A 57741-nucleotide genomic window follows, 5' to 3' on the forward strand; every position below is an offset into this window, starting at 1 on the left:
ATTGCAGAACACCTTCTGTTCACTTGGGTCATAGAAAAGGTAACCCATAGAGCCCTTGGGGTAGCCTACAAATAGGCAACGACTGGTCTTGGATTCCATTTTGTCCACACGCGTTCTTTTAACATGCATAGGATTCCAATCTGACACTTGGTTTCTTTCCGGTCCAAAGTTCGCATGGAGTATTCGGAACCGATTTGGTTGGAACTTGATTCAGCACGTATATTGCAGTCTCTAATGCGTATCCCCAAAAGGATGTGGGTAACTCTGAGTGTACGAGAAGTGACCGGACCATATCCAATAAGGTCCTATTCCTCCTTTCTGAAACACTGTTAAGTTGCGGTGTAGCAGGAGGAGCCAACTGTGATACTATCCCATTGACCTTCAAGTAGTCCCTGAATTCATCAGAGAGATACTCGCCACCTCGATCCGATTGAAGGGCTTTAATTTCTCTCCCTAACTGTTTCTCGACCTCTTGTCTGAACTCTTTGAACTTTTCAAAAGATTCAGACTTGTGTCTCATTAGGTAAACGCAACCATACCGAGAATAATCATCAGTGAATTTAATGAAATACACGTGCTGGTTACGAGTCCTAACACTCAGGGGACCACATACATCACTATGTATAAGGTCAAGCGTGCCTGTACATCTTTTGGGCTTACCGTTAAATGGTCGTTTCATCATCTTACCCTGATGGCAAGGCTCACAAGTGGGAAGATCTTCTACGGTTAGAAAATCCAAAGGACCATCCTTTACCAGCCTTGTGATACGGTCAACACCAATGTGGCCAAGTCAGTAATGCCACAGGCACGTGGGATTAACTATATCACAGATTCTTTTCTTGGGAATATCAGCCGATGTAGTTTTGACTATATTAGTTTCTAGAGAAGGATGTAGAACATAGAGACCATTCTCCAGTTCCCCGTATGCGGTGAATCGTATTACTAAAGAAGACAGAATAACTATTCGCACATAGTTTTGAGACAGAAATCAAATTTCTTCTTAAATTCTATACAAAAAGACAATCTTTAAGTACAATGGATCATTCTCTAAAAATTAATTCTACGGTCCCTATGGACGTAGTTGCAACACTTGCAGAAGTCCCCAAGTAAAGCGTTAGTTCTCATTCACTCAGCCATCTACTTACCCTGAACCCCTGCAATGAGTTACACGCATGAGTTGAAGCCCCAGAGTCAATACACCAGGACGCAGAAGCTACCAACAAATTGGTTTCTATGACACAAGATTCGAAATTACCTTTCTTGGATTCCAAGTATTGAGGACAATTCCTCTTCCAGTGGTCGGTCTACTTGCAATAGTGACCGGCATTCGATGCCTTGTCTTTCCTCTGCTTCTTGGGTTTGGTGGCCTTCTTCTAGGGCTTTCTCTTTGCCCTCATCTTCTTGCCCGATTTTCCTACTTCAACAAGCATGGCTATGGGTCATCCTTCTTAATCAATTTTTCGGCCCTCTGCAACATATTGTTGAGTTCCAGCAAACTAACATTCAGCTTGTTCATGTTGTAGTTCATGATGAATGGATTGAAGGACGAAGGCAAAGAGTTAAGAATGGTGTCTATCTGGGTTACCAGATCCAGCTCGGATCCAAGAGCCTCCAGTTCGTTAATGTAGCCCATCATCTGAAGACAATGGTCGTGAACGTGTTGGCCCTTGGACATCTGCGCGGTCATGAACTGCTTCAAGACCTTCTGCCGAGTAGAATGATTATGCTCTTCGTACATTGTCTTGAGACTATCCAATATGTCTTTGGCAAGTTTGATCTGATCGAACTGCCTCTGTATTGGATTGTCCAACAAGGCAATGATATAGCAGCGGGCTAGGGAGTTTTTCTCCTCCCATTCTTGGTATTCCCTTCTCTAGGCCTTAGAAGCCCTATCTCCCGGATGATCCAGGGCAGGATTCTTGGCCACCTTATCCAATTTTTTAGAGGTTAAGACCAGCATAAGGTTACGGTACCAGTCGGCATAGTTTGAGCCCTTAAGCTTGTTGTCATCAAGAAGCTTTGCAAATTGTCCGTTTGTCATTTTCTGATAAAAGAGCAAACATCAGTCCACAACCTAATTTGATTCATGTTATCTACATAGATAAGGCTTTTAATCTATATGTTCCATTCCCATTTGTTCATCTCTGAGATTTCCCTCCTATCTTAGTGACGGAGACAACGACTTGTCTCTGAAAATGTGGGAAATCACATAGGGTGCATGGAGTCAACTGTTTCAGCTGCAAAACCCCACTACCTTTCTGTGAAGGATCATATCCACTCATCATATGAGCTTTCCCTTTGGCCTCTGTCAGACAAGGTTCATTGCCATTTTAGGTTAAACCTTTCTGTCCATTGAGTGCTCACCCATCATATTCGTGAATGCCAAGGTACCGTGAGAAAGTGCCCATTTTCTGGTGAAGCCCCTCCCACATCGATCTATGACGCCCCTATCATCTTATGAAACACTCCGACAGATCTAGCAGCAAATGGATAGCCCATTTTCTGGTGTGTTTGCTCATTACTGAAGGACCCATCTTCATGCTAATGATGGAAGGCCTTTAGAGAGTTCATCATATGAATCTCTCTATCACATGCACTCATATTTCAGGAGGGAACAAGAGTTACACCCTAGTATAATTTAGGTCAAACCAAAGTGGCTCCCACTGACTTTCATAAAGCCAGATTTCGGTGGGCCCTAATCGGCTAGGGTTCCGCACGTATCCTCTTCAGGAGGTGTGGGGCCCACTTTAGGGACACCATGGCAATAATGTGCATTCAGCCATGGTGTGCGCAAGAGCCACTATCATATCTGCATGGACCAAGTACTTATGGCCCTTGAACGCAACACATCACACATCCATACATCACATGCAAAGATAGAATTGATCCAATCAATTAATATCTGTAAGGCCCATAATTAAAGCCCATAATGATCCATAACATTAACAATTAACACTATCTAGGTATATGGGCCGAATAGGGTTAGGCAGTTCGGCCCATATAGCTTTCCTGCAAATGTGGGCTTTTAGCAGTTTTAACAATTTAAAACTGGGCGTTACAGGTTGGGCTGAATTAAACTCTTAATTAAATATCAATCCTTAGGCCCATTAGTGGGAAAATAGGTCTAACATCAGCCTTGATCGAACCCTGGATTCGGTCCAACCAGTTTGGACCAATCTGGTTCGAATGGGTCTAGGGTTTGATCTTTAATTAAAGATTTAATCCAAGAAAATGATATGAAATTAAATACTGATTAAAGAAAAGCAAGAATCAGTCAAAGAGGGGCTGTTCGCACATTCCGTCATGCAAAACAGAGGTTAGATCACAGTATGCAGTTTCACAAATTGTAAATCGCAGATAACGATTTTCCCATCTGCGAAATCTCCTTCCTACGCCGCCATCTTCGATCCAAAAATAATAAAATAGAAACCCTAAAATTTCTATTAATATTACATCAGATCGAATCCTATACATTCAGTCTAAAAAATAAAAAAATTATTTTACAGACCAAATGTAATAAATAGATCAAGAAACAGCAAATCGTAGATTGTCACGAGCCAGAAAAAGATTTTGATCTCCACTTGTACGAACAACCCATAAATCAAGAAATTATAAAGAACAATTCTAAATAAAATTTCAGATTTATAAAAAATTAATTTCAAATCAATCACCCTTTATCTGGGAAACAATTTTCTAGAAAAAACCCTAATCTGCGCAAATCGGGTAGAACGCCTTCTGCCCATTTGCGCAGGTTCAGATCTGGTTTAATTCGGTTCAAGACTTGAACCTGGCTCTGATACCACTGAAGGAATGAGAGATCCATCATATGGATGGCCAAACCTTCTAGGAAGGTTAGGCGAAATTTCAAAAATTTCCTCTCCCCTCATCTGGGAATCACATTCCATGTTTTAGAAAATCTGCATTTTCAAGGATCAATCTTGAACCCTAAATCGAACCAGATTTGAAACCAGAAGCAGGAGAGAGATACACCTGATACGGAGAAATAGTATCTCCCAACAAAGGTGTTCACGCCCAAAGAAAGACTCCAAAGACTACTCCCATCGAGGATGACATAGTGAATGTTGGAGTAGAATCAGCTGTGTTCGTCCTACGAACCGAACCCATCACAAGAATTCGCTGGAGGCTATGAGCACAACTTCAAATCAGCCTTTCTCCAAAGGCTGATATCAAGATCCAATCTTGATCATTCCTGATTGAAAGAGGAGATCGAACTGGTAGTTATGGCGGTGGCAGGAAGGAGGCAACAGGGAGAAAATAGCGCAGTCTCACTGGATGCTATGTTCTCTCTTCTGTAACTCTTGCTCTGAAATTGAGGATGTGATCTTCTTACAGGTTGCCGCCCCTCCTCCTTTTATAACCTTAAAGGGATCAGCTCCTAATCCCATTAGGAGTTGCTGATCCAAATCATATTTGGATCTGAATTCCCTTTTAGTGATAAGGATAGACCCTTATCTTATTTGCAGATTAGATCAACCCTCTCATAATCTTATTAGGAGGTTTCTAGATCTGAATCTGTATTCAGATCTGGACTCTGTGAGTGGATAGGGTTAAGACCCTATCCTATCTGCTAATCTAATCTCAGATCCGCCCCTTTATTTAACTGATCAAATCAACCCAATTCGAAATGGGCTTTAGGCCCATGAAGTCTTAGTGCTCAGTATGCTTCCAAACTGCTGCCTAGTTGGGCTTCTTTGTATGACGTGGGACCCAAACATTGATCTACACATCAGCCACATGGGTTCAGTCCAGCCTCTATTACAAGGCCAGGCTGAATACATTGTTATGGACAGTGCACCCCCTAAGCCCATCACATGGGCTACTAATGGGCCCAACACTTACACTAAGTGGTCCTTGGGCCAAGCCACCTTATAAAAACCCAGGGACAGTGGGCAGATGCTTGATTAACCCATCAGGTATTACCCTCAATGGTCTTACACTTAACCTCTCAGCACATAATGATCAAACACTGCCCGACAAGAGAGGACCTCTCCCTCGGCTACAAGGAACAGTGTTGCACTCTCTGCTCACATGGATCCCGGGAATTAAAACCTTTCGCAAACATTTTGAAATATATATATATATATATATTTATATTCGTATATAAAATATTTTGTAAAACAAATTTTAACGATTGAAATCGGCTGCCGGCAGTCTTGGTTTCCATCAGAGAGAGTGCATCCCCGATCATTACCTTTGTCCGACAAAGGGGCTGATTCTGTCACTATGATCACCCACTCAGATGAATTCTCGGACTGTCCCAACATACCCAGGTTTTGACCCCTGCTAAAGATCTCATTGATTGGCATATCAAAGACATTCCAATCCGACACCTAGTGCAGTATCATAATCGAGTCTAGGGGTCAGGTGTAACTTCTAGTTTTGCCCACTAATCACCAAGGTCCAGGGCAATACTAGAAATCTGGTCCGGTTCAGGGTTTCAACTAAACCTACACTGCATATACCTCGGGTCTCACCCTGGCAGCTGAGATATGCCACCCCAACACTTGACGGCACACCAGTGTCAGCCTTAGCAGGATAAATCTCCCCAGACTTATCCAACGGCTATGAACAGTCTAAACTAACACAAGTCTCATAAGTGTCCAGTTTAAGGGTATTACACAGAAACACACCACTATAACATGAATCAAATATGTACTATATTCATTTACAATAAATGTCATAATGTACATCAATCTGATTGGAGCTAAGGGCATACACTGTCTAACAGACGACAATGCCAATGATAATGACGAGTGATTGGACGATAACTCATCAGAACAAGCATCGGTTTTCAATTCTGTCGGTACCTTTCCTTCAAGTTCGTTATTGAAGATTCTTAAACATTGAAGTCTTCGAGATTTGAATTCCGGCCTAAATCCAAAGGTAGAGTGCCGCAAGAACTATTGTTGAAGGGCTTCAATTGTACATGCCTAGGGTTCGAAGATAAAATCTTCGTGCGCCTAGATACGCCGATCACTGCCAAGCAACACATAAGATTGAATTCCGTGTTGTAAACTCTTTTGTCGAGCCGACTAGTGGAAGAAACTCAAGGCCCGCCTAGCGTTCGCAGGCTCTTTCAATTATAGCAATATTTTCTCAACAACTGAGTCGGTTAACTTAATTGAATTGAAGTTCCCACTCAGTGTATCCCGGTTCCCACCTATCCTCAACGAATAACAAACCCTATCAATGACTTCCCCACTCTTTGATTCTTCCTTGCCTGTGTGAATTCCTTCAACCATTTCTAACTCATGAATGTAAAACCGAATACGTTAGAAGTTCTGACTTCTGCACTATGAGCATAAATTCCTCCATGATTCTCCCACGTTTTAACCGAAACCATTCTTTTCTCATGCTCTCACTCTCACTCACTCAAACATTTTCTCTATTCAGGGACAAAAATAGAGCATATGCTTTCTGCTCTTGTTATATTCCGACTCCAAATAAGAGCCTAACCCAATTACAGATGTATCAAATTATCAATTATCATGCACCTCTTATTCCTCATGTAATCCAAAATGGATTTCTTCTTCGAAATCCCCCACACAACTATTCTCTTTTATCAAGTCCTCCCCCCTCCACCCAAAACCTGAGGCTGTATTTCCCAGTAGCATTAACGGAAAACTAGTTATTATTTTATCATTTTTGCCCCCTTCGACGATTTCTTGTTTTTCTGAACCTATACCTCTCTCTCTCTCTCTCTCTCTCTCTCTCTCTCTCTCTTCTAGAAACTAAACCCCATTTAAACTAAACCCCTTAAAGGATTTCTCTTCTCCTAAAAAATGACACATCATCAATCGATTCACTCCCTGATGGTTCTCTTTTCTGTTTTGCTCCTCTTCCTCCTCCCTTGTTTTCTGGCCACCTCTTTCACAGAAGATGCCATCTTCTTACACCGAGTTAAGAATTCCCATCTCGATGATCCAATCAGTAGCCTCCACGATTGGAATATACCCCCGCAATTCACTAACATTACTCCTTGTAATTGGATTGTCATTATCTGTGATCCTCTTTCCCTCTCCATTATCTCTATTGACCTCTCAGGACTCCACATCTATAGCTATTTTCCTGCTGATTTATGCCTCATTCCCACCCTTCAGAACCTCTCCCTCGCTGATAATTTCTTCAACGGTTCCCTTACTTCTACTTCCATCTCTTCCTACTCCCACCTTCACCATTTAAATCTCTCCCTCAACTTGTTCATCGATAACTTTGTTAGACAATGTATGCCCTTAGCTCCAATAAGATTGATGTACAAATGCATTTATTGTAAATGAATCAAAGTACATTATTGTTTCATGTTAATATTGGTATGTTTCTATGAATTTTACCCCTTAAACTTGACACTTATGGGATTCGTATTAGCTTAGAATGTTCTTAGCCATTGGATAGACTTGGGGAGTTTATCCTGCCAAGGCTGACACTGATGTGCTGCCAATGAAGTTGGGGCAGCCTATCTCAGCTATTAGGGTTAGACCCAATGCACATGTAGTGTGTGTTTGATTGAAGCATTGAACCCGAACTATTTTCTAGTTATGTTCTGGACCTTGGAGACTGATTGGCAAAATTAGAATGTTACACATAACCCCTAGATTTGATTATGGTACTCCACTGGGTGTCGGATTAGGTAGTCTTTGATATGCCAATTAGTGAGATCCTTTATGGGTCAAAACCTGGGTATGTTGGAGCAGTCTGAGAATTCACTTATGTTTTATGAAAATGTTTGCAAAAGGTTTATTTCCTGGGATCCATCTGAGCAGAGAGTGTGACAATGCACCTTACAGCCAAGGGAGAGTTCCTTCCCTATTAGACAGTGTTTGAACATTTTGGGCTAAGAGGTTAAGTGTAAGAGACCATTAAGGGTTGATTACCTAATGAGATTTATCTTACGTAAGTCCATTATCCTTGGGTCTTCATAGGATGACTGGATTCAATGATCATTTAAGTGTAAATGTTGGGCTCATTTTGAGCCCAGAGTGATGCGCTCAGGGGTTAACTGCATTTAACAGTGAATTCGGCCAGGCCTTTTTACAGAGGTCATTGTGGGGTCCCACGCCATACAAATCAAACCTAAATTAGCAATGCAACACTTTGGGGTCATGAGCCATATAGCTAATGGGCCTAAAGCCCATAATTAATATGATTAATTAAGATGTCACATGACTGCTTAAGCTATCATGTGACATGGGGCGAATCTGGGTATGGAGCACCTAATCTTATAAGAAGATAAAGCCTATCTCTAAAGAGAGTCCAGATACGATTTAGATCTGGATTATCTCCTAATTATATTAGGAGATAGCTCCATAAGAGATTATAAAAGAGGAGGGGGTGGACCAATCAAAGATAGTTTCATACTTTTGCAGTTTCTAGTCCTCTCTACACCCTTTTGTCTCCCAGTTTTCTCCCAATTCAACTACAGCTTTGAGATTGATAAAGACTAGTTCTTTCTCTCTAATTTTTGCAAGAAAAATTAAGAGAAATCTTGTGCTCACCTCCTCAGTTTGGTTTAAGCAGTTGGATTATAGTTTTGCTGAAAACTACGTTGCTGAACTGACTTCAAAATAAAGCTGCGCTATCATCAATGGAAGCCGATTTTAGGGACTGATTTGGGTGTGAACTTCCACCTTGGGAACTACACTTGTGGTATCCGTATCATGTATACATCTCCCTCTTTTGTTTGGTTTCAAATCTGGTCCAGTTCAATGCAAGATCGATCCTAGAAAAATGCAATTTTTAGAAAATCAAGGAATTCGATTCCCAAAAGGTTAAGAAAATTTTTGAATTTTCCCCAGCCATCTTGCATGGTTCGGTCATCCATATGATGGATCCTAACCTTCCTTTAGTAGTATCAGAGCCAAAGGTTCAATCTTGAACTGAACCAGATCAGATTTGAACCAACACTCAAATCGGCAAGAACTAGTCTAGCTAATTTGAGCAGTTAATAGTTTTTCTGAGAAATCGGTTCTCAGTTTTGGGAGAATTGATCTGAAATTTTTATGATTATATTCTGATATAATTTAGAACTGTTCTACTATGTTTTCTTGATTTATTGGTTTGATTGTGTGATGGGGATCGAATTCTTTTGTGGCGCCAAGATCTGTGCACTTGAAAATTATTATCTTTAATCTTTTGGTCTGTAATATTTTTTTTTCTTTTTAGAAAAATTGTATTAGGATTTTTCCTGATGTAAGTAATATAAATTAGAGTTTTTTTTTTTCTATTTTTTTTACATAGGAGAAATTTCTAGAGCACACGGAGAAGATAGTTTTGCAAATAGAGATTAATCTGTGATTTACAGTTTCATGCAAGGTTGCAGTTTGTCCGGATCAAATTCAGACCACCACACTTTCAGCCCTAGCTTATTATTTGTTGTTTTATCTGCTGTCTTGATTGTGAATCTTTCCTAAGAATTTTAAATCATTAATTTTGTGAGTTGCTGCATGTTTTAGACACCAAACCCTAGGCCGATTTGACCTAGTTTTGGTCCAAACTAGTTGGGCCGAACCTATGGTTTCTGAGGTTTGATCACAGCCCCTTTAGGTTATATTTTAAGTGACTCAAAATTAGATTTGGGCTAGGGGGTTTGATGGCCCATTTCATGGAGCAATTCAGCCCTCACTTGAAAACCCCTTTCATGTTAGATTAAAGCAAGACCATCCCATTTCAGCATGGACTGTTGTATGGGTCAAACTGCTTTTTGTAGTTTAGCCCATATACCAAGACAAAATTATTAGATAATTTTGGTCCATTGACGGGATGATCATGTGTTAATCTAATTTGGATATGGGTTTTGCAAGTCTTTGAATTGATTGCAATTTTTTGTGTACTTGTGATGTGTTGAATGGATGTGATTCATTCATGGGCCATAAGTGCTTGGCCCATGTATCGACTTATGTGGCTTTCTGCGAACATTATGGCTTAATGCACATCATTGCCATGATTCCCATAGATCATTGCATGATCTCCCTTTTTCGATAGGCCCCTATTTAGCTTCCTCCCCAAGAGGAACCCCCCGAGAACCCTAGCCCATTAAGAGCCCATTTGAATTTGACTTTATGAAAGCCAGTGGGAGCCACTTTGGTATGACTTAAATCAGACCTAGGGACTGTTTTATACATTCCCTCATGATTAATATAAGTGCAGTGAGATAGGGAATATCATAGGATGATTTCTCTAAAGGCCTTTCGTCATTAGGATGAAACGAGTTGTATAGGTGGGTGGAGATGCACCATAAAATTGAGCTATCCATTTCACTGATGTAGTTGGTGGGATTGCTTCATGAGATGATAGGAGCGTCATGGACTAGTGGGAGGGGCTTATCCTAAAATGGAATACTCTTTCATGGTACCTTGGGGCTCACGATATGATGGGTCTACACTTACCAAACAAAGGTTTAACCTAAAATGGCAATGAGCCTTGTATGATGAAGGCCAAAGGGAAAACTCATTGGATGGGTGGATATGTGATCATTCACAGAAAGTGGTGGGGTTATGCAGTTGAAACAGTTGGCCCCGTGCACTTATGTGATTTTCCACATTTTTAGGGACATGAACTATGTCCTCACCACTGAGATAGGAGGGAAATCTCAGAGATAAAGAAATGGAGATAGAACATAGATAAAAGTCCATTCTATGAAAGATAACATGAAACAATATTATTGTCATGGACTAATTATTATTGTTTTTTATCAAAAATGGCACACAAACATTTCTCTAAATTGTTAGATGACAACAAATTGAAATGACCTAATTATGTAGACTGGTACCGTAACCTTAATCTAGTGCTCACGTTCGAGAAATTGGATAAGGTTGCCAAGAACCCAACACCGAAACGTTTGGGTGATAGGGCTTCTGAAGCATGAATGAGGGAATACCAGGAATGGGAGGAGAAAAACTCTCTTGCCCAGTGTTATGTCATAGCCTCTTTGGACAATTCAATCCAAAGACAAATTGAAATTATTGATATCTGCAAAGATATCCTACATAGTCTAAAGACGATGTATGAGGAGTAGAATCATTCTGCTAGACAAAAGGTCCTCAAAATGTTGATGACCTTGAAGATGACCGAGAGCCAACCAGTTATTGTCCATTTCATGCAGATGGTAGGTTCCATAAACGAATTGGAGGCTCTTGGCTCTCAACTTGACGATGACACCAAAACTGATGCCATCCTGAACTCTCTACCTATATCCTTTAATTAGTTTGTAATGAATTATAACGTGAACAAGCTAAAAGTTAGCTTACAAGAGCTCAACAATATGTTACAAAGGGCTAAGGAACTGATAAAGAAGGACAAGCCGGTAGCCATGCTTGTTGAAGGTGGAAAATCTAGCAAGAGAAAGATAAAGGTTAGGAAAAAGCCTAAGAAGAAAGCAGGCAAGTCGAAAAAGCAAAAGAGAGAGAAGTCATCTGATGAATGTCACTTTTGCAAGAAGACTGGGCACTAGAAGAGGAATTGTCCTCAATATCTGGAATCCCACAAGAACAAAGAAGGTAATTTCGAATCTCTTGTCATAGAGACCAATATATTGGTCACTTCTACATCTTGTCATATTGACTTTGGGGCTTCCACTCATGCATATAACACATTGCAAGGGTTCAAGGAAAGCAGAAGGCTGAATGATGATGAGGTTGTGCTTTACATGGGGACATCTACAACTATTTCGGCTACTGCTATAGGAATAGTATATTTGATTTTTAGAGAAGGAACTATTACATTAAAAGATTGTCTTTATGTACCATTTCTTAGAAGAAATTTGATTTCAATTTCTAAGTTATGTAAGGATGGTTATTCTAATTTATTTAGTAATAAGATTACAATTAAATTGAATAACAAAATCCCTACTCATGGGGAGCTTGAGAATGGTCTTTATGTCCTCCATCATTCTTTATAAACAAATATAACTGAAACTATGTCGGAGCACATCCCCAAGAAAAGAACACGTGATACAGTTAATCTCACGTGCCTGTGGCATTACAGACTTGGCCTTATAACTATAGAACGTATCACAAGAATGGTGAAGGATGGTCCTCTAGATTTTCTCACTGTGGAAGATCTACCAAATCGTGAGGCTTGCCTCTAGGGCAAGATGACAAAAAGGCCATTTACAAGTAAGCCTGAAAGATCTACGGGCACACTATACCTTATATAAACAGATGTATGTGGTCCCATGAATGTTCGAATATAGAACCAACACTGTTATTTCATAACTTTCACCGATGATTACTCTCGGTATAGTTATGTGTACCTAATGAGACATAAGTCTGAATCCTTTGAAAAGTTTAATGAGTTTGTGAACCATTTAGACAAGAACTTCTTCGCCAACTCTGGTCGAGCATTCACTCATGCTGGGGTTCGGGTTAGTAGGTTGATGGTTGGCAGGGATGGAGGGGAAAGGGCCGACAGGGATGGTTGGTGACTACTCAGTCGCGAACAACTTCTGTAGGAGTAATTGTAGGGTGCTTCTCATCTCATTTTGCATCTACTCCATGCGATTAAAACGAGATTCGAACTCATATACCTTGCTAGAGAGGATTTCAATGTCAACTTACTCGGCCAACTCCTATTCAATCTGGTCTCCAATCTCCAAGTTGATGTTCTCCTACTCATCAATTTGCTCTTCAGGGATGGTAGAAAGGTTGATCCTACGGGTGGCCATCTTTCATGATCAAGGAAGAACTAGAGATTTTAAAGTGAGTGTGGTGGTAAGGATACGTACGAGGGTCTCCTTAAAAGACGAAGGAAGGCCGAGGGCAAAGGGTTAGGCTAAAGGCTTTGACTAATAGAATGGTAGAATGATGTTCTCGTTAAGATTCAGACCTATATTTATAGGGAGAGATCCCGAGGTCTCGAAAGGAAGGAGCCAAAAGCATTTGACACCCACTAGGAAAGGGAATCTTCGATTTGGTGTCAGTTATCAGGGATAACTACTAGGGTTTTGTCACATGTCTTATAAGATATCTCAAGGACAAGCTTTCCTTTCAATTGAGGATTCCCATATACACATATGTTACTTCCTTTCGTGAGTCTCTTAGATTGACGTGGCGCGAATGATGTCAATATTAATCTTATGTGTCTTTAAATCTCAATGGGTGCTCTGTCACGGCTTTGTGCTCATTGTGAGTCTAAGGTGGATCTGAGAGCTCATCGCGCCATCGCAATGGCTTCATGCTCATCACAGGTCCACGATGGCTCTGAGTTTGTCCTTGCCATTGCGGTTTCATGTCTATGGAGGACCTATGGTGGTCTTGAGCTCATCTTAAGCTCATTTCAGGCTTTGAGCTCATCGCAAGTTTGTCTAGGCTCTGAGCTCATCACAGATGTGTGCCAAGTTATGAACTCGTTGCGGGTGTTCCTGTAGCATCGGTTTAGCACCTTCTGTGCCACCATAGTCGTAGCGATCAACATATACCTACACTCACTATAGCTGTAGTGGCCTCTCTATAACAAGGAGAGACTTGGAGGCCCACAATTCCCCTACAATTCCCTTCCGCTTATAACTCCGTCTCATCCCTACTTCCATAGATCCCTGGACATCTTCGTCTTTTGAGGAGGCCATCCCTTATTGCCTTACCACCCTACCTATACCCCTACTTCCTATTTTCCATGTAATTCCTTCCTTGCAAAGCCTCATTTGCATCCTTGCCCACATAGACCCCTGGTCATCCTTTGTCTTTCAAGGAGGCCAACCCTTGTTGTTAGATAGTGTATGAACTTAGCTCCAATCAAAATGATGTACATAAAAATTTAGTTGTAAATGGATAAAGTACATTGTTGCTTCATGTTAATATCGGTATGTTTCTGTGCATTACCCCTTAAAGTGGAAACTTAATAGGTCTGTGTTACTTTAGAATGTTCTCAGCCATTGAGTAGATTTGGGAGGTTTATCCTAACAAGGCTAACACTGGTGTGCTGCCAAGGATTTGGAGTAGCTTGTCTCAATTGTTAGGGTTAAACCCCTGTAGGTACATGTTGATCACCACAACCGTAATAGCACAGAAGTTGCTAAACCAATGCTACAGAGACACCCGTTATGAGTTCACAACTCGGCACAAAGTTGCAATGAGCTCAAAGCCTGCACAAACTTGCAATGAGCACAAAGCCTATACGAGTTTGTGATGAGCTCAAGGTCACCACGGACCTGCAAAAGACTCAAATCTATGGTACTAAAGATGAACTCGAAATCGCCAAGGGTCTTCTATGAGCACAAAGCAATTGCGAGCTTGCGATGAGCTCAGAGTCATGGCGAACCTACAATGAGCCAATAGCCCTTGCAGATCAGTGACGAATGAAGAAACACGATGACTGTCCAATGTCACTCGTGACAAGATGTCCAATAGGATTAATAAAGACACGTAAGACTAGCATTGATGTCATTCATACCACGTCAGCTTAGGAGACTCACAAAAGGAAGTGGCATACGTGTATTATGAGAATTCTCAGATGAAAGCAAATCTCATCTTGGAGAGATCTCATAAGACAAGTGACAAAACCTTAGCGGTGTCCCCCTGACCAATGATACCGAATCAAAGATTCCCTTTCCAAGTGAGAATCAAACTCTTTTGAACATGACATTCTGTCAACCAAAGCCTTTAGCCTACCCTTTGCTCTCTACCTTTCTTCATCTTTCAAGGAAATCACCGCATGTAGCCTTACCACACCACTCACATTAAAATCTCTAGTTTCATCTGAGATTACAATGGATGGCCACACACAAAATTAATCTTTCTCCTACCCTAGAAGAACAAACCAACGAGCATGAGAGTATCAACCCAGAGATCGGAGACCAAATTGGTCAGGAGTCGACTGAGCAGGCTGACCTCAAAATCCTTTCCAACAAGGTGTATGAATTTGAGGCTCATTTCGACTGAATAGAGCAAGTGCAGGCCAAAATGAAAAAGACCTTTCAATTACTCCTCTATAGGTCATCTGTGACTAAGCACTCTCCATTCACCCCTACCGGCCCTTCCGCATCTATCCTTGTTAACCACCCCACAAACTTGAAACCCAGTACAAACGAACATCCTACTAGAGCCAACTCTGTGTTGTACAAGACACGACATAGAGAACCTGTTTCTTCACTGCCAAACAGCCCCATGTAGTCTTACAAGACAACACGGTGATGAAAGTACCCACCAACCACACCAAGCTGAAAGAGTACGTCCAGGGCCTGATGGAGGAGAGCCAGAATAGAGCCCAGTCTAAACTTATACTCCAAAATCCCTATCCTGACTGCATCCTATACAAGCCATACACCCTGACTACATCCCACCGCAACAATGGCCATAGTATGATGGGAAGAAGGGAAGCCCATAAGAGCATGTTAACAAATTCGAAGATGCGTTGGGATCGTTTGCCCTGGATGGAAACTTGAAGGTTCGGGAGCTTTCAAAATCTTTTTACAGACCAACATACACAAGGTTCATCGGTCTAACCGCGGTTAGTATAGACTCATGGGCAGAGTTGGTGAAAAGATTCCTTTCTAAATGGTTTACTTGGAGCGGAGGCTGATGATGGTTGACCTACACAAAATGGAGCAGCTCGCTAGGGAGGACCTCTTGGCTTATGTCATGAGGTTTCAAAAATTGACTCACTTAGTCTTCGATGAGCACACTACTGAGAAAAGTTTTGTTGAACAGTGTGTGCAAGAAATGCACCCGGCCTACAACATAGGCATTGAGAACACCAAAGTCGAGACCTTTAGCCAATTATGGAAGTGTGTAGAGAGAATAGCATGCACTGTTAAAAATACTATGAGCCAATCAACCCCACATCACAATACACAAGGAACGAAGTGTACACCATTGACCGAAGGCCTCGGAACACCAGAGGGCCTAACCAGGGACCTGACTACCGCAACGACAACCAGAATCGGAGGAACAACCCACTACCTCCACCCACTCCTCCTTTCGCTTGTAGAAAAAGTGAAGTAATTATGATAATGAATAAGCTGGTGGAAGATCATATAATCAACTTGCCGCCACCACCACCCGAAGTCGACCCGGAGAAAGAAAGCCATGAGGGGAGGTGGTGCAATTACCACCAATCACCGAACCACAATTTGATAGACTACTTTACCCTCTGGCGGCTATTTATGTAGAAGGTAAAACTAGATGATTTCGTTAAAAAAAAAGCCAACCCAAGTAGAAACCAATCCCCTCCCCGCACATCCTAAAGGAGGCAGCATCAATGGGGTAGGAACACCAGGAGGCTGCCGTTCAGATAAGGTGATCCAACGACTTGCCATCAGGGCGCTAGCAGAAGCATCCAGGAGGTCACTTAATCCCCATCGCATGGTCAAGTCTCATGTGGAGTTCACCCCAGACAACATGCTGGCTACGGACCCCCACCACAACCGGCTCATATATATCATGGTAAAAATAGGAGGCTATAAGATGAGGCGCTCATTGATCGATCGAAGAAGCTCTATAAAGGGCTGCCTATGGAAGTAATAGATTTTAACGGTAATGCGTCTATCACAGAAGGGTCAATTGAGATTTTGGTGGCTATTGGTCCACTCTCCATCAACTAAGATTTCCAGGTGATTTCAAGGAGAACAACATATCACGCCTTGTTGGGGTGACCACTAATACATGGCTTAACACTGGTCCCATCTACATACCACCAGTGCATCAAGGCCAAGCATAGAGGCCGCATCATGAGAATCCTAGCTACTCGCGTCCCGTTCAACAGAATAGAGACCCACCTCCAGGATGTGATCTATTACACAGTGCTAGCCGAGGAGGGAAAGACCAGAGTACTAAGGTGGAAAGTGTCCAGTTGCTGAGCCTAGCAAGTGAGCCTTTGTCAGCACTAGAAAGGAAGAAGCGGTCCAAATGCAAATGGGTTACTAATGAGAATGGGGAGATTTATTACACGATCATGGAGGAATACGAGAATGCCGACACGTCCGCCATGAAAAAGACCATCCCTAAGGTATGAGTTGATTTGTTATTACATGATATAGCTCTCGAGTATTAGATAATCATTGTAATTTATATGTCCCTATAAAAGAAAAGGAAAATATACATGTTCTAAATTTTATCTCAATCAGAACTATTACACCATGTCATCTTCACGCAAGGACATCATAACGATTTCATCACAAACAAACTCTAAATAGATAAAACAAGATTCGACAGACTCAAAGGTACAACATAACATACTTAAATATTCAATTAAGTAACAAGAAAAATGCATATACTAAAGTTGCATCAATGACAGGAGCAGAACAAAGAAATAGAGGAATATTACAATGAAATCCACGCTCCCCCTACACACATGCAAGATTCCAATGGCCAACTAAGGTTAGTACCCAGATCCTAACACATTAGATCATAACTATCAATAAAAGACTAGTACACTGACTTTTCCCACCTCTTTCCCTAGGTGTTGTATCGAATTCAGGGACCTGAATAGGGCCTACCCCAAAGATGAGTTTTCATTGCCAAACATGGACATCCTTGTTGATTCAACGGGAACTAGTTTTTCTTCTTCTTAGATGCCTATAGTGGATACAATCTGTTGGTGCGATGGTAAGGCTACGGAGGTTGGTCAAGTCACCAAAGGTCCAGAGAAGGCATCAGGAAAGAGAGAGGGAACATGGGGAAGAGAGGGTGTAGGTACCTAGTGGTCACTCAGACCATCAGAGCACAAAGAGTGTCGAATCAATACTACATGAATGCCTACGAAGAGCCCATAACCCATTGCATGTCTACGATGAACTCATACCCGAAACAGGTTGCAATGAACTTTGGCCTGCACAAATTTGCAATGAACTTTAGACACACGCAGACTTGTGATGAGCTTCTGACACGCGTGGACCCACGATGAGATTTGGACATGTGCCAATCTGCAATGAGTTCAAAGCCATTACAGAACCATGAAGCACAGAATTACTACAAACCGAGAATAAATATTAGAAACTCGTATGTCTTTTAATTATGTGCGTGATAGGATGCTCCGATGGCCTCACAAGCTAAATAATGGTGTCACCCATGCCACGTCGGTTAAAAGGCTCACGAAAGGAAGTAGCACATGTGGATTATAAGAAACCTCAAATGAAAGGAAAGTTCATCCATGAGATATCTCATGAGACACATGGTGAAACCCTAGTAGTGCTCCCTGACAACTGACAGCGAATCCAATATTACCTTTCCTAATAGGAGCTGAACGCTTTTGGCCCCTCCTTTCGAGTCCTTGGGATCTCTCCCTATAAATAGGGGTCCATCTCATAACGAAATGATAACTCTATCATCTCATTTGCCTTAGCCTTTAGCCTACCTCCTGCACCTGGTCTTCCTTTGTCCTTCAAGGAGACCCCCGTACACAACCTAGCCACACTACTCATAGTAGAATCTCTAGTTCAGTCCTTGATCACAAAGGATGTCCGCACACAGGATTAACCTTTCTCCCATCCCTGAAGAACACAACAACACTCAAGAGAACATCAACCTAGAAGTTGGGGACTAGTCTAGTGTGGAGTCGATCGAGTAGGTTGACATTGAAATACTCTTGAACAAGGTCTATGAGTTTGAGTCTCGTTTCGACCGCCTGGAACAGATGCAACAGGAGACGAAAGCCACTCTACAACTTCTCCTCTAGTAGTTGGCCAGGACTGAAAAATCCCCCTTTACCCCAGCAACTCCTCCTACATCCATACCCACTAGCCATCAGTCTGCCAATCAGAATCCCACCATGCTTGAGCAACTCGCCAGGACCAATCCTACACTAGCACAGACTAAGCAGCCCACCGTTGAATAGCCTCGGGTTAGTTCCCATACCAACCCGATGATAGAGGCACCAGTCATCCGTGATGAACTAAAAGAATACATTCATGGGCTGATGATGACAGACCAGAATAGAGCCTAGGCTTCCCTTGTCTTACAAAAGCCCTACTCTGACTAAATCCTTTACAAACCCTATCCCGCCAGCTACGTCCCTTCCTAGCAATGGCCATAGTACCATGGGTAGAAGGGTAGCCCACAGGAACATGTAAACAAGTTTGAGGATGTTTTGGGGTCCTTTGCTCTCGACGGAGACCTAAAAGTCTGAGAGTTCTCTAAATCTTTGATTGGGCCAGCATATACCTAGTTCGTCTTCCTAATCGCAGGTAGCATTGACTCATGGGCTGAGCTAGCAAAAAGGTTCTTGTCGAAGTAGTTTACCCTAGAGCGCAGGTTGACAATTGCACACCTGTGCAACACTGAACAATGCATAGGAGAGGGTCTTTTGGCCTATGTAATGTGATTTTAGAAATTGACCCACTCGGTTTTCGACGAGCATGTTACCAAGAAGAGCTTCGTCAAACATTGCGTGCAAGGCATGCAGCCCGCCTCCAGGATAGGCATAGAGAACATAGAGATTGAAACCTTCAACTAGTTGTGGAAGTGCACAGAGAGGACGATGCGCACTATTAAGAGCACTGCACCTCAGTCTACACCGATCCCGGGATAGTACGGGAGGAAGAAGGCCTACGCTGTCGACAGAAAGCGTCGCAACACTACAGGCCTAGGCTGGGGCCTTATTATCGCAACAACCCCCAGGGCAGAAGAAGTAATGCACCAACCCCTCCTCCTTTTGCTTGCACCAAAGAGGAGGTGATCATGATTATGAATAAGCTCATGGAAGATCGTGTTATCAGCTTACCGCCACCGCCAGGAATCGCCCCAGAGAAGGAGAGGCATAGTGGAAGGTGGTGTAACTTTCACCAGTTGCCGCACCATGATCTCATGGACTATTTATCACTGAGGCGACTATTTGTAGAAAAAGTAAAACTTGATGATTTTGTAAAAAGAAAACCAGCGCAGGTAGAGATGAACCCCCTCCCCACACACACACCCAGGGAGGAAGTATCAACCTGATTGGAGCACCAAGCCAAGACCACCCAGACATGTTGATATAGAGATTTGAGCAAAGCCCGGAATTACAACAATTTTTCAGCAAGCAGGGAGCCAATGCCTCGACAAGGAGGCTTGCCATCAAGGCACTAGCAAAAACGTTCAGAAGGCCATTGAAGCCCCACCGATCCGACAGGACGAATATGGAATTCACACAAGATGACATGCTGGCCACTGACTCCCACCACAACCGGCCCTTGTATGTCACTGTGAAGATAGGGGGTTTTGAGATGAGGAGGTCCATGGTCAACCTGGAGAGCTTTGTAAACCTGATATCCGTCCACACCCTAAGACTACTGAGCATCCAAAAAGAGACGATCAAGGGGTTACCCATGGAAGTGATGGACTTCAACGGCAATGCATCCATCACAGAGGGGTCCATCGAGTTACCGGTTGCGACAGGACCGTTCACCATCACATAGGAGTTTCAGGTGATCTCGGGCAGAATTGCACACCACACCTTGTTGGGGTGACCTTTGATACACGGTTTGGCTTTGGTTCCATCAACGTATCATTAATGCATAAAGGCAAAGCACAGAGGGCATGTAGTAAGGATCCTACCAACTCGTGTCCCTTTTGACAAATCGGAGGGATGCAATCTACTACACTGAATTGGCCAATAAAGGTGAGACCAGGGTAGCCAAAGTGGAAGGCATGCAGTTGCTGAACCCTGCGAATAAGTCTCTTGCTCCACCGGAAAAGAAGAAGATGACGAGATGCATGCGGGTAACCGACGATGACAGGAAGAGCTATTACACCATCAAGGAGTATGAGGACGGTGAGACACCAGCGATCAAGAAAGCCATCCCGGAGGTATGAGTTTACAATTAATGTTTAATCACAAGTCATGATATAATCTCTGAAAGTTGTACTACCTTTGCTTGAATTAAGATAATATACCTGATATTTGTGATACATACATCATCAAAATAATTTTGTTATACTACGATCAAGTCAACTATGGTGCATACATCTTTTATTGAAATTGAAACCACCATGTACTCAATGCTTAAGCTGCACATATATCTCCATCATTGTATGCATGCACTCTAAAGGGTATGATTATTGCATTCTCCAAAATGAGCATATCTATGCGCTTATCTTGCGTAACGTTTCAACCAGAACTAATTCACTGCACCATCTTCGCAAAAGGACAACGCAATGATCTCATCGCACAAGGACACTATACAACACAACCAAAGTTCACCTGTATCAAAGGTATGATGCAGTAAAAATATACACATACTTAGTAACGGAATCAAGAATACTAAAATCTACCCACAATAATAGGGGCAAAAGGAAGAGACTGTAGAGTATTATGATGACGTCCATGCACCTCTCAAAGATATGCAAGATTTCATCAATGCGGTAAAAGAACCATTAGAAGAAATAAATATAGCTGCAAAAGGAGCAAAGTGTAGGTACATAGTGGTCACTAAGACCATCAGAGTACAAAGGGTGTCAAACCAATACTACACGGATGTCTGCGATAAATCCATAACCCATCGCACGTTTATGATGAATTCATAACTCATCGCAAATCTGCAATGAACTCATACTCGAAATAGGTTGCGATGAATTTCGTCTAGCGCGAATCTACGATGATCTATAAGACCCGCAGATTTGCAATGAACTTCGGACGTGCGCGGAATTGTGATAAACCCGAGACCATTATAGAACCATGGAATCACAGTAGATTGGGAATAAATGCTTATCACACGTGTCTTTAAATTATCCATGTGGGTTTAATAAAAGCACGCCGCCAAATGACGACATCACCCGTGCCACGTCAGTATAAAGGGTCACAAAAGAAATAGTGTACGTAGAGAATCCTTAAGGGAAAAGGAACACTGTCTTCAAAGGATCTCACTAGACACGTGGCGAAACCCCAATAATGCTCCCTTAATAATCCAACATAAAGGAAAGATCTCCTTTCCTAACAGGAAAAGTCTCCGGTCCTTCTCCTTATGACTTTCTCTCTATAAAGGGGGAAAACAATTCTTTCCTAGGGCAGACAACACAAATACAACTTTGACTTAGGGTTTCTCATGGTGGTCTCCCTTCTCTCTTCACATCCTCTCTCTTTCCCGTCGCCATCTCCGGACCTTCGGAGACTGGACCAACCTCCTTAACCTTAACTCCTTAGTTACATTAGAATCTCTGTTTTTGATCTACGATCTCTAATTTTGGCACAATAGGTGATTTAGCATCGGAAGTAGTAGCAGCAATAGGAGGGTACAGAGAGGTTTCTAGGTATAAGAAGAAGGCCACCGAGACAATACAACAGCAGAGTGGCGGAACCATTGACGATCTCCTCTCCCCCGTCTTTCCCACTCATAGCCCTGTTTCACCTCTGTCATCTGGGTTTGAGATAAGGCTCCTTGTTCCTTGCCTCGCCAATGACATTCTGGCTTATCTCACCCTTCGCCGGCTCTGACACAGAATTGGGGTTTCCCACAAAATCAATACTCTTGCACCCCTGCTTCCGAAACGGTTCCTCTCACGCTCTGTCGTGGTCGTTTTGATGCGGAGTCACCGAAGGATACCAGCAATGTTTAAGCCAAAGGCGTAGGTGTAACTCATGACAGCCATAAGGGGATGCTAGTGAAAGCTGTCTACGGTTTGGCAAAAGGGGATCCTGCGATTCACCATTAAGATATCTACCGCTCAGGGGATGACCGGAGACGCAGGTTCAACAGTTTTCTAGGTCTTCTCCGTTGTGTTTATGTATGGAAAAGCTTGGGGAAACCGATATGTGTCCCCTCGGAATTGAACTGCACAAGTTTCAGAACCTAGCCACGTATCCTTCAATATAGATAAGTTTGACCATGTGCCTGCATGTTATTCTATGAATTATGAAGTCGAATGGTGGCATCTTCCTTTTGCGATTTCTGTAAGTAAACATTCAATTTCCTATAACTACTTTATTTGATTTATTGCTTATCGCTATGATCCTGGTGGGGTTTTCTGTCATACCAATTCATGAGACAATTAAGTTTAAGCCCTGATAAGATTTTCCTTTGTTCCCCTATTTTAGTGGGTCCAGTAGGCACACACACCTTTGGCATATCTCTGAAGATAATTGCCTAAACGATCAAATCTGATTTCCGTTTTGGTTTAAGTCTGCGATCCTGCGATCCTACAATCAAATCCGTTTTGGTTTAAGTCTGATTTCGTTTTCTTAGTAAATGTGAAAAAAAAAACTATGATCATCAGGTAATGCCATGTTGCTTAACACTAGAGTTGAAAGGGGAAGAAGGAAATCAGTAAAGATACCAGAATCAGTAAGGGCACATCCGAGCATCTCACATCATAACCATGTTTATTCTCTTTGGATTTCTATTGAACACCACTTACTGCATATAGCGCTTGTCTAGTCGTGTATGCCAACACTATTGTACTCCAAAGGGTAAGTCCTAAAATCCTTTTGTCTACTTTAATTTTCTTTGTAAAATCTGCTATATTTAATTTTACATGCTACGGTAGCTTGATAGAATTGATTGATACACCCTCACAATATTTGTTAAATATAAATCTAGTTATTTCTACATTAGTAAAATTCAATCCAAATCACTGAAATATTTAATTCTGAATTGGCATTCCAACTTTGTTTGATTCCTAATATAATTACATATGAAAGCCCTTTCTTCCGCAAAACTTAGGATTTAGTATGGAATATTGTTGAAACTCAACTATTTTGGTCAATTTATTCATTCCTCTTGGATGAAACATATATTTGTTATTTATAGTCACTAGCCTAATTTAGCATCATCTCTGTCATCTATATATCCTTATATAAACTATTGTTTGTTACCTCTATTTTGTCCTGTTCTATTATCTTTTTACAATTACAGCAGTTATACAATATAGATTTTGTGTATCAACTCGCACATAAGAAACTTCATCATATGCATATATTACCATCCTTCTAATTATTTCACTATTATCATTAGGGGCCAGGGTTTATGTGCTTAAGCATTATAAGATAGACAAATGAATTAGATTATAAGAATGGTAAAATGGAAGAATGAAAATTCATTGTGCCACTTATTGGTTAACTTTATTTTTGACATGTTTTAGCTTATAATGATTCAAATGGAAAGCTCTACATATAATCTTGGTTTGTGAAATATTACTGGGTCCTGGCATTTTACTACGATCCTTTTAAGACAAGCAAAACGTGCATAATTTTGGCATTTTTTCCAAAATCATTTTCAAAGCATATTATTTTTGCATGGCATTTCTGACCAAACAATTATTTTCAAAACTTATCTTTACCACTACACCCCAATGTATTGTCACCCAGTTGCAAAATTATATTTTATCGTCATTTTTTTCTTCTTTTCTTTTCTATTTACTTCGCATGATTCCGAATTCAACTATAATTTTAAAATAAATTTTTGGCAAATATTTACGCATTCATCACATATCTCGCAACTCGCTAACATATTTCATGCAGCATCACTTGAGATATTTTCAAAAAAAAAAAAACATGCTTTCGATATCATATGTAAGATATGTTATCATCTAGCTCCAAAATTTTATCGTTGTTTCTCAAAAGCATGATTTTAAAACATGGTTTTTCTTTTTCTTTATAGTAAAAATATGACACTAAGTTAGGTTAACAGACTTTGAAATGAGTTTTACGCATTCGTTACATATCTTGCAATGTATTCTGAGTCTTGTGATGAATCTTGACCACACTTATATATGCATTATATATGCTCTCACTCCCTAGACGGTTCCAAGATGTTGCGGCTGGTTTCGCGATGCCATCGCCGGTTCCACGATGTCGCATGCTCCATGCGAAGGCCCAGTCAACCCCAGGCGCACTCATATTCCCTATCAACCCTAAGAAGACGCTAGCAACCCCAGGCACGCTCACATATTCCCTAGCAACCCCAGGTGTGCTCTCATATACCTAGGCAACCCTAGGAAGGCCCTGACAACCCCAGGCACGATCACATATTCCCTTGCAACCCCAAGCGTGCTCTCATATTCCCTAGCAACCCAGGAAGGATAGGGCAACCCTAGGCACGCTCTCATATTCCCTGGAAACCACAGGAAGGCCCTGGAAACTCCAGGAAGGCCCAAGCAACCCCAGACAAGCTCACATTTTCCCTAGGAATCCCAGGTGCGCTCTCATTTACCCTAGCAACCCCAAGCATGCTTACATATTCCTTGGCAACCCTAGGCACGCTCTCATATTCCCTGGAAGCCCTAGGAAGGCCCTAACAACCCCAGGCGCGCTCTCATATTCCCTGGCAACCCTAGGCGTGATTCATGGGCTGGGTGGCCCAACGGGCCCGGCCCCCATACGGGCTTGAATAGGTATATAGGCCTGCGGGCTTAACCTCGGGCCAAAAAGCCTGGCCCGCAATAAATTCGAGTCGGGCTTGGGATTTGCCAAAATAGCTCGGCCCAAGCCCGACCCGGCCTGACCTATAACTAAACCTAAAAACCCTAGTTGAATACCCCTCTTTTTTTCACCTCTTTCCCTTCTTTTTCCAACGAATTCTTCTTCTCCACATCCTCTTTCCCTTCTTTATATTCTTTTTTTAATATAAATAAATTTTGAATTTATATATTTTTTTAATGTAAATAAATTCTTATTTATATTGATTATTGAATAGGGAAAATTTCTAATTTTTTTATTAGGTCGGGCTTCGGGCTTGGGCTCGAGCTCGGGTTTTAGGATTTTTATTAGGGCCGGGCTCGGGCCCAAGCTGTAGGCCCATTGGTCGGGCCAGGCTCGGGCTCGGGCCTAACATATTTCTATTAATGAAGACTAAAAGCCCAGCCCTAGCCCGACCCGGCTCGGCCCATGAACAGGTCTAGGCATGCTCACATATACCCTAGCAACCACAGGAATGCCCTAGCATCCCCAAGGTTGCCCTTACATTCCCTGGCAACCCCAGGAGCAATAATCAACAAAATACATAGTATTTTAAAATGAGATAAGATATGTCGACACCTAGCTTTCCAAAGTATAACAAACTTCAATTTTCCTTTTTGCGATGATATTTACCTCTCATACACGATGATGTCTATTTCTCTCAAATACAATATCAATTAATCCTCGTTTGTGATATCATTCGACTTTCGCATATGCAATGACATGCAGCTTTCCCAAATGCGATGACACCCGAACCTCCACATATGCGGTGACATTTACTTTTTTCAAATACAATGACACTTAGCTGTCTCGACTACGTTGAATATTTTGGCAAATACCAAAGACCTCGGAAACCTCGAGGACAATGTGAGATATCGGTGAAAAGACAAGACAAAGGGCATGACAATCAATCTTACTACTTATAATCAAGCGCGATGACACGTCCTGGTCCGATCAAGAAAGATTTGACAATCCTAGTACACTAGCGGATCATGGTAGAAGAAAAACCCACAGCAAACCCAAGAGACATGGAACACCACAAACATTTAGTACTCCAAGTCACGATGACATAGTCAAATCAAGCTACAACAATCCAAAAGGACTTCGTATGCAATAACACCTCCCCACTCACACAGGGAAACAGAAAAATGCAGCACACCCAGCAAACCTCACTCAAGTGAAGGCATTCTATCAAGATACAGAGGGGCTAAACATTAAAGTAGTCAACTACTCATTTCACTTGTTTCTTGATACAATGACTTCTATCAAGAAACAAGGGGGCTAAAGTACAGAAAGTATTGAGCTATACCTTACAAAATGCTCTTTGGATTTTACCGTCACTTACATCTTCAAAAAACTCCATACATGACCCAAACAACCCAGAAAACAAGTACGAGTTGACACAACACCCTATCAAAAAGAAAGGGGGGTTGAATCATAGAATGAACACTCCCAATTTCCACCCAAGAGCATTACTAAGTCAAATGTTAGAATGCTTATTAACAAAGTTCACACTTGTCAATAAGCAGGGGGGCTATCAACATACCCCAATAAAATTTTCCATACACAAAGTTCATAGAGCATCTCACCAAGAACAGGAATGATCACCAGACCTAATGTGAAAAGATCAGGATACCACAACATCTATAATTTTGTTCCTCATCGCCCCATCGTGAAACCCTAAAGCAAACACGATGAAAAAAATGCTTATTAGTAAGTTCTCACTTACCAATAAGCAGGTGGGCTAATGTAGGTACATAGTGGTCACTAAGACCATCAAAGTATAGATGGTGTCAAAACAACACTTCACGGATGCCTACGATGAACCCATAACCCATCGCATGTTTATAATGAGTTCATAACTCATTGCAAATCTACGATGAACTCATACTCAAAACAAATCGTGATGAACTTCGGCTAGAGTGAATCTACAATGATCTATAAGATGCATGCGGATTTGCGATGAACTTTGGACGCACGCGGAATTGCGATGAACCCGAGACCATTATAGAACCGCGAAATCACAATAGATCAGGAATAAATGCTGATCACACGTGCATCTTTAAATTACGTGTGTGGATTTAATAAAAGAGCGCTATGTCAATATAAAAGGGCCACAAAAAAAGTACCATACGTAGAGAATCCTTAAGGGAAAGGGAACCCTGTCTTCAAACGATCTCGTTGGACACGTGGCGAAACCCCAATAATGCTCCCTTAATATTCAAACATAAAGGAAATATCTCATTTCCTAATAGGAAAGGTTTCCTTTTAAGTCCTTCTCCTTATAGACTTGATTTTCTCTCTATAAAAGGGGAGAGCAATTCTTCCCTAAGGCAGACAACAAAATATACAACTTTGACCTAGGGTTTCTCACGGGGATCTCCCTTCTCTCCTTTCTCCCTTTCTCTTCCTCACGTCCTTTCTCTTTCCCGTCACCATCTTTGGACCTTCGAAGACTGGACCAACCTCCCTAGCCTTAACTCCCTACTTACACAAAGAGAAGGCCATTATACATTTCAGCCAAGCTAGGACCCGAAGAGGAAAAGAAGTTACTTGACCTATTGAAAGGTAAAAGAAACCTTTTCCTCATCGTAAACTTTAGGCTTTGGTTAGAAAGTAAAACTGATATGTGTTTCCTTTCATAGAGTTCCAGGGTGTCTTTGCTTGGTCATACGACCAAATGCTGGGCTTGGACTTGGCCCTTGTCAAACACTCCTTGTGCATAGATCCAAAATTCAAATGAGTAAAACAACCATAGAGGATCTTTAATCTGGAGATAGCTCTGAAAATCAAGGAAGAGGTTGAACGACTTCTGAAAGTAGGATTCATCAAGCCCATCGCAGACCCGTACTGTTTAGCTAACGTGGTTCTAGCCAAAAAGAAGAACGGACAACTCAGGTTAGTTTTTCATGCTCGAAGAGTACATTTAGCTTTCGGTTATCAGAACAAAACTGGATATCCTGATAGACTCAACGGCGGGAAACAAATTGTTCTCCTTCTTAGACACCTACAGTGGATATAATCAAATCTTCATGGACCTTGTGGATGCACCACACACGGCCTTTCAGATGCCAATAGAGAATTTTTACTACAAGATGATGCCCTTTGGCCTAAAGAATGTTGGAGCCACGTATTAGAGAGCGATGATGAGCGTCTTCCATGACATGATGCACAAGGAGATAGAATATTATGTTGATGACATAGTGGTCAAGGCGAAGAAGAAGGAAGATCACTCAGAAGTGCTTAGGAAAGTATTTGATAGATGCAGGATATTCAACCTGAGACTTAACCCTTTGAAGTGTGTGTTTGGAGTACAGTCCAAAAAATTCCTAGGATACAGAGTAGATCAGACCGGGATTCATCCAGATGAAGTTAAGGTGAAAGCAGTTCCCGACCTAGCACCTCCAAGTAGCGAGTCTCAACCGAAAACCTTCCTAAGAAGAGTATCTTACCTTAGAAGGTTTATCCCTAGCCTATCACATGCAGCGACGCCGTTGCTAAAACTGACCAAGAAGTCTACAGAGTATAAGTGGTCAATGGAGCATCAGGATGCCTTCAATCAGAATGTAAAGTTGATCGCAAGGAACGATCCAATCAAATACTTCGTAGGCAGACCTCCTCTCTCAAGAAGATTGGTCAAGTGGATAATGCATCTTAATGAGTACATAATCGAGTACACTCAACCCAGAGCCATTAAGTGTCAAGCAGTGGTAGACCTCTTAGCCACCTTCCCCACCGATGACAATTTCCTCATTTCTGAAGAGGTACCTGGAGAGCTACCCATCATCACAGTAGTTGAGGATGGGGAGTGGACTTTGACTTTTGACAAAAAGCAGCACTAGCACCTCAACTGGAGCCAGAGTCACATTCACTTCGCCCACCAACAACACCTCAGCCTATTCATTCAAAATACAGTTCCCCTATTCACACTACATAGCTAAGTATGAAGCTTTAGTACTAGGGCTGACAGTAACGAGAGACTCCGAAGCCAGAAAGGTCAAAGTAGTAGGGGATTCGAAATTGGTGATTGGGGAGATGGATGACAACACCACAGCTAAGGAATTAACGATCTTGCCATACAGGACCCTAATCTAAAGACTAACCAGGGACTTGGAGGTGACCTATGAACACCAGAACAGAGCCAAAAATAGGTATGCTGATGCATTAGCCACTTTGGGATAAAAAATACAGTCAAGTGAAAATCCAATGAACGTTACCATCCAGAAGCACTGTGAACCATCAACTAAGAGATTGGGACACTGGGTGGAGAAGAAGGATGAAATAATAATAGAGGATTGGAGACACAGTGTGATACAGAAGTTGAGTAACCCGACAGAGGCGATGCAAGATGGAAAGACATTACTAAGGTTTCAACTGGTGAATAGGGTATTATACCATAGATTGGCAAATGGAGTTAGAACAAGGTGTTTAGGGCCTAAAGAAGTAGAAGTAGTCTTAGATGAAACCCATAAAACCTACTGTGGAGACATAACTACACACTATACAGAAGGTTGCAAAGGTTTGGGTACTGCTAGCTAGCGATGAAGGCTAATGCAGCCAAGGTACATAATGATTGCAAAAAGTGCATCCCGAAAGCAGAAAATAATGAGTGTCTTACTGTCGGTGAAGCAGACTGGAGAAACATGTACATAGATTTCATTTAGAATAGCACCACACCTGCCGACCCAATTATGAAGAAAAAATTCTTGGCCAAAGTCAAAAGATTCTACCTCCATGACGAGTGCTCTACAAAAAATCCGACACTAGAAAGCCTGTACGATGCCTAGCCGGTGAGGAGATAGAGGAAGCCCCATATGCAGCCCACAGCTCTGAACCAGCCCCACACCAAGGACAGATGGCCTTACACAACCATATCTTGCACTTAGACTTCTACTGGCCTACCATGCTGGAAGACATCCAAAAGCATGTGCGGAGGTGCCACAAATGCCAAGTACATGCCAAAAGGATACATCGACCAGCCAATGACCTCCATCCCATCATTACACCCAGGCCTTTCCACACCTAGGGGTAGACTTAATTGGAAAAATACACCCCCACCTTCCTGGGGATATTGTTTCATTAAAGTGGCCACAGATTACTTCACACCTAGGGGTATATATACATTACACATACCCTGGTCCGCCTAGGATGCTGCATGCTCCATGCGAAGGCCCTAGAAATCCCAAGTGCACTCTCACATACCTTGGTCCACCCAGGATGCCGCATGCTCCATGCGAAGGCCCTAACAACCATAGGTGCACTCTTACATACCCTGGTCCACCCAAGATGTTGCATGCTTCATACGTAGGCCCTGGCAACCCCAAGGGCACTCTCACATACCCTGGTCTGCCTAGGATGCCGCATGCTCCATGCGAAGGCCCTGGCAACCCCAGGTGCACTCTTACATACCTTGGTCCACCCAAGATGCTGCATTCTCCATGCAAAGGCCCTAGCAACACCAGACGCACTCTTACATACCCTAATCCGCCCAGGATGCCACATGCTTCATGTGAAGGCCTTAGCAACCCCTGGCGCACTCTCACATACCCTGGCAACCCAAAGAAGGCCCTAGTAACCCTAGGAACAATGGCAAAGCAAAGCAAGTAATATCACAAATTATGATAAATTACCTTGGCAACCCCAAGGAGCACATATCGGATACAAGGCACAATGACAAAGCCTTAGTATTTCATATTTTATGATTACCCTGGAACCCCCAAGAAGAATCCGATCACATTGGACATGATAAAGCATTTTGGCAGTTGAACTCTCTTATGTGCAACATACTATCCTCGAAATACCAGGACAGACTGAACCCCATTTCTATATACATGATAACTAGCTCTTAGTTGACCAACATTTATTTTTCTTCGCATGTACGATGCAACCGCGCTCCCTCAAACTCGCACAGGTTTCTCAACATTAGATAGCATTCATTTCTGTCATTACGAAAAGTTCTAGCTCTTACGACAGCGATAAAATTTTACTTTTCTTATGCGATGAAACTTATCCTTTTTCATACACAAGTACTTAACCTCAGCATATCCGATGACATCTGTCTTTTCTCACGTGATAATACTTAATTTTGGCATTTGTGATGAACTCTGCCTCTCATACAATAGTACTTAGCCTTTCCACGTGTGATGAGATCCATCCCTTCTTCATGAGATAGTACTTGAGTTCAGCGCATGCACTAAACTCTTCACACGCAATGAGATCTTATAATACTTTACTTTCGTGTGTGCGATGTAGTCTAACTTTGAAAAATGTTTATTTTGCTAAAATGCGATATACTCTGATTTTCGCAAGCATGGTAACACTTGATTCCTTCAAATGAAATGGAATTCATCTTTCTCAAGAGGGTTAGTGATCAAGTTTCTTGAATGCGATGAAATTCAACCTTTTCACATGTAACCCTTTTCTTAGCATACTAATATCTAAGCAAATTAACTGTGCTATAAAATCAGCCATACTGATGGACTTTGGTATAGTGGCACTAAAGTGAAAAGTCACGCCTACAGAGCACACAGGGCCTGTATAGCCTATTTGTGACGGTTCAGCCTCTATCAACGTCATCAGCACGTCATCTAAGTGTCTTGGGTTGGGTCCTTGTACTATTTTTGTAAAGGGGATATGTCAATGGCAATTATGTAAATAGTAATATGAATGTTCAGTATTTTGATGTATCATTTTGTCACTCCCCCAAAAGCTTAACGTATTCTTTGAGGGGAGGTAGGTAGTCGAGTGAGCTCATAAGTGTGTAAAGGTTAAGCATGAGATTCCCTCGACACTGTACTGTATGCTTGTGCTTACCACTGATTAATGCAATACATGTTGCCTTTTGTCTAATTTGTGTACATTCTTGTTTCCTTTTGTGTGTTGTTGCTTGCATTTATAGGCTTTCTCGACCCCATCGAACACCACTCGAGGCCCCGTCGATTAGCCTCGTGACATATTGACATCATGTTCAGCCTACTAAGGCCTACTAGTGTTGCGCTCAATCGGACAAACCCACCAACACTGCTATGTCACTAAAATTATAAAGGGCCACAATCAACAAAAACTTGAGATAGACCACACGACAATAAAATCAAAAATAGTCTTTCATTACAAAAATCTTAGCAATTTACATAGTATAGAGTTCATATGCATTTCACGTTGCATACCATTCTTTCCTCATATTGACTATCTTTGCCAAACTCTACTTCTGCATTCAAAACCTAACAGGCAAACATCCTTTATAGATTTACTGTGATATTATTTTCCACTGACGACTGCACTCGTAAAGAAGGTCGTTTAACTTTCAATTGCCTTCGAAAGATTTGATTCAACCACCTTGAGGCGCAGGCAAACATCCTTTATAGATTGAGCAGAAAGAGACTAAGACCCCTTGAGACCATATTTCCAAAACATGTGGGCCAGTAGAACAATTCGCTCCTCGACCTGGTCCATTTGAAAACCGAGAACAGAAAAAGACTCACAAGTCCTCAGCCATTAGGCGAACCTAGACCACGAAAGCTCATCAGTGGATTGGACCATGATACAATTCATCATTGTCATGATTGTATTGAGTGATGTCCCTATAACCACTAGAGGAATGTCAGTAGGTGGAAACTAGTCCTTTTGAATAATGACATAAGTCGCCTTTGCTACAGAACTTGATACGAAATATTTTTTGTCTTTTTGAAAACTAGAAACCAGATCCACAACGACATAGTCTAAAGGAACGACTTCATGCTTCTCACAATACTCCTTAAGCTCTTGTAGCACTAATGCAAGTTCCTCGTCATGGGACAGAGCCTCGGGCGGCGATACTATCTCAAAACCCATAGGTTCACTTTTGGGTTGAGTCTCCAAGTCCACAGCCGATACATCTCCAACAACATCAGATTCAACGAGGCCAGTAGGTGCAACCTCTTCTTCATGACCTATGTCTGTTGTTGTCTCGTGCTCTGTCTCAGATAGCACTTCAGCTGGCCTTTGACCTTGTTTTCCCTCAGCAGACTGCCCTAACTAGAGTCCGCCTCTTCAGGAGTCTCAACAGCCGGTAGATCCTTTTGGGTAATCTCGGTTTGACACACTGGCTCACTAGATGGCTGCTTCTGCAAACCCACAAGGATTTCTTCCCCTTCTCGCATAGCAAAGATTGGCGCTACGTCATCGACAACAGTATTCTCGGCTACCTTGGCATCCCCAAGGCCACTGGGACGGTCCTCAAGTGTTCCCTGACCCTTAGTAGAGGGCTGCAAGGACTGTAAATCCCACACCAGCCGTCTGACAATAAGCGAGACTGGCACAACAAAGAAATCCACATCGCAAACCCCCATGCAGTGAGATAAATAACACACGATTAGTACAAGGAAATAAAACATAATAAAAATCAGATAAATACCCACACTGTCTGTACCTTTTCGCCAACAATGCCCTCAGACATAACTTGTGGGGTTTCCACATCAGGCTGAGCATCATCGGCCTCCACCCGCTTCAACACAAACGACTGTAAAAAGACTAATACAAGCCATGACATAATAACAGCACCAGCAGTTAACCAAATACAATACAGAGCTATAGAATCTTACCAAATTAACTTTTTTGGGCTCCCTCCTACGTGGATAGGGAGCCATTTTCTTCACACACCCACCTGTGACACGAACAAAAACAACCTCAGTGGGGGGAACCGGCACTGCAGACTGTACCGACTCCGTATCAGCCACCTCCCTTGCCTCAGGAGTTGGGGCTGGAGGACCATGTCTGACTCCTTCAGGATTTGCTCGTAGAGAACCCCTACCTAGATCCTCCTCAGCCCGAGACGATGCAACATCGGACTCGGTTTCATGCTGCACCACTAGTATAGGAGGAACGATTGCACGAGGCAGCCTAGCTGATCTGACTCTCTTGGCAGCAGGAGCACAGTTGCCTTCACCTTTTTCCACAACAGGGTGCTTACCCTTCCGAACAACGCCCAGAAATTCTCATTCTTCCACGATTGCGGATGGAGGAATCGGTTGAGGAGGAGCCAGTGCCTGCCCCTAGTTAGGAGCATGACCAAAAGGGGGAGCCATGACGTGATGAAGATGGGGGTCGCAGACATAAACAATTGGAACCCACCAAATAAGGAGCACATATAGGCCAAATGGAGGGACCTACAAACCTCAACCCTCTTGTACCCCGCAATAGGGAATCAAAAAACCCCCAGGAATTCCAAGGCATTCCTACAGGTCCAGAACTCATTCTCCCCTACAGACTGTAAGAACTGAGCACCCAAGTCGTCATACCCAAACTCACAAAGGACTCTGTCAAGATGATAAGCCACAACCTGTGCCTCACTGGATCGGTCTAGGTAGGCGATGACACCGGGCCATAGAACAATACGTGCCACACCAACGAGGGGATGAGTCTCTTCTACTACACAATTTTGGTTACCATCTTCAGGCACGACAGTACTCACACAAAAGGGCATGGAATGCTGAACGCCCCGAGTATAGGGCCTCCATACAAACCCTTCAATAGAGGATAGTTTCAATAAGATCTCAGCCACCCCGAACTATCTAAGCCTCTTGGCGCTAATCCAGCATTTCCCATGGCAAACACCCAGGGACTGGTCTTTGGTCTGGTCTCCATCCAAAGTGGAAATGGTCACATTCATAGGGGATAGGCATCAAGGCACGACACTAACTAAACTCGAGACACTCACACATGTACATAAACAAAAAGGGGAAGAAGATGTAGCTGCAATGCCTTTTGCAGCTTGGATCCATTATCTGAGGGACAGTGTCGTCCATCTACTCGAACAAATACCCCAAAAACATTGATGCCAATGGAAGTTGAAGACCTCGAGCAGCAAGCACGACAACGGGAACCAGCACCGTGTGAATGCCATAATCAATGTTCCCAAGAAAGAGGAATCAGGATGCAATGTATAGAATGAACGTTGTAGGATGGCACTGGCTATCTCCCCTGCGAACCATCACATCTCCGGTGCTGTTGATCTCGAACCAGTAGGCCACCCACACCTCAAGTGGCATTTTAACCCGAGCAGTCGACTAATCCACCTACAACTTGAAATCACAGATTTCACTCATCAGATTCTCACAAAGTCCTGAAAATTTGGTAGGGAGGGACTCAGGAAATTGTAAGTGGGGGGCGGCCACCGACCCACTGACTTGTAGCACCAAAAGCGCAACAACGTCTTCCACGGTGATACCGAACTCATCGAATGCACCTACAAATGTGTGAGTAAAGGCAACACCAACATAGGTTTCACATAACGTACTCCCTCCTTACCAGAGAGATCCAGGAAGCAATCCACAAAACGAATGAGACCAGCATCTCGCAGCAAACGACAGAACATTGGATTGTCCAACATGTAGCATGCCCAGCTTGAATAGCTGATTGACGACTTCGAACTATCAGTCCTCGGCTTGTGACACCTAAACTATACGGGGCGGTTCAAACGACCATAGAGACACATCAATTCCTTTCCAACAATAGCGTTGAAACCCCCATCCTTGCCTCTCGATACTAGTATAGGGGGCCAAAAACCCTTGCCACCGTCGACCATCGTGGCTAATTCATGCTCCGACAGCATCTTTGTTGTGTCCACAACCCTGAAAAATTCGACAAATAGGCACTTGGACTTCTTCTAACAAGGAGCCATCGTTAAAGAACAAAGAGCAGGCAGGAAATAGGGAATAGTGCGTAGAGGGAGAAGAGAAGACAGAAAGAAAGCATGATCGACTTAGAACAACAAGGCAAGCAGAAAAGAACTACTAGCATGCGTACTGCCCTTTTATAGAAGCTTCGCACGAGTCTAAAATTCTAAATGGCGTCGGGGAAGACTAAACGAAATGATTGCTACTTCCCAGCCATTGATTAACTAAAAAGCAAACTAAATAAAATTATAAGCATACCCTCAAGAAAGCAGGACAATTGGCACATTCATTCAAAAGTGGCACTACATTGGCAACTGCCACTTCAAAATATTACACCTAATCTATGAGCCACACGCGCGATTGCAGAGCATTAATGTGAGATGATAGTTATAAAAAAGTACTAATGATGAATGCCACATTACTAGTGCATAACGGCTTCCCCACCAATCGAACAGTAGTCAAATGTGAAAAGTCACCCAAATGAAACACTACTTCATCCTGTGTATCCACGATGGGCACTTCACCAAAGATAGGGGGGCTGAAAATCAAAACCACCATCTCGTCTATATTCGGCAAAGCATTACCCTATCGTGAAACAAGGAGCTAAATCTCATATGGGACAACTTTCTCTGACTAGAGGGGGGCTAGAAGCCCAAACTCTGATGTATATAGTAGTTGTATTTTGACAATCCAATTCCAGTCAATAGATAGGGGATTAAGAACTTTGCTAATAAATTGAGTACAAAGTTGCCTATCGACAGAAAGCAAATTGTTAAAAGACAGGGGGTTGAATCACAGAATGAATGAAAACTAAGCCCAAAACAAATGCTCCCAATTCCTATTCAAAGACATTACTAAGTAGAATACCAGAATGCTTATTAATTGGTTCACATCTGTCAATAAGCATTTCATCAAGAACAGGAATGATGACCGGACTTAACGCAAAAAGATCAGAACACCACAACATCTACAATCTTATTCCACATCGCTTTATTACAAAACCCTAAAGAAAATTAGATGAAAAAAATGCTTATCAGTAAGTGGTTCCCACTTACCACTTACCGATAAGCAGGGGGGCTAATGTAGGTACATAATGGTCACTCAGACCGTCAAAGCACAAAGGGTGTCGAATCAATACTACACGGATGCCTGCGATGAGCCCACAACCCACTGCACTTTTGCAATGAGTTCATAACTCACCGCATATCTACGACAAACTCATACCTAGAATAGGTTGTAATGAACTTTAGCCTATGCGAATTTGCGATGAACTTTAGACACATGCAGACTTGCGATGAGCTTTAGACATGCGGGGACCCGCGATAACCTTTGGACACGCATAGATCTACGATGAGTTCAAAGCCATTACAAAACCGCGAAAAGCGTAGAATTATTGTAAACTGGAAATAAATATTAGAAACATGTGCATCTTTAAATTACTCGCATGACAGAATGCTCTATGGACCTAAGAAGGGCGTGTAGGCTAAATAATGATGTCACCCATGCCACGTCGGTTAAAAGGGTCACAAAAGGAAGTAGCACACGCGGATTATGAGAATCCTCAGATGAAAGGAATGTTCTCCCTTGAGATATCTCATAAGACATGTGGCGAAACCCTAGCAGTACTCCCTGACAACTAACAACAAATCCAATATTCCCTTTCCTTGTGGGAATTGAATGCTTTTGGCCCCTTCCTTTTGGGACCTCGGGATCTCTCCCTATAAATAGGGGTCCATCTCATAGCAAAATCATCACTTTGTCATCTCATTTGCCCTAACCTTTAGCTTACCTCCTGCACCCGGTCTTACTTTGTCCTTCAAGGAAACCCTCGTATACATTCAAGCCACACTACTCATAGAGGAGAAGAGAGGAGAGAAAGGAGAGTCCCCCTTTCTGAGAAACCCTACCAGTGGGTAAGAGTTATTCCCATTTACATAGAGAGGACCCCAAGGCCATAAGGAGAAGGATCTAAAAGGAGACATTTCCTATTAGGAAAGGGGATCTTTATGTCATCTATTAAGGATTCTCACATAGCACGTGTAGACAATGTCCCCTTACGGGTTTCCCAGTAACAACGTGTTAAAGGACAAGATCTGACTTGCAATGTTATCACAAGTCGACACCTATTGTTCACCATGGGTCCCAAGAGGTGTTTTATACTCATCGTAAGTCTTCAATGGCCTTTCTTGCTTATCGTAGATCCCGGGTAGCTTTTAAGCTCATCGCAAGCTTGTATAGGCTTTGAGCTCATCGCAAGCCTGTGTAGGCTCTGAGCTTATTGCAAATCTGTGTCGAGTCGTGAACTCACTTTGGGTATCTCTATTGCATTGGTTTAGCACCTTCTCTACTATTGCAATTATGGTGATCAACATGTACCTACAATTAGCCCCTTACTTATTGGTAAATGGAAACTTAACAATAAGCATTTTGTGTCGTTGGGCCGAGAAATTTTTAATTTGAGTAGTGTCAACACCCGATTTTAGCTCTGTTTGCCACCTGAACCTCCAATTTACCCCAAACACCCAATCAGACCCATTCAACCTCCCTGAAACATCCAAAAACCCAAAAATCCCAAATTTCACCCCGAAAGCCCTTAGATCCACCATTAAACCTACCTGATACCGATCCAATGGTCCCGGTCGACCCCCACTTGCACTTCAACCATTAGATCAGACACAATCATCAGACCCAAGACCTCGCAAAATACCTACCCATGAAATTTCAGCTCAAGATTCCTCCATTTACCCTTTCATCAAGCAAAGCTTCCATTTCAGTCGATCCCGTTAACCTAAACTCTCAGAACCCATATTCCTTTGATCTTGATACATCTGAACCAATAAAACCACACCATTAGACTTTGAATACATCAAAACACTTGCCTATAAAGTTTCAACCCCATATTTCCCCATTTACCCTTCCATCAAACCAAGATTTTGTTTCGAAATAACCCATTGACCCAAATTCCTACGATCTTGACTCTCTAACTAATCAAACATCATCATCATATCCTGGACACCTCCAAACACCCACCTATAAAAGTGCATCCCAAAGCACCTTTGCTTACCCATTCATCGCACCAAGACTCCATTTTGAGGCTCCAGATTGACCGGATTCCAAATCTGCCTGATCCGTGCCTAGTTAACCCAATCTCACCTTACCAATCACCTCAGGCTACCTAAAAATCCTACCCTATGATATCTCAGCCCAAAACACCTTTGTTACCCCTACATTGTACCAAGATTCTGTTTCAATGCTCCAAATTGGCCGAATCCCAAGTCCTTCCAATCTGAATCCATTTTACCCGATATGGTTTTACTAATCATCTCAGACTATCCAAGAAACCTACCCTAAGAAGTTTCATCCAAAACAGACCCCGTTTACCCCTCGATCACATGTAGATTTCATTCCAGGGCTCTCTCTCCCTCTCTCTCTCTCTCTCTATATATATATATATATATATATTTTTTTTTTGAACTGAAATAAAATCCTATACTCCCCCCCCCACACACACACATTTAGTCTACGTACTGTCTTCAATGTAAGGTAAAAAGAAAAGGTGGAAATAACTTAACTATAAATGCAAAAAACAAGAAAAAAAAAGGAAAAACAAACTTCCCTGTTTTTAATCATAAACCGGATCCTCCAGGTCTTGTAGTTGCAACTTCCGATGCCTTCCCCTTTCATCTATCATGGGTGGGTTCAAATCCGGAATAGGGGCCTGCAAAACAGAGGGTACAGGTTTCTTGTTAGGAATCGGCAACATAATATAAGGAGCATTACCTAACTGTTGTAACTCTGGAGAACCATTCAATGCTGCAAGAGTTTCTTGCAATTTAGAACTCCAGGTTAACTCCTCTTTCTCAGGATGCTTACTAATGGTGATTTCGAATACATCCTTCCCATCAAAATCAAAAACTTCTTGTGTTGGATCCTTGCATTTAGGAGGTAATTCCTTTTGGAGGATTGCTGAAACATTTTCCCCTATGTGGACTTTCTCATCACCTTTCAACTTATTTTTAGTGGTGCACAACTCCTTAAGGAATTTAGCATAGTGGGGTACTTGCTTCATTGCATCAAGGAGGGGAATATTTACCTCAACCTTGCGGAATGTCTCAAGAATATCCTTGTCTTGCTCCTCCTTGGATTTTGCAAATCGACTAAGAAAGGTGGAGGGATCACTATGGCTTGGGGCTTTTTACCACTTGGATCTTGAGTTTGGGGTGGCAGTGCTTCCTTTTCTATTTCCTCTTCAGTTGTATTCTTAGGCACTTCCTTGCTAGGTCTATTCAGCTCCTTTCCGCTTCTCAAGGTGATCGCATTAACATTCTGCTTCGGGTTGACCATGGTCTAGGAGGGTAGCCTTCCTGATACTTGAGATTCCATTCGACTCATAGCAGTTGCCAATTGGCTGACCTGATTCTCCAAGTTTCGGATGTAAGTCCTTGTCTCCTGTTGAAATTGTTGAGTGTTAGTTGCAAGTGCTTTAACAATTTCATCTAGAGACATACCTGGGTTAGACGATAAATATTGTGGAGCCAGTGGTCTAGACTGATATTGTTGTTGGAAGTCGAAGGGCTTGGCTCCGTAGCTAAGGTTAGGATGATCCCTCCATCCTACATTGTAGGTATTTGAGTAGGGATCGTATCTCTTTTGTGGGAATCCTCCAACAGCATTAGCTTGTTCATAAGGTTCATCTTGAAGCGTAGGGCACATGTCGGTTGGATGTCCCGGAGTTGAACAAATCCCGCAAGCCTTCACCATTTGCGTGTTACCTGTGGCCAATTAACAGACAAGAGAGGTCAGGCTTGCAATTTTTTGTTCTAGGGAGGAGATGTTTACCTCGTTAGCATGGGTTGCTGGAGGGTTGAGCCTATAGCTGAATTGTTGAGAGTTGACTGCCATGTTCGAGATCAATTCTCTTGCTTGTGTAGGAGTTTTGTTCACCAACACTCCTCCGCTTGCCGCATCGATCATACTCCTATCCATTGGCAATAACCCTTCGTAGAAAAATTGGATAAGGAGTTGATCTGGAATCTGATTTTGTGGACAACTGGCACAAAGCTACTTAAATCTCTCCTAATATTCGTAGAGAGTTTCTCCACTGAATTGTCTTATGCCACAGATCTCCTTTCTGATGTTAGCAGCTCGGGAGGCAGGGAAAAACTTCTCAAGGAATTGCCTTTTCATATCGTTTCATGTGGTGATAGAACCGAAGGGTAGGTAGTAAAGCCAATCCTTAGCTTTATCAGCTAATGAGAAAGGAAAGGCGTGCAGCTTGATCTGTTCCTCGGTAACACCTTGAGGTTTCATGCTTGAACATACTACATGGAATTGTTTTAAGTGTTTGTGAGGATCTTCACCTGAAAGTCCATGAAAAGTAGGGAGTAAGTGTATAAGACCAAATTTGAGTTCGAAAGGTACCGCTAGATCTGCATATTCGATGCAGAAAGGTTGTTGGTGTAGATCCGGTGCGGCTAGCTCTCTAAGGGTTCTCTCTTCATTGTTGGCCATGACTTCTTCTCTAGGATGATTGGATGGCTCAATGATTTCTGTAGCCGACTTCACTCCGGGAGTTGGGAGTGATGCTGATTGGTTACAACATTGCTTGGCTTCCTTCTATTCTAATGGGACTCTTGGATCTTGAATTCGAACTGGGCTTCTTTAACAATTCAGGCTTGCTTCAAGACTCTTCTGTGAAATGGGCTTCAACTTGTGAAATGGGCCTTGCTACAAAATTTCTCTGACTTTGGGCCCGAATTATTCTTCGATGCGGGCCGATTCTGCCAAAACCTAAAATATAGAAGTTGCGGGCCTTTTTCTTATCTTTCCAGTGCTTCTTGAATTGTCCAAATCGGAGTCCGGAATTGAGAGTTATGCCCAGAGCACTGATCGGTGCCGAAACTGTGCAAAAACATCCAATTAGCCTTGTTTTCTTCCAATCGCCCATATGCTTACCCTGAATCGAAATACAAGAGTAATGAGTCCAATTAGGTACCAATTAAGTGCAAAATACTAAGTATTGAGGGATAAAGATATGACAAATTTTATTCTCATCAACGGTTGAGGTTACCTGACGTATTCTGGAGCATCCTTTCCCTTTCCGTGAACCACGTCCTAGACATTCTTACCAGTACCAGTCCTTTCTAGCAGCACCATGCGAATTCAGGCCAAAATACCCGATTGAAGCAATTTCATCTGACAATTCCTTTTTCCTCTCTTTGTTTTAATTCTCAACTGATACCCTCCCTTACTCAAATGTGATACTCAATCACCGACCATTAGAGACAACAGTGAAACTGTGTCATGTTGTCTCTGTAATATCCCAGGTTGATGACGAAAGTAATATGGGAGTGCTATTTTGCTTTGCCATTAACTTATCATCTATGTTGTGTCTGTCGAATGTCGTGTGATATTTCCGTTTAATCCTACTCAGTTTCTTTACTTATTTCCTTTTCTTTTCCCTTCGAAGGTGTTCAGTCGTTTAGTTTCCTTTATTTTCTTTATTATTTTTGCTTTTCTTTTTCTGACACTTCTGATCTGAATTGGCATAATATCTGAATCCATGTTTTACATTGGTTATGGGAATAACCATCAAACCAACTTCTACAAAAGGTTAAAGGCAGCTCAGAGCTTATTTCTTATACCATGTAGGTCCATTGAAGAGTACATGGTTTACTTACAATTTATGCAGTTCTGTATGTATTTTATGCCGGTTTGATTGAATTTCACCCCATCTTTGCTTGATGTCAAGAAAGAATTCAGGGAGAACCAACTCAAGAAAAAGAAGGAATAAAGCAAGAAAAGAGAGCCAAAATTTAATTAATTTAGCCCAACCCAGCCAAGAGAGCAATGGAGGAGCAATCGGTCCATGTAGCCCATGCTACACTCTTTGGGAGAACCCAAAGAGAGAGCCTAGCAAGAAGGTTAAATTCGGCCCAAGAGGAGGCCCATTTCAGCCCAAAAGCAGCCTAGAGTGCAGCCAAAATATGCTCAAAACTCAGCTAAGTTGCAGCCCAAATTGCAGCCCAAACGGAGCAAGGGGCGGCAACTTCTAGAGGCTTCAAGAAGAAGAAAGGGGGCAGCACTCTAAAAGGTTCAAGAGGGGTGAAGTGCACCCAATTCTAGAACCTTCAAGAGAGGCCTCTAGACTCCTTGAAAGCCTATAAAAAGAGGTCTCTTGAAGGGAGGAAGGTGTTCAATTGCTAGAGTTCAAGGCTCTCCATTCCCTTGGGTTCGAAATTCAAGAAGATGAGAGGATAAAGAGCTAGGCGCAAGAAGAAGAAGAGCTGAAGAGATCCAAGCAACCAAGGAGAGAAGAAGGTGAGTTCGAATTGGGGAAAGCTTGATTGAGAGATCTATGTTCTATTCTTACTCAATTTTTGTCTTCTTTGAATTTGAATTCAGCTTTAATTCATGTAATTTCTCTTTCTTTTTTTCCTTTCTTTCTTGTTGTAATGGAATTTAGATTATGTAATTTAGTTTCTTGAATCATTCGAATGTGCTAGATCCAATCTTGTTGTTTCTTGAAGAGAGAAGAAATTGAAGAACTTATTGGCCAAATTGTTCTCTTACAAATCCAGATCTGAAATTTTAGATCTGAGATTTGTAATGTCTGAATTGCTTGAGAAAGAATTCAGACATTCTTATTTCAACTTGGCCGATTTGTTCTAGCTCTTGGAATTTGTAGAGTGCTTGAGAAAGACTCTAGAAATTCAGATCTGCTATTTAAGAACTAAATTGCATGCAAGGTTAAAGATAACTTGCACAATTTAGTTGGTGATAAATTCATATCTGAATTGATGCCCTTGAAGTGTTTGATTTAATGCATGCATGAATGATTAGATTCTTGATAGAGATATAAGAATCATCATTCATGTATAGGATGAACATGCGCTTGAAAGAGGCTGTTCATTGCCTTGGGGTTTCACCAAATCAAGGCTGAATCATCTTCCATTTAAATGATCCAAGAAGGCTGATTTCTAAATCATGAATTTAAATTTTTAGCTTACTCTTTCAACTTGAATGCAAGGTGATTGAACCATTGTCTATTAGGTAGTTTGTAGTTTAGAATTTCATATTTGAATAACTTGTAGTATTTGGTTAATCAGATAAGCGTTGGCTGGTTTAGTATTAGTAGTTGCTACCTAAATCCTCGTGGGAATGATACTATACTCATCTCTTTATTACTTGAGCGGCTAGTGCACTTGCTAGTGTCACAATGACCCACCATCCATGTTTTCTTCTCTCAACCGCATGCTCTGTTTTTTGTATTTTTCATAACGTATTGATCAAAGTTCATATCAGGGATGTTATCTAAGGTTAATGATCAATGTCAATGGTCTTGTTTCCCCTTGATTCTACTCTTTATGTTAGTTAAAGTTAGTATTGGCTTAATAATTTTCTCTTGTCTTTCTTTTCCCTTTGGAACGAATATAGAGATTTAATTTCTTTGTGAGAATAAACTTCTCCTGGACTTAGTAATTTGGGAAGTGAATCATATTTGTTTTGATCTTCTTAAAACGAGCTTTAATGTGAACCTGGAACCTTGCATTCTTGATGAGGGGTAATTTAGCACGACCTAGTAAGTAAAGGTCACGTGGACGCGATCTGCCCGTAGAATGACAACTCAGCAAGGGGAGCCTAGTCAGCAGTTTAGGGAGTTCGGATCTTCCGCCACCTCGGCATTATGCAACTTCGGCATAACACCACTTAGGCATAAGGTTACCTCGGCATAACGCCACTTCGGCATAGTCACCCCGGTGCCTAATCAAGTTCGGGGCCCAAGAACCGAAGTGACACATAATCGATTCCAGAAGGTTCCTAGCAGACTCTGAACATCACGGGATCACCCCGCATAATGGCAAGCCTTATCCTCTCCCCGCCCGGATCGGGCGGCGACGATAAACTTCATTGACTGATACATTACTCCCCGACTAAAGCAGAAACGGATCTCATCCACTCAGGCCGTAGATCCCGGAACCGTTTCAGGAAATCCATGATAGCTCAGCTATATAAGGGCATTGATCCCTCCAGGGTCCAGGTACGCACGATTATTTGCTCACTAGCACTCTATCACTCTAGCACTCAAGTATTCAGCTCACATCTACAATATAGTATTGACTTAGGCATCAGAGCGGCCTCGCCAGGTTGCCACCCTGGGTTCTCTGATCCTTTATTTTGCAGCTTGGTCCAGCTCGCCACGCGACTAGGGTCAAGGTCATCTTCCAGCTAGGAGTATCCAGATCGTGCACTATCAATTGGTGTTGTCTCTGGGAACGATCGAAAGGTCATCCCAATCCTATTTATAGTACCTCAATGGCATCAACCAGCCACAACGGAAAGAGTAACATGAACATTATTGGGTGGCAAGAGTAGTAAATAGTCGCTCCCCAAGGATCCTCAGTGACTATCAGCCAGTTCACCATTCCTCTGACCGCCTCCGGGGTTCCATCACCGTCTGTGCCACACACTGCCCAACAAGTGAGTGTCCCGCTTCCCCCAAGTGAATGCCATGTTCTCGGAGCCTACCATGATTCCCCATGGGGTTGCGCACTCCCAGTTCAATGACCTTATCCAGAGAGTTCAAACGATGCATATCCAAATGCAATAGATCCACCAGTTCCAGCAGTTTCAGCAGTACTATTTTTACCAACAATATCAGCAACAGTTCCAACCACTGCAACCAAGCCAGCCGACAAACCATCATCAAGGCAAATCCAGAACCAGAATCAGCATCAGGCTCCCTAGAACGTCTGCCAGTCTCCCCCCCGCGGGGAAAGTACTTCGCGAGTACCGGTCCCTCCCTCGGGATGGACTCTGCCGTGGGGTAAAGTAGGCGACCGATGTACTCCCCCAGCTTCCCAAAGAAAGAGTTCAAGGGATAGGCCCGAGCCCAGCCAGCCCGAGAGGCGCAGTCAACAAATTTCTCATGAAGATCGTCAGTTCGGGGCCCGAGGCGCGGGCTCGAGAAGATACCCCTCGGTTCCGCGCAACAGCCAGCACCGAGCGCACGACGAAGAGGAAGCGGCGAGGAGAATCTCTTAACCACCTCGCCCTACTATTCGGAGTAAGATCGAAGCACCTGACAACACAGAGGCCGACAGTACAAATGCCGCTCCACCCAAAAAGCAGCACCGGCAATGTCGCAAGACTCGCCATTCATCAGCAAGGAATGATCCACCAGCAAAGCCCAACCATCCAGCAGATCAAGGTCGAGGAAGAGAGGAGGTGAGCTCGGTGGTCACAGGAACAACACCTGCTCTTTTGAGCCGGCCTTCCCCCTATTACCCGAGCTCCTAGCAGCCCCGATGCCAAAAGATTTCAAGGTGCCGCCTCTAGACAAGTACGATGGGTCCTTTGATCCCAATGATCACGTAGATGCATTTTAGTCCTAGATGCATCTCGCTGGGGCCAACGAGGCTTGTATGTGTGTGGTTTTCTTCACACATTCAGAGGAGTAGTTCAAACATGGTATAGAAACCTCGCGCCGGGTTCCATCAGAAGTTGGGCGCAATTCGCGGATAGGTTTACGGCCCACTTCATCACTAGTAAGAAGTGCCCGAAGTCACAGGAGAGCCTTCTAAACATGGTACAGAGGGAAGGAGAGTCGATTCAAAGCTACATCAAGCGCTTCAATGAGACATGCCTGCAGATACCGGACCTTGACCCAGCAGAACGTCTCACCGCAGCACACAAAGGAATCACCCACAAAGAGTTCAAGTGGCACGTCATGGCCAACAAGCCAAAGAACATCACCGAGTTCCTCAAGTTGGCTGATCAGTTTATCAGCACAGAAGAAGAGATAAACCAGAAAACCGACAACCAGCCCGAAGAAAAGAGGAAGAGGGAGGAAGAAGGAGCGAGCAACAAGAAATGGAAAAAAAGCAAGTCCCCAAGCTCGAGGAGTAAGTCCCCCTTGCGAAGTTATAGGTCGGCTTGGTGTTCCAAGACCCTACCAGTGGAGAGAACAAACTATACTCCCCTGAACGCGAAGCAACGAGAGATCCTAATGGCCATCAAAGACTCCTCTATCATCAAATGGCCACCCAGGCTCTGTGGAGACCCAACGACCAGGAACCCGAACGTCTATTGTCACTTTCATCGGGACCATGGTCACAGCACAGAAAACTATAGAAACCTCCACGATGAGATCGAAGAGCTAATCTGCCGTGGGTACTTAAAGAAGTTCATTTTGCGTGAAGAAAAATAACATGAGAGCCAATAGGGAGATAAAAAAAAAGACGCCCCAGAGAGCAGTAAATAGAACGAGCAGCCACCTCGCCCACTGCCAGAAGAAAGACCGATCCGCGGGGTGATTAATATGATCACCAGAGGATCTATTGTAGCAGGGTGCACACTAGCAGCTGGGAAAACGTCAATCCGAGAGCTAAAGCATGAAGCAGAGAACCCACCCAAGCTACTTTATCGAGGACGATGCCCGTGGGATTCAGTATCCTCATGATGACGCCCTGGTCGTGAAGATGATCATCAATGACTTTGAAGTAAAGCGGATCTTGGTGGACTCAGGCAGTTCAACCGATATCCTCTTCAAAGGAACCTTTGACAAGTTGCAACTACAGCAAAGTGATCTAAAACCCGCAGATGCCCCACTAGTAGGGTTCAGCGGGGAGGAAGTCAGGCCTATAGGTCACGTTACAGTACTAGAGGAGGTGGGCACGTGGCCAAATATTGTCCAGTTCGAGCACACATTCTTGGTGGTCACGACTCCATCCCCCTGCAACGCAATCATAGGTCGGCCCATTACGCATGTTTTACGTGCAATAGTGTCAACTTACTATCTTGCGATGAAGTTCCCAACGGATTACGGAGTGGGGGTAGTACGAGGTGACCAGCTCGAGTCCCGGAGGTATTATGTGGCTGCCCTCAAAGGAAAGGCAAAATTGGTAGAAGACGTCGAACTGGAGTGACTAGCAGACTACAGTGAGGAGCGAGCTGCCCTGATGGAAGAGACGGTCCACATATCGGTGTCCGAGACCGAACCAACCAGGACTCTCCAGATCGGTGCACTAGTAAGCAAACCGCTCCGAACACAGCTAGTAAGTTTTTTACTTAACAATTTAGATGTTTTTGCCTGGTCCGCGGTAGAAATGCCCGGAATTGACCCTAGCGTCATAACTCACAAACTTAATGTGGACCCTCTAGTTAGGTCAGTCAGACAAAGAAAACGCAACCTCGCCCTGGAGCGGTGGAGGATAGTCGATGAGGAGGTCGGGAAGCTCCTCGCCGCAGACTTCATCAGGGAGGTCCACTACCCGAGTTGGGTCGCAAACCCAGTGCTTGTGAAAAAAGCCAATGGTAAGTAGTGCATGTCCGTCGATTACACGACCTGAACAGAGTCTGCCCAAAGGATTGCTTCCCCCCTGCCTAGAATTGACCGCCTGGTAGACGCGACCTCAGGGCATGAGTTGCTGAGTTTCATGGACGCCTATTCCAGCTACAATCAAATTAGGATGGACACAGCTGACCAAGACAAAACTGCTTTTGTAACTGAACTTGGGCTATATTGTTATAAAGTTACTACCTTTGGTTTGGAAAACGCTGGAGCAACTTTCTAGTGACTTGTAAACAAAATTTTTGAACCTTTGATTGGCAATAAAGCGGAGTGTTATGTTGACGACATGGTCATGAAGACCCAGTTTTCTAGATCTTTAATTAACGATTTAAATGTTGTTTTTCAAATTTTAATGAGATATAATATGAAGTTAAATCTGAATAAATGCATCTGCAGTGTCACGCCGAGCAAGTTCCTCGATTATATAGTAAACCAATGTGGCATCGAAGCAAACCCGGACAAAATCAAGGCTATCTTAGAGATGTGACCACCCCGGAAAATAAAAGAAGTCCAGAGGCTGACTGGCCGGATAGCAGCCCTAAGCCGTTTCATGTCTATGTTGGTAGGTTGGTGCCTCCCCTTCTTTAAAGCAATAAAAAATAATGAGACTTTCAAATGGACCAAAGAATGCCAGCTCGCATTTGACGAGCTGAAAAGGTATCTAAGTAGCCCCAGTTTTAACCCGACCTAAGGAAGGAGATGTATTGAAGTTGTACCTCTCCGCAAGTGACGAAATAGTCAGCTCGGTACTAATCAGTAGACCTGTTCATGGGCCAGGCCGGGCTTTTACTCTTTATTAACAGAAAAATGTTAGGCCCGAGCCCGGCCCGACCAACGGGCCTACAACTTGGGCCCGAGCCCGGCCCTGATAAAAAGCCCGAAGCCCAAGCCCGAGCCTGAAGCCCGATCTAATAAAAGAAATTCGACTTTTTCCCTATTCAAATGGACATTATCTATTTTAACTCACATGTTTTTCTCCTATTTAAATGAAAAATGGGCCTACAAGTGAATCAACAACCTTCTTAAATTAAAAAAATTATTCAAATGGACATCACATAGGGTTTTTACTTAGGTTTAACTATAGGTCGGGCCGGGTCGGGCTTGGGCCGGGCTATTTTGGCAAAGCCTGAGCCCGGCTCGAATTTTATGCGGGCCAAGCTTTTTGTTCCGAGGTTAAGCCTGCGGGCCAAAAAGCCTGTTCAAGCTCGTCCGGGGGCCGGGTCGGGCTGGGCCGGCCCGTCGGGCCACCCGGCTCATGAACAGGTCTACTAATCAAAGAGGTAGACCGGGTTCAACGACCCGTCTACTATGTAAGTAAGGTGTTGTAGAATGCAGAGACCAGATACCCCGACATCAAGAAGCAAGCGTACGCGCTAATTGTAGCAGCTCGAAAATTGCGCCCATACTTGTAAGCTCATACCATCGTCGTCCTTAAGGATAAACCTCTGAGGCACATCCTACTTAAGCCCGAGGTGTCTGGGAGATTGACAAAGTGGTCCATCGAGCTTAGTGAGTACGACATCCGGTTCGAGCCACGACTAGCGATCAAAGCCAAAGTCTTGGCGGACTTCGTAGTAGAATGCACATTCAACACATCGGCCCCTGAACTGACTGAGCCTGCTCGCATGACGGATGCGTTAACTAGTGCGTCACCGGTCCCGGTCAAAGCAGTACCAACCTGGGACGAGGAGCCCTGGATCCTCCACATCGATGGCTCGTCCAACCAGCGAGGAAACTTTACGGGGCTAATACTGTAAGGCCCAAGCGAGGTGAAGTTGGAGTACGCTCTCCAGTTCGGATTCGAGGCATCGAACAATGAGGCAGAGTATGAGGCGCTAATTGCTGGGCTCAACTTAGGGAAATGGGAAAGAAACACCTCATCGTCTGCAGCGACTCTCAACTGGTAGTTAACCAAGTCAATGGTGACTATGAAGCTCATGACTCAACTATGGTAGCCTACTTAACCAAAATCAGAGAGATTCAATTAGGCTTCAGTTCTTGCTTCATCAGGCAAATCCCAAGGTCTGAGAATGCTTATGCCGATTCTTTATCATGACTAGCAAGCACGAGCGACAACACTATGCGGACTGTGTACATAGAGAACCTACCACGACCCAACATTCTCAGGGGGGCAGAAGAGGTCGCTCCCGTGTTGCAAGCGGAACCAAGCTGGATTGACCCGTTAGTTGATTATCTGCTCCACGGGACCCTACCTATAGAACACAATGCAGCTCAGAGGGTAGAGCGTCAATCGACCCGGTACGTCCTCATAAATGGACGGTTGTATAGGAGATCCTTCACGCTCCCCTACCTACGTTGCCTGCGACCCTCAGAAGTTGAGCTCGTACTTCACGATATCCATGAAACACTTGGGGGATAGAGCCTTCGCCCAAAAGGCATTAAGGCAGGGCTACTACTGGCCCACAATGAAGGCAGACACACTCGAGCTCGTCAAGAAATGTGATAGATGTCAAAGGCATGCCAACATCTATCATCAGCCCGCTGCCGATTTGAAGTATCTTACTAGCCCGTAGCCCTTCGCGTAGTGGGGAATCGACATCCTTGGTCCTTTTCTGCCGGAAACTGGGCAGAGAAAATTCTTGGTTGTGGTAGTAGACTACTTTACAAAGTGGGTGGGAGTCGAACCGTTAGTAAGCATTACAGCTCGGAACGTGCAAAATTTCTTTTGGAAAAACATCGTGTACCATTTTGGACTGCCCAAAGTCTTGATTTTGGATAACGGGAAGTAATTTGAAGACATCAAATTCCAGAACTGGTGCATCGAGATGGGGATTCAGCAAAACTTCACTTCGGTAGCACATCTACAAGCAAACGGGCAGGCTGAAGTAATGAACAGGGCTATTCTCCACGGACTGAAAGCTCACCTTGCGCGAGCTAAAAGGGTTGTGGGTGGACGAGCTGCCCAGCGCTCTTTGGGCCTACCAAACTACCATCAAGACCGCGACGGGTGAGACCCCCTTCAACCTCACATATGGTACAGAGGCGGTGATCCTAGTAGAGATCAAAGTACCCAGATTGTGAATAGGGGCTTATGATGAGGAAGTGAATAATGATGAGCTCCGTACCAACTTGGACCTGGTAGAGGAAGTGTGAGACCTGACCTACATCAAGACTGTGGCATACCCCAGCAAAGAGTAGCTCGGTATTATAACGCCCGGGTCAAGAAGAGGTAGTTTCGTGTCGGCAATCTAGTCCTCCGGAAGGTTATGGTACCTGAGCCCGGCATGGGTAAGCTCGGATCGAACTGGGAAGGTCCATACCTTATAAGACAGGTGTACGGGGAAGGCACGTATGAGCTCGAGAATTTGGAAGGGAAGCAGGTACCTCGACCATGGAACATCGATGACCTAAGAAGGTAGTACGTATGAGTCCACAACTCCAAGTATAAATTACATATGAAACCACCGAACTGGTCAAAAAGACGACGAGCTGGAGAGAGGACTGTGAGTCACTCTCAAAAGCCTAAGGGCTATGGTGTCGAGCTGACAAGAGACCTCGACATTATAGAAGTCCTACTCACCTCCTCGGCATAGGCAGCTTAAGGTCTGGTCGCCTCTTTGGTACGAGCTCATTAAAACCCAGTCGCTTTGGCATGGGCAAGGCAAAGAAACCCAGGCACAGACAGGTCGGACATGTACCCTGCAGTGTCTGTTCACCCTGGCGTACAATGGCGATCAGATTATTCCTATTTGTATTGAGCTTGCCAACTCGGGAGTAATCTACACTTAGAAAAATTTGCTCCTATTTGGTTTAACTCGCCAGCTCGGGAGTAATCTACACTTAGAAAAATTTGCTCCTCTTTGGTTTAGCTCGCCAACTCGGGAGTAATCTATACTTAGAAAAATTTTTTGAACACAAAGAGTTTTGCAAAATACTTGTATTCCATTGATAAAGAACTTTGAGTACATAGTAAAAAAAAAGAAAGAGAGAATGATTACAATTGTCTAGCCGAGCTCGGAGGCTCGGAACATCAAGTATTACAAGGGGGGTCCAAGAAAAGAGGCATCAGTCAGTTCAGGGCTCCTCATCCTTAATGGAGACTTCAACAGGAGATCTGTCTCCATACGGTCCTCGGTGGCACCAACCTCCTCTCCCTCGTCATCGAGTAGGTCATTGTCGCTCCTCACCCTTAGTGCATTTTTAGCTGCAATGGATGAATCTGGTGATTCTGCGATTTTTACTCTTAGTGCTTGTTTTTCCTGCGATTTCTTGCTCTTGGTGCTTAGTGGATGGATCTAGTGGTCTTGAAATTTCCACTCTTGGTTCTTGAAAATTTCTACTCTTAGTTCTTAATTAGCCCCCTGCTTCTTGATAGAAGTCATTCTGTCAAGAAGCATGAAAGAAATTAGATCATATTTGTCATCCCCCCTATTTCTTGATGGAAGCCATTCTGTCAAGAAGCATGAAAGAAATTAGATCGTATTGTCAACCCCCATAGTTCTTGATGGAAGTTGTTTTTTCAAGGAACATTTGAGAGAGAAAAGATCGGGTCAAGTCTGCAGCCCCCCATTTGATTTTTTTTGGGATTGGGTTAAGCATGTTTTGTTGAGAGGTGTATATAAGACCTCAATCACATTGATACGTGTTAAATATTGATGGATCATCCAAATGATTGAACAACGTTGTTAATAAACATGTGTCGTGATCGATGTATTGTTGATAAAGTTGCTGGTGGGTTTCTAAAAAAATAGGAGAGGTTCGAAGATAGTTTTAAGGTATTATGACTACATTTTTGTAAGTGAAGTATCAGGTGGGGGGAAAATATGGCATAAAGGTGATAAGAAGACCCCCGTTTAGTGTGTAAGATTTTTTGGAACATACTAATGTTCTCATGATGTGATTTATTGCAACTACTTTGTTGCAGCATACTGATATTCTTGTAACAACAATATCGCGAATCATTTATTTGAACTATGTGTGGTATATATAGTCGTGTAGTTTGGTCAATGTGTTGAAAGATTAATAGTCAATTGAAAATAGTGTTTCCCCCGCTAGTTTTGGTGTGAGACGGATGGTGTCGAAGCTCACTAGTGCCATGTTCTTGAGCAATTGTTTGGTTATAGTAAGCTTTGCGGTCACTAGTGCCTTAGATTAGTAAGCCAGAACTTCATAAGTAATGTGCAATGTTTTGGGCTGCCAGGGCTTTGTGAGATTATGCCTGGGGTTTCCAAGGTATGTAAGATCGTAGTTGGGTTTTTGAGGCATATGGCATCGCTCATGGGGTTGTCAGAGCCTTCCCGGGTTTGTCGGGGAATACGACATCAATCCTAGGGTTGCTAGGGCATCTGGCATTGCACTTGGGGTTGCCAGCTTCTCAGGGTTGTCGGGGTATATGACATTGCTCCAGTGGTTGCCAGGGCCTTCTCGGGGTTGTCAAGGCATATAGCATCGCTCTTGGGGTTGCCAAGGTATAAGATGAGCTCCTGGGGTTGCTAGGGTATAAGATGAGCTCCTGGGGTTGCCAAGGCTTATTACAACCAGGGTGTCAACCCGAAGGTGGTGTCCGGGTTTAGTAGACCAGGCCTGTGATGAATAAGTTGCATTGGTGATTAGCGCTTGTTGTTCGAGACTTCTATGTGATGCTGCAAGAAACACGTTAGGGAACTATAGGGAATATGATGAATGGATAAATGCTTGTTTAAAATTCGTTTAAAAATTCATAAACTGTGGAATAAAAAGACTATATTTAAAAACATGTTCTTGATAAATAGAGATGAAACCTAATTTCTAACCCAAATAATAATATACTTTAGGAAGAGATATTGAAAGTATGTTTTTGAGAATAACTATTTGATTGGAAGTTCCATGCCACATTTCCTTCAATATAAGAACTTCAATTGTGCTTGGGCAATCTACAACAATGAATACAAGATATTTCCTCCAATAAAGTATGAATCTAGAGGAGCTTTTTTTTTTAATTAGTTTGGTCTACTTTGTATGCCATAATAGCTAAATTGTCCTCAATAACAGTAAATTTATATTAATTCGGAACAACCCTATATATAGAATCTTTAATTCAAGGAACTGTACAAGAAGCATTAAGTTGACAATTCAATGAATCTATTAGTATTAACTCAGATTTACATTAGTGACGGGACCAAGAATCCCCCATAAGAGTCGTTACCTATTAAAATCAGTCTTAAGCCAAAACATCAGATATTGAGGTAGCCGATCAAGGTGTCAATCTCAACAAATAGCTCAGATTGGATCAAGGGCTTCTTTGATAAGCTTTTGAAGAATCCAGGGACCTGCATTCTTGTCCTCTAGCCAGATTAAAACCACCTTACGGTCCCCTTATTCATCAGATTGGATTGTCCTAGTGATTAGGCTAACTTAACAACCATGTTAAATATAAGTCAATACAAATCTATAAAAAGCTTCAAAATGTGATGACCTACCTGAAAAGCTGGTGAATAAGAGTCTATATAGAATCGCACAAGGCTCATAATAACAATTTAATTAGATATCTGTATAGTCATAGAAACACTCCTCTCTAATATCACTATCTGTATTGCCCCTTCTGCATCCTACATAATCTACAACAGACCCACTATATCCTAGTGAATGAGTTCAGGGGTAGACCAAAGATACAATTAGAGGGCACGAACAAAGAGACACTCGGATAATATCCAATCTTACCACCAAATTTACTATATATATATATATATATATATTATATATATATATATAAGTGGGCAGCAAGTGCTTCCTTAAATCAAAGGGATGTTAGGCACATTTTCATTGTATTTATTCAAACTAATAAAAAGTGTACACGTGTTGTACGTGGCAATATTAAATGATGATGATATGAAAATAGTCAGCAACCAAATGACCTTACTAATTGAACCATTAACCTATTTAACCAGGAAAATGGACTATGATTAAGACATTAATTCATTTTTTCTTTATATTTTAGCCATTTGTATCTTTACTAACAATAATTCTTATTTTTTAAACATATTTTTGTTTAACATGAAAAATATATAATATTAATGCATGTTCAAATTTTTTATAAAATTTATAAAAAAATTCTATATTTTTATTATTTATTATTTAATTTATGAGATAATAAAAATTACTTATTACCAAGAGGAAATACAATTCCAATATATTGCTTGAACATTGGTTTTTAATATTGTGGTCAAATCAATTATTTATATATAATATATACGTTATTTCTTATTTATTTATAAATATGTTATTTATATTGCATTTTTTGTAAATTTCTTATATAATGAAAATAGTTGAAAAAATACTTATATTTTTTATTTTTCTTTATTTCAACTATTATATTTTCTTTTTCTTTTAATAATTTATTATTTTTTTAAATTAAATTGGATTGTATCAGATTCGAGTATCCAACATCTTGATCAGATTCATATTTGAAGCAATATTTATGAGATCTAATCAGATCTTCAGATCGAATCGAATTCAAATATACCCTAATTCAAACCCAACCCGATCTATTTGTGTAGGTACATAATGATCGCTCAGACCATCAAAATACAGAGGATACCAAATTGATACCACATGGATGCTTGCGATGAGTTCACAACTCATCGTTGCTTGCGATGAGCTTATAACTCATCGAATGTCTACAATGAATATACAACTCATCGCACGATCGCGGCAAACTCGTACTCGAGACGAGTCGTGATAAACTTCGACTAACGTGAACCCATGATGAACTTTAGATGCACACGATTTTGCATTGAACTTCGGATGCGCGCAATTTTGCGATGAACTTCGGACGCACAAGGAGTTGCGATGAATTCAAGACCATTACAGAACTGCGAGACCACTATAGACCGGGAATACATATTGGTTACACGTGCATCTTTAATTTATGAGCATGATAAGGCGCCATGTGGGTCTAATAGAAGTGCGCTCACTAAATGATGATGCCACCAGCTCCACGTCGGTTAAATGGGTCACGAAAAGAAGTAGCACACGCTGATTATGAGAATCCTCAGACGAAAGAAAAGTTCGTCCTTGAGAGATCTCATAAGTCATGTGGCGAAACCCTAGTAGTGATCCTTAATAACTGACAGTGAATTTAATATTCCCTTTCCTAATGGGAATCAAACACTTTTGACTCCTTCCTTTCATGACCTTGGGATCACTCCTTGTAAATGAGAGACCATCTCATAACAAAATCATTCATTCAATCATTCGATCATCCCACCTTATCACCTTATCATTCTCATTTGCCCTAGCCTTCAACATACATCCTACCTCCAGTTTTCCTTTGTCTTTCAAGGAGACCACTCCTACGTAGCCTAACCATAACACTTACATTAGAATTTCTGGTTACGTCCTTGATCACGAAGGATGGCCACTCGTAGAATCAATCTCTCACCCATTCTCGAGGAGCATGACAACATCCTAGAGAATACCAACCCAGAGATGGGGAACTAGTATGAGATAGACACGGCCGACCAGGTTGACATTAAAATTCTATCGAATAAAGTTTACGAGTTCGAATCTCGGTTTGAAGCTCAATTTGACTGAATTGAACAGATGCAAGTCGAGACAAGGGCCACCCTACAAATCCTTCTCCAGCAGTCCATCCGGACTGAACACTCCCCTTTCACCTCGGCCGCTACTCCTACATCTATCCCTACTAGTCGTCATGCCTCCAACCCAAATCCCACCATGTTGGAGCAGCCTACCAGGGTTAATCTGGTACCCATGCAGGCCAGCCAACCCACCGTAGGGTAGACCCGAGTCCTCCCTCAAGCAAACTTGGTGACAGAAGCCCCACTCAGCCGGGACGAACTGAAAGAGTATGTTCAGGGGCTGGTAGTGGAAAGCCGGAACCAGGCCCAAGCTTTGGTTGTCTTGCAAAAGCCTTACTCTGACTGAATCTTATATAAGCCTTACCCTGCCGGCTATACCCCTCCCCAACAATGGCCATAGTACGATGGGCAAAAGGGGAGCCCCCAAGAGCACGTGAGTAAGTTTGAGGATGTCTTGGGGTCCTTCGCCCTTAATGGAGATCTAAAGGTTAGAAAATTCTCCAAATCTCTGATCGGGCTAGCGTACACTTGGATTGTCAACCTTACCACCGGTAGCATCAACTCGTGGGCGGAATTAGCTAAGAAATTTCTGTCCAAATGGTTCACCCTGGAAAGAAGACTGATGATGGCTAATTTGTGCAATACATAGAAGCGTGCAGGGGAACACCTCCTGACCTACGTCATGAGGTTTCAGAAGTTAACCCATTCCGTTTTCAATGAGCATGCCATGGAGAAGAGCTTCGTCAAATAGTGCATATAGGGGATGCAATCTGCCTATAGAATAGGCATCGAAAATGTGGAGATTGACACGTTCAGCCAGTTGTGGAGGTGCGTAGAGAGGCCGATGCGCACTGTCAAGAGTACTCCGCCCAGTCCCGTGCCA

At 42.7% G+C, this 57741-nt stretch overlaps 1 protein-coding gene and 2 long non-coding RNA genes across 5 annotated transcripts; 2 read left to right on the top strand and 1 right to left on the bottom strand.

Annotated features, from left to right (window-relative positions):
* The first annotated feature begins 21258 nt into the window (after positions 1–21258).
* Positions 21259–23467, top strand: LOC148790814 (uncharacterized). Its single transcript, XR_016077161.1, has 2 exons — positions 21259–22812; positions 23136–23467. It is a non-coding gene; the product is annotated as an uncharacterized LOC148790814 (long non-coding RNA).
* An 8932-nt stretch (positions 23468–32399) lies between these two features.
* Positions 32400–36191, bottom strand: LOC104611508 (uncharacterized). Of its 3 annotated transcripts, none has more exons than XR_016077140.1 (3): positions 33894–36131; positions 33722–33811; positions 32400–33604 (listed from the first exon to the last, which is right to left on the bottom strand). It is a non-coding gene; the product is annotated as an uncharacterized LOC104611508 (long non-coding RNA). The 3 variants fall into 3 exon arrangements; XR_737676.2 differs by having other exon boundaries at positions 33722–33796; positions 33894–36130; XR_737675.2 differs by having other exon boundaries at positions 33722–36191.
* An 11168-nt stretch (positions 36192–47359) lies between these two features.
* Positions 47360–47893, top strand: LOC148790815 (uncharacterized). Its single transcript, XM_088890368.1, has one exon. The coding sequence runs from the start codon at positions 47360–47362 to the stop codon at positions 47891–47893; it is 534 nt and encodes a 177-aa protein (XP_088746494.1).
* The last annotated feature ends 9848 nt before the right edge of the window (positions 47894–57741 follow it).

Source organism: Nelumbo nucifera, chromosome 6, assembly GCF_055504915.1.
Source record: "Nelumbo nucifera cultivar China Antique chromosome 6, China Antique-T2T, whole genome shotgun sequence".
In the NCBI taxonomy this organism is placed as follows: domain Eukaryota; kingdom Viridiplantae; phylum Streptophyta; class Magnoliopsida; order Proteales; family Nelumbonaceae; genus Nelumbo; species Nelumbo nucifera.

What these genes read in the sequence shown, in the direction of transcription:
- LOC148790815 (XM_088890368.1), top strand. Translation starts at nt 47,360, where the DNA reads ATGAAGCAGAGAACCCACCCAAGCTACTTTATCGAGGACGATGCCCGT.